The sequence below is a fragment of the Rhea americana genome, unplaced genomic scaffold, assembly GCF_003343005.1.
Source record: "Rhea americana isolate MKP2758 unplaced genomic scaffold, rheAme1 scaffold_132, whole genome shotgun sequence".
Classification (NCBI taxonomy): Eukaryota; Metazoa; Chordata; class Aves; order Rheiformes; family Rheidae; genus Rhea; species Rhea americana.
The window spans coordinates 956,554-1,028,642 of record NW_028185395.1 but is presented as its reverse complement, the minus strand read 5'-3'; the positions used below and the strand labels follow the sequence as shown (position 1 = coordinate 1,028,642).

The following is a 72,089-nucleotide window of genomic DNA, read 5'->3' as shown; positions in this document are numbered from 1 at the left end:
AACCTGGCTTTCTAAACTAATGAGGTTTGTGCATTCCCACTGTATGTGTATTTGTAATTATGTGCAAATATGAGTTCCTGGCAATACTTTTTGATCTTGCCTCCAATTAAAAAAAAATCTAACATGAAGAGGGGAAGAGATGTCAAAGATATGACTTTCAGTCAAATTTTATTAAAACAGACAGAGAAGAAAGAACTAATTAAAATCCTCATGAGAGAAAAGAGAAAGCAAAAGAAAAAAAAAAGAAAGAGAGCGATTTATAAATGTCTAACCATGGAAAAAAATTTCAGCTGCAGTTCATGTCTTTGTGAAGATCAAGCTGACCAAACTCAAAACAAGAACTATAGTGTACTAGGCTTCCTCTATGCCAATGGTTGGGGAGCTCTTTGGGTTTTTTGGTTTCTTTATGAAATGATATTTTCCTGCACAGTATTCCTCACACACACTGCTTGGCTACATGTAAATGGGCTTTAAACAAGGAGAGGCTGGAATATTTGGAGGGAAGATCTAGAAGTGAGAGAAGGATTCTGCTTCACCATCTGACTTTCCTTGCCATCTAGAGAAAACATCATTAGAAAAACAAGAAAGCATGACACAGTAAACCGCAGCATTTTTTATTTTGAGAGCTTCAGACATGCAAATGATCTCTTGCCAGATAGGAAGTGAAATTATATCAATTCCAAAAAACTGATCAAAAAAAAAGGAAAAAGGAAAAAGGAAAAAGGAAAAAGGAAAAAGGAAAAAGGAAAAAGGAAAAAGGAAAAGGAAAAAGGAGAGGAGAGGAGAGGCGAGGAGAGGTGAGGCGAGGCGAGGCGAGGAGACAGGCACCTTGAGAGTCCTCTCAGATTCGAAACTGCAGAAATCATTTTGCAGAAGTAAGCTTTGCTCTTGGATTACAAATATTTGTGCCAAATTTAGTTTCAAATGCTTATGTCTGTGCATGAGTATGTGTGAGATTATTAATTCTTGAAAACAAGGTTTCATAATAATGGAGTTATCAAGATTTTTTTGGATCTAGCATTGCAGGTGTGCTGCTAAGGATGGGAAAAATTTCCAGTGTTTGATGAAATGGGGTCCTGCTAAACATAAACAGTAATCATTCTCCATGAAGATACTTTCCATCGTCTAGCTCTTGATAACTAAAAATAAAGGATTCAACCTGATCTTTATATGCTAGCTCTACACTCAGAGAGATGGAAGGATATGTTGAACAGTTTGCAATGGAGTGCATAGCAACAGTGATAAAATTATAAACCAAGTATGCATATACACCACAAAGGTCCAGATTTTAAGCGGTTTTCTGAAGCAGAGGTTCACAACTGTGCTTGTTGCCTTGGTTAATGCAAAAGGCTCCATTTCTTGTGCTGTACCTGAATTGCTTCAGAGATAAATATCAATATGTGGGCAGAGGATGAAATCAGTATTTGTTTGTTAGCATAAAAGAACTGTTATTAAAAGCCACTGAAATGAAATATTGCCATTTCTTCTTTCCGTAGCTATGTCAAACTAAGCTATTTGAAAATAGAAATACAGACAGCACAGTCTGATATTCATCGTTCTCCTTCCCTTCATTGCCAAAGCCTGGAAGATCTCAAATGAAGTATTAGCACTTCCCTTGGAGAGCTGCAAAGGCAGAGAGTCCTGCCAGGGTGCTGTTCTCTTCATGCTCACGGCTGAGCTCTGCTGCCATGTTCGTATGCAAAAGCAATGTGAACAGATCAGAAAATGCTCAGTAGGGGTAACCAGTGAAACCTTCACCTGGCTAGCAATTACACCTCCTAGGCCCCCTCCACACAGGTATAAGCAGAGCAGTCTTGGTACCTCCTAAAGATCCTGGGATTTCCCGACCAGTGTTAAGGGGAACAGCAACTCTGGGAATATTACTTCACAAAAGAGCATGAGTCACTGAACCCTGAGCTAGTACTGGCACAAATCAGGTCACTCAGCACCATCCTCCATGGGGGTAACAGCTCAGACCCAAGAGAAAAGTGACGCAGTCAAAGGAAGCCAACCCAAGAGATTAAATCTTCACTTGCAGGATCACATCGATGCAGCTGCAGGGCTTCCCATCCAGAGCCAGTGGGACTGCCAGCATCTCCACAGCATGCTCCAGGCAGCAAGTGCCTCTGGCACACTCATGATCACTGAGTGGTGAGGGTATTCAGCAGCAGAGCAACAGCATGCGCTAACATGGGGAGTGCTGGCAAGGAGGCAGCAGAAAGCAGAGTGAGACTTTGCAGTCATTCTCTTTCTTGAGGAATAACCCATGCAAGAGGTGATAATTAACTGATGTTGTGCCACCTCCTGGTTTGGGTCTTTTTAGCACACAGTTCTGAGTTTTTAGGGATATTTGGAACTAGGAATTATCAGCTTCTTTTACCCATATGCTAGGAACACACAGGAGAAGAGGAGCTCTTTCCTTTTGCTTTGTGTGTCTGTTCTACCCTTATGAGGCAATCTAATCCCTTTTTCATGAGCTGGGTCTGCCTGCAATTATCATGCCTCTGCCAGAGTCTGAAGGTAGGTCGGGACTGATCAGGAGGAGTGAGATGTTGGTGTGAATCACTGTTAAAAATCTTCCTTTCCCCCTCCCTTTCTCTCCTCCCTTCCCCTGTTACTGCAGTCCTTAATTTGAGCAGATCTTACGCCTCTCTCTCTCTCCTTTTTTTTTCCAAAAAACTCTTGAACAGCATAGCTAGAGACATCTAAACTGTTATTAAACATGCTAGCTCAGGAAGAGGAAGCAAGCTAGCCACAACTGCTCAGAAAGGGCAGCTACACAACCCTTCAGTTTGCAAGCAAGATGAGTCTGCTTAGAAATAAGATGTGTAAATAATCAAATGGGTGGTGTATTGGATTGAAGAAGTAGAAGGACTAGCAGGAGGAGGAATTGAAGAATTTGCCATGATACTGGAAGCCCTTAAAGTTTCCTGATTCATTTTTAAATATCCAGGATAAGAAAACCTGGGAAAGTCTGGCCATTTCATAACATCTAAGCAGGGAAATGGTTAATTTAAGTCATGTAAGCACCTCTTATGGCCTTAGTTGCAGACACATAGACTGCTTTTGAAATTTTCCTTTTCCATTTTCTTCTTAGTCTAGAATAGCTTTGCTTGTATTCTGTGGCCTGAAAGAGAATGGTCTCCTCTGTTATGAACTCTGAATATCGAGGAAAGTGCTTTCCCCCTTTTTTGTTCCGTCTTGCTACAGGATTGTGATCCTTCTGCCACATGGAAGCCATTGTCTGCTCAGGTGCAACATGAGACAGTGCAACACCAGACAAAGAGCAAAAAATAAAAACTGAGAAGGTTAATAGTTGCCAGTGACTGTCTTACCGATTCTATAATGAGGATAGAGCTCCATAACCATATCCCAGCCTTGGAAGAGTATCATTAGCACTTGCCTGGAATGTAGATTTGACTCTCTGGCCACTCCATTCCGGCAATCTGCATTGCAGATTTGCAGCAGGTTTTACACAAGCAGAGACCCTTCATTGCACAATAGCAGTGTCCATTTGCAGCCAAATGACCGCATCAGGAAATGTGAGTTAGCAGGCTATCTAATGACAACATCAGCATGAATGTGTCATTGCTACTTTCACAAGGTATCATAGAGCCTTGCACAAAATCATGTGAGAGTGAGTGAGAAATCAGCTGAATCTAGTAAGAAACAACGGAATAATTAATACGAACTCTATGAGGAACTGTTCTTCTGTAAAGACATGTGCTTGGTTCTCTGTTTAGCAGCTCATTGTTCAACCAAGCCCTACTAAAGCTCTCTTGTCTCCACAGAACACAATGTAAACAACAAAAAAAAGCTGCATTTTCTTCATCTTATCACTGTAATCCATAATTTAAGCAGATTTTACTCTTCCTTTTTTTCCGAAAAGCTCTTCTACAGCATAGCTAGAGGCATCGAAACTATTATTAAACACGCTAGCTCAGGAAAAGGAGATACAACTACTCAGAAAGAGGAGCTACACAACCCTTCAGTTCACAGGCAAGAAGAAATTGGAGTCCACTTAAAGGGTGAGAAAGCATGCAGATAGTAACAAATTCTTGGTGAGACGTGGAACGTGTCAGTGAAGTAAGCTCTGCAAAGAATGTCAGATTCACTTTGGGAGGATTTTTTGGAAAGTAACTTTGAGAGATATTCGGATAAACTCTGCATTGGCAGGCTGTGTGGAATCTCACCCACCCCATGACGTTGCATTGTATGCAAAGGGAAATCTCAGTCAGCAGAGGGAAGGGAGGAAAAGAAGCATCGAGCTGGCTGCTGCTGAGAGAGTAGGTCCGACATGACATGACACACTGCCGCTACCACAAGTCAGCCTGTATTGCTTCTGCCCCAGTCATCTGCCCTTGAGCATGGTAAATATTCTTGCTTTCCCTACTGCCAAGTAATTGTTTGCTAATGGACTGCTGACAGATCAATGAGAACATTTGTTTTGTTTTTCTCTTCTTCTTCTCTTTGCTTTTTTAAACCCCTTTATAAAGAAGCAAACATCATTCTTTCATTTATTGCCCTGTAGTCTAAGGAAGCGTGAGCATCCACTTGTTGATTCAAATAACCTTTTTTCCAACTGGAAAACCTACTGTATCCTGTTATGTGAAATGCAACAATGCAGCATTAGACTTTCTTGCACTTTATGCAAGAAATGTAGTCATGTTATGGTCTGAGGCACATAGAAGCTGCACCCCAAGTCTGTGCTCTACTACTAACAGCAAACAAGGGAGCAGCACAGTTACAGGGCAGGGACATATAATCACTGTACCCCAACTTCCATAGTAAAACTACGTAGGAAAACAAGGCCAGTGCATAAGCAAAGGGATAAACTAGCTGGAGAGCTGCACAGTGAATACATTTTTGTTTTTATTTTTGCCCTTTTTAGTGTCCACAGCCACAGTGACATTTTTTCCCTAGGGCTGCCATGAGTCTGTCAGAGATCTATGCAGAAATGCACGCCCCCACGCAGTGTACTGCATGTACAGAATCGCAAAATATTTGGGATTGGAAGGGACCTCTAGATATTATCAGGTCCAGTTCTTATAAGGATTATCAGGTCCCCCTGCTGACCACCCCCAGGGTCAACTAGAGCAGGCTGCCCAGCGCTACATCCAGTCAGGTTTTGAATATCCATTTGACCTGGACTTCTAGATGTCCATCAGCCCAGAAGGAGTGATATTTCCAGTCAGAAAATGAGATAAGGTCAACAAAATCCAAATATACAATAGCTGTATCTCTTTCAACCACAGATGGACTACATGCATGCTCCCTTGGAAGACATGTTCATCTTTTTATCTCAGTTCAGATGACTTTCTTACAAACTGGAGCTGTTTTATAAATTCACCCTTGGTTCAGAAAATCTCAGGTATTTTGCTTCTAGGCTTCTGTTTGTGAGCCTTAACTGGCAAATTGGCTAATTAATGTTTTCTTTCACAGCAGGGTCCCCAGAAAACTAAAAGTAACCCCAAAATGCAGGTAGTGGTTGATATGCAAAAGTGAGGCTTGTAATACGTGTAAGGGGTGTCTCAGTGGAAAGACAGGAAGAGCTTAACCTTGAATTCAGCACTAGTAGTGACTCAGAAATGAAGATGAGGGTTCGTGAAACATTCTCTGGAATAGCAAACCATGCCACCAGAGACATCCGGTTTCCAAACAAGCTGCAGTTTAAATAAGCTGTCCCAACAGCGGATGATACATTTGTGGTAGAACAGATTCTTCCTGGGAGCATGTAGCTATCACTACTCTGAAGCAGAAAAGCAGTCGTACAGATAAGGCAACAAGAATTTTCTCCCAGAATAATAGTACAAATCAAAAATAGAGTAGCTGAATTTATTTCTCCCCATTTTTGTCTTCCTTTTTTTCCTCTCATTAACCATGTATGTTAGTGAGATTTTGTTTTCTTCACTCATGTTTCAGTGACTTGCAAAATGTGCAAATTAAGGGCATAATCAACAGACGAATGGCAGCTGTCAAAGCCAGAAGGCAAAAAGTTTCTAAAAGCTGCTGATTTCATAGATCTTTACTGTTACATTTTGGTTATTTGCTTGTTTTTGTCTAGAACATAGTGGATTCTGGTAAGAATCCCCCAAACTGATATTTTTATGATTTGAAACTCTTGTATGTTATTTATGTCAGAATCAATAGAACAGTTTATGTGCAAAAAAAAAAAATGTGTTACAGGAGTCAACTCAGATAGACCAATTTTTATGCAAGTGAAATGGATCAGTCCTGTAAAAAATGCTTGCTAGTCTCCTGAGCCATATAGAAATATTTTTAATAAAGATATTTTTAATAAAAAAAGAAATGAAATATGTAACAGCTTTGGATTCAAATGGAAAGCAAATCTATTGAGAAAGAAGTGAATAAAAGAATTTGCACTTCAATTAAAGCCTGGCTGCTTTTATACAGTTGATGCAGTGTGGATGTTTCAGTAAGGAATATGATTTATTTTTAAATCCTAGATTGTTCACTCACATCCTGTTTATCCATACAATTATATCAAGGAAAAGTGCCTAACTCCAGGATATCTTCTCTTCTCAAACTTAAGAAATTGAGGTATATCTTTAAGTTTGTATTGCTATACTTCCACAGTAAGATTTTATCCTTTCACTAGTTAATTCTAAAACCCCAATGCCTAACTAAAATAGTTTGTAAAAGCCACCAGTCTGTCCATCTAGAAACTCCCACCCTCGCTTTCTATCACTTTAGTAATAAATGATCAGAAAAGGGAGATGAGAATAAAGTTGGGAAAAGGGTTTACTTGCACTCAGTACTTATTTGACTCATCAGTGCTCAGGGCCAGGCACAGGCCATATCCAGCCTGACACAGATGTGACTGTACTAAATTTTACTTCTTATGTGTCAGAAAGACATAAGAACAGACACTTCTTACATGTTTTTTTTTCAAAAAGAAAACCAGAGGTTGTTGGCTGTTGGTGCGAGAGGTAAAATAGCTGGGTTACAGAACTGGCTGCTGTGAAATCCCTGTCCCCCATCTACTGCAGAATACCCATGCACTGGGACCCTGCACCGGGGGAAATACAAATAGTTGCGGTGAAATAATTACACCTGAAGGAACAAAACCACAGAACTGAGACATCCCCACCACAGCCACAAACCCAGATGATGAAGGCAAAACAAGAAGTGTTGCCGTCAGTCACCATCAGCTGGATCTGGGCTTGCATATTTGTGGGGTCCCAGAAATGAATGACCTTTGGGTGTGACACACACTTAGTCACTCCTGCACTAAAAAGAGTCATCCAGGCTTTTGCTTCTCCTACACTACCCAACTATTTTCACACTGTAATTCCAAAAACCAAATATTCCTGTGAAACCATCTCCCCCAGCCTCCTCTCTTTTCCTAGATTTTATCCCTTTCAACCCGGAACCAAAAACCTCAGACAGTTACATGAAAAAAGTCATTAGGGATGCATTTAATTAACCTCTGACATTTAGACTCACAAGTACAAGTGTAATCATTTCTGACGTCAAGGTTGCCAGTGACATATGGCAGCATAATGTAGGTCTGTGTGGAACAGAAAGAAATGAATGTCTAAAATGAGTAATCTAGCTCACAGTGAGAAATAGATGAGGTAGTTTGGAGGATGAGATCAACGAGATGTCTTTTGACATTGCAATATCATTTTTGTGAGCTATTTCTTTATCAGGGAGACCCAGAACAAATTTAAAAGCTTGACAGTGACCATCAGCAAAGAGGAATACGCCCTTACTAGAAGTATTTATTGTCCTTCTCTGATGCTTAGAGATGTGCTCCATGAGATTCAAATTCACTAGAAGGTCAAGAGCGCTGAATCTGACGTCAGCTTCAGAAAAACTAGTCTGGAGAAACACTTTCTGATTTCATCTTACAAAAGAAAGAGTTGTTATTGCAAAAGCTCAAACTCCAGTTTCAGTCATGTGTGCAGTAACATGTCAAAATATTGCCAATACATACTTGCCTGATCTTTTATTCTGATAAGCTTTAAAAAATCAGATTTTTACTGATAATTAGTCACACATTTTTCCATGGAATACATCCATCAGAAAATTCAATCAGAAATCAGAAACCTCTATTTTTTTTGTATTTTAAACAAATCACAGAAATCATAAAACAGAAATCTCTATTTTTTCACAATTCAAAGTAAAAGAAAACCTAAAAGGTTCATTTTGCCAAGGTTAATTTCTTCTGTTTGACCTGCAGGTATACTGCAGTTTGCTGCTTTCATGATAGTAATAAATTTAAACATCAAAATAAATGCTTCAGCATCATCAAAACTGATACTTGATATTTCTCACATGACCTAAAGAAGTCTTGTGCCAATGATTTAAAACTATAAGGGTTTATTGTGATTTGGAACAAGAACCACCATTGGCACAGTACTGCAATATTCTCTCAGGGAATCATCTACATTAATCACAAAGGCAGAAAAATATTTTTTCAGGAATGATCTCTATGTGGTTTGCTGATCATAGAAGCCATGGAGCTAAATTGTCATGCCTAAATCCTTTTAACAAATAATTTCAAATTATTGCAAATACTGAAACAAAAATTTCAGATTCAAAATCCTGGAATTGAGGTGGAACTGCAGAAGTGCAGAGACCCAGAAACAAATACTTTATGTTCCACAGATAGCACTGACATTACGATGCAATCATTTGATGTGACAGAGATCATATGCATTCCCAAAAGCAGCTCCTCAGGCTTACAGTCCTTGAGCAGTCATAAAAATAAGATCTCTCTTGAGATATTTCAAAGATAAGGCTAGAGAGAGAAGGGCCATGTGGTTTACAACACTTTTGGATAAATCCAAAGTAACCCTCTCCTCCCATGCACCAAGGTCATTCATAAAGTATCTGATTGTCTTCATGAGAAAGAACAAAAGCATTGTGCTATGGGAACAAAAGAGGAAGTTTTCTTTTCTAGAAAATTGATGTTCCCTATGAAATACTTTCTCAAGAACATCTTTTTAATTAAATTTAGTCTTGCTGTTGGATTGTTTTCTGATAGACTGCTCCAACAAAGCCCTTTCCCAGCCCCCCCCATCCTCTCCCACCAGGTTCTGATCAGCATTAACAGAGAAATAATGTCTCCAGGACACACATCATATGCTTGGAGATTCCTGGCTACCTGAGGCTCTGTTGTTCCTTTTCAGTTTGCTCACACAAATCAGGAATCCCACAGGAGGATGGCTGCTTGCAAGGGGCTGCCCTTCTACACCCAGCCTCTGTCAGAAGGATCACAGACACTTAGTCAAAGATTTACACAGCCTCATCAGTTTGTGCCTTTAAGGCATTGAGTGTTTAGTCACAAAATCATACGAAGAAGGCCTATTAGGCTTAATTTCTGCCACGTTTTCTGCTATTAGTAGATATGCTTTTGGTTCTCAACATCTGTGCAAAGCAAATTCTGGTATTGAATTTTCTATTCTTCTACCCTCCTTTACCCATCTTCTCCCTGGGATGTCCTCCTTCTCTCTACCTTCCTGCAACATGGATAGCCACAGCAGGTGTTGCTGAGAGCCTCCAGTGCTGCACCACTCTGTGAGCGCTGGGGGCTGGTGGCAGCAGTGGTACCATCTGGGAGCCCCAGGCACTGCCTTCCCTGCTCTGCTCATTATAGGAACAGGGTGCGGCAAAGAGGCCTGAAGCTTTTGATCTGAGATCAGAGGTGGAGAGGGAAGAAGGCTTCACTTCAGTTCACCTGCCAGCCAGGGTGGTTAATCTCCACGTGCATCCACAACAATGAAAATCGATATTTACATAACATTGTTCACCTTGGAAGATCTCTGCAGGCAAGGGCTAATTGTGTCCTGACCTGAGATGAGGAAGACCCTCACTGCAAGCCAAAGCTCCTCTAGCCACATAGCACTCTCAAAGTTGATATATCAGTGGTCCCAAAGCAAGGCTCTACACCATTTTTTTTGTTACAAATAAAGACAAACCTTGAAGTGCTGTTGCACTTTTTTTTTTCCCTAAATGAGAGATATTAAATTCTAGCTTCCCTATTTCTGCTGCAGGGTTCCTCAGAAGGCTGGGAAACTCGGGGAGCTGCAAAGTCACAAGCATCAAGAAGCACAGTTCTGAGCCATGGGAATATATTTCATGTGAAATGCTGCTCTTCTTAACATCTCTTCAGCACAAATGCCTGTAAAAACACTCAAGGGACAAATTCTTTTTGTGGAAATTTCAACATTGCTGCCTTTTTCTCTGAAGAATAGAAAGGATTCCTTTCCAAAATGGAAAGAAAAAAGGCATGATAATCCAGATATTTCTAAAGTAAAAAAAAAGAAACAAAAAGAGATACTATTTCAAAAGACATATTTAAAACATTAACATTGTTTGGAACGTGGTATGTATGCTAAACTAATAAATATATATAGAATTATATATATGGATAAGTAGATCTGCCTACATACAGCATATATATGCATCAGTATAGAAGTGTACAGAGATATAAAAAGATATGCATTCTAGAAGTGTTAGGGGGCAGTGTGATACATCGTAGGACACGACTAAAAAGCATAAAACCTGTGATTAAAGCCTAGCTCCTCTACTCAGTTTTCTGAGTCATCTTTTTATTTCTTTGTCTACCTGTTCTTCTTTATCTGCTTAAACTGTATCTCCAGGGACTTATTATCACCATGTGTTTGTGAAGAGCTCTACACCATAGGGATATTTAGGTGCTGCTACCATAATCCACAGTGGTTCAACCCAGTTCAGTTTTTGAGGACTGTATGTCAATCTGAGAATGTAAAGGAGATAAATATGTTCCCTGTAGACTTAACAGTTTCCAGATTGTAAGTCTGGAAGTTTCAGTTCCCTCTAATTTACAAATGACTGTGCTTTGAAATGTTGAATTCCAGATATATTTAAGTAAAAAAAAAATATGCCTAGTAAGTTCTAGAAATGAACAGATAATGTTCATAGTTTTATTGATCACAAAACTTATCATTTTGCACCCCAGAACTGCTTGAGAAAAAGCTTTTTTAAAAAGACAACATGAAAATGTTCACATGTCTAAACAGACCTATAAAGATGAATGGTTCTGCAGCAGAGAAATATGTAGTCCTGGACAGAAGAAATCAAGGATGCTATAAAGAACTGCTAGCGAGAAAGGCTTTTCATCATGACAGAAGACTTTTGCTTGTAAATCCTAGGACGATGATTCAATAGGATTCCTCACCAGCAATTAGCTAATTAGTATACTAATTTAATTAATGTTATAGGGAGAGAAGGTAGGAAGGAATGTACATGCATGGCGTGCTCTCACTGAGGGAGCAGTAGGAAACTCACTGGGGTGCCCCTTCTCCCTACTTGTTCTAGTGGACAAGTGAGCTCCAGCCTCACTTTTCAGTGGAAGAGATCATTTCCACCATCATCACTCCCTTCACCAGGTGAGAATGGTGACAGTACTCACCCCACTGCTTCCAACCCTTCTTCATAAGAAAGAGCATTAGAGAAGTCCTCCACCAGTTAGGCCAGACTTCTTACCTAAATAAGAACAAGGAAGCAGTAAGGGGAGTAGGGAAGAGACTGGCATGGGTGTATGAAAATTTCATCTGCAGTAGTGATGTACATATCAAAAGAGTGTGCCAGTGTGCCTTGTAAGCGGGGGTGGAGGAGATGCAGGGGGCATTTCTTCAAGATTTCTTTCTAAATGCACAGAAAGCAAAGATAATGGAACATTTACAGAAATGTATGCTGCCTGGCTATTTTCAGTCTCTTAATGGCTTAGATATTTGAATTCTTAATGGTCTGGCTATGGATTTTATATAACTGCTTTATAAATTCCTCCTGTTATTTAAACTTTGTGCTGTCAAAGACAGGGAAGGCAGAGTGAAATCTGTGTGTGAGTGTGTTTGTATGTGTTTTTGATAGAGGAATCAAATGTTCATTATGATTCAGCCATTATGCTTGCTAGAGCACAACAGAGTACAAAAATATACTATCTACAGATAAGCAGTTCAGATCCAACAACAGCCAATTTATTTTGTGTATTGATAGCTCCACTGAAAAATTTCTGTGAGGAATGCATCTTCTCCATAAAATAAAGAAAAACCCTAACAATGTGTTACTTCAAAACAGTGATAATACATCACTAACAGAAAAACAGTATGGATCAGTTTTTCCAAGATATACACACGGAGACAAATTTTTCTACTACTGGACAATTCTACTCTGCTCAAAATGTCATTTACATTTGCTTTTTGGTTTGACTGAAACGTCTTCTTTTCTCTTGGAGCATCTCCTAACTGATTTTCATACAGAATATCTATAATATAGCCAAATGACAAAACAAAACCAAAACAAAAAAAACAGGGTACATAAGTATCCACACACACATACATGTTTTAAAGTAGCTAAACGCAATCGCTCAATATGACAGGTGATTAGAGGCTAAGATAACAAGAGAAATGTAACATACACTGAAGGAAAGAATACTACCTATTTTACTGTTTAGAAAACAGTTATAACAGTATTTTATTTTATAAAATATATTCACTCTATAAAGACATATATGGTGCTTAATAAAGAGAGGCAGTGTGCAGCCCTTTATCTTCTCATTACATTATGGTAGATCTTAGTATAAAGAAAAATAATCATCCAAGACTACACCTTTTCAAGCTAATTCAAAATGGCTACACCAATTTATTAGGTTATATTCATTTAAATCGCTGAAAATAGTTCCTTCCTCTTTGTAGATCTCAAACTGGCTCCCAGATCTGTTGGCCTCCAATCTCCCAGCCATAAGCAGATCTTTCTGTCTCTGCTACCTTGATTAGTCTCCCTTTCCAAGCTCCCTCGAAGTCTCCAACCAGTTCCTACATCTGCTCTGTTTTTTTCTGAGAGAAGCTCAGCAACCTTTACCTGCACAGTATTTAAGTTCACTGTGTGAAATGGATTTAAATACCCAGGAACTGCACTCATGGAAATATCCATATTTCTGTTTTACAAATGGGGTAGGGAGCAGAGGCACATGGCGGGTTAAGCAAGGTGCCAAGGGCTGTGGCAGAGCCTGCAACAGAAAGGGTGTCAAACACAGATCTTTGAGATCAGCATCTGGGACACCTGACCAGCTTTCCTTCCAGCTCAAGCGGGTGCCAAGCCCAAGGTCAGAATTTACTAGCTTTTGCCAAAGCCAGGGGGAGCTTCTCCACAGCTGAGGAAAGAAAAAAGAGCCAAATATCAGCATGGGAGAAAGAGAAAATCGGTGCTTTGGAAGGTGGTGACAAGCTTTGGCTAAGAATTCAAACTTTTTGCCAGAAACAGAACCTCCCCCGTTCGCTGCTGGAGTACTGTTTCCAGTCTAGTTCCCTCATCTCCGAGCAAACAGCCACATACGCTCATCATCTCCTCTGCAGGAGCTCTTCCCAAAGGCCGCTATCAGGGTCAGACCTTTGCAGTGGCTTCTCAGATGCCAGCATACTGCAACCAGTGTGTAGTGCACAGAAGGTTGGGCAGTAGGGGTTGGTCACTTGGCCACTAAAGCAAGGTAAGATATTTTCACTATAATCATTCAAATCAAATACTGGGCTCTGTTTGTTTGGATGATTTCTCTCCTGCTTCCTCTCTTGATTAGCAGCACAGCAGAGCTTGTACTGAAAGAAAAAGGGAGACATCATGAGAGAGAGAAGAAAGTCCTCCTTTTGCTTTTAATCTACCATTTCAACAACATTTGCTTCCCTGCTGTTGTCAGCACCAAGCACGACTCAGATGCAGATCTCCTACCCTGCTCCCCACTGCATAATTGGCTAAGTGTGCTGTAGTCTAGGGAGGTGGGAGGGAGGTTCCCACAGTCTTCTGAAACAGAAGGTATTTACCAGTGCCAGAATCCAGCATCAGTCTTCAGAGATGGGTGATTTGATCCAGTAAGAAAATAAAACAGTATATCTAGGAAAGAACCTACTTTAAAAGTGTGGTGTATAGCAAATAACTAACTGTCTTTCAGATTAACTTCTTTGGCTTTAAGGCGTCTTGTGACGGATTTCCTAACAAGTACATCTTATATGGAAAGGCTCCAAGAGACCTGGTAAGAATATTCACAATAAATACTCTGTCTGAAGGGCAGAAAAGAGTCCAATCTGCCATCAGGAAGAGGTCTACTAGAGACGAAATATGAGAAAAAATGGTAAAATAGCTGGAGGTAATTGCGTTTTGTGGGGAAAAGGCTGAGAAGGCAAGATTTCTCTTCCACTTTTATATTTGAATGTAAATGTTTGCAGGCAGTTTTTGCTCTGCTAGGCCCTTCACTTGGTGTTGCTACCAGTCAAGCTCAGCTGTTAGGGGCCAGTCAGAACAAAGTCAGGGATGTTGCAGCTGTGGTACCCCATTCTCCAAGCTGAAGTTGACTGAGAGCTAGGTGCACTCTAGATACACCTTTGATGGTGCATGACGTGTAGAAGACCTTCTGATGTGAAATCTTTACCAGTGATCCGTCACAAGGAAGCTTCTCCCATATTTCCTGTGCCCGCAATAAAGAACTTCGTGCTTTCAAAAAAATTAGCAGAAGAACTACTTTTATTGTGTTTTTTCTTACCTTTTCCTGCCTCCCATTTGTGCCAGCCTCTGTTTGTATGTGCTCCAGGAATCTCTTTGGAAGAGATTTTTTAAAATCCTCCTTCGAACTCTCAAGCTCTCTCCTATTTTTTTTTAATTTGGGCAAATGGCTTAGACAGGAGATGTAGGGCGCAGTACTGTGCCTGCTGCAGATCAAGCGCAGCTGGAGTACTAGTCTCCTGCAGCAGAACAGCTGGTTTTGGAGCTAATTTCTTCAGCACCAATGTCCCTGTACCGCACAGGGCAAATGTACACTATTAAAGTCCTTACTCAGTGACTCAATGACAAAACAGCTGAAGTTTTCAGTGAAGCCAGCACAATCCGAGTTCCACCTGCAACTTTGCCACTGAGCCTTTCGCATGACTTTCAGTAAATCACAAGTACCCATCCATTAGTGCCTTTTTGTGCTGAAGAGATGCTAGAGAGACTGCACAGATCTGTTCTGATGGAGGTGGCCTACTCTAATTTCCATTTTTAGTGAACACAATTAAAAACACTTGTATGTTTTACATTTTTAAAAGCTTTAAAAAACCTCTGAAGCTGAGTGCCTACAAACCAAGCAACTAATTGCCTGTGCAGACTTGAACTGCTGTCCAGGGGCTTCTCAAGTCTCCATCTCAGTATTCCAAAGTCTTCAGCATTTGATATGATCAAACGTTGCACATCATTTTCACCATCCAGCTTCAATCTGCCTTTGCAAACATGACACATCGTTTACAGTAGGTAGTTCAGCTAATCAAAATATTATTATGTCATGTTTTAAGCTGCTCAGAGCTCCCCTTTGTGATTTGACATTATAGTTAAGCTGATCTAATAACTAGCTGATACTGAGAAGGGCAGTCCTGCTTAGAGTGGTGAGGGAGAGAGGGATTGTAGGACTGAACTACTTTCATCCATAACATCCTATGGACGATACTGCTCTGACTGACAGATAATCTTTGCTCAAATGTCAAAGCACGCCTCAGACTTCAATTTGATTCTGGACTTGGTCTGTTTCTGACTGTGGAAGGGACAGAGAAGTGAAATACATCATGGCTCTTCCTAGATGCTGCTGACTCATGACACCAAAAACAGATGTGCTTGATATTAAGATAGGGAGATGTGACATTATTCTCTATTCTCCTTTCGTACAGGAAGATTAAAGAGTTTAACGTTAACTTTTCCCAGGAATATCCTGAGTGAATGCCTCATTGAGGCAAATGGGCCAGCTCAGACATCTTAGAGCTATTGTCTCAGGCTCTCTGCAGACCCCTACCTGCCTTGCTTACCTTCATTTCCTGGCTTTGAGGTGTTCTTTCCCAATCACAGCACCTGGAACCCTCTCTCTGTTGCTAAATGAAAAGTGAGATTCCAGCGAGTAAGGTAGTAGCTCAAGAGAAAGGCACAGCTACAGCAAATTGGCACATATTGACTATTTCCAAAGTAGCTTCCAGTAATTTGCAGCCATTAGCATTGCACCTTAGTTCAGCCCAGGAAGTGCCATTGCTAATGCCAGTTTTTGAAAAAGAAGTAACAAAAGACATGAGTTATTTGCCAGCTTGTATTTTCCTCATTGTAAATCCACCTGTTTAAATGCGTCAGAGCTCTAGCAAGCAGCTTTGTACTTCAAGCCTTTTTACTAAAGTTCAGAAGAAATTGATATAGGACTTAAAATACCGAAATTTCAACTTTATTTTGAATGACATTTTCCATATGCATCCCCTGTTGAGAAACATAGCACTGACCTTTGCTAGCTTCTGCATTTTGCATATACAAAAAGACATGCATTTTAGTGGAAGACGTTATAAAGACAAACACAGGAGGAATTCATCCTGAGACTCTGAACACCCTCCATTTGGGGTGCTGGTGCTGGAAGAGGTCACTGTTCCTAATCCATTCCCCAGCTGCTTGGTGCCATTTTCAGCCAAAGGTTCCAAATATTTCAACCTGCCAGCAGAGCTGTTGTGTGAGTGCTCCCTAACCCTCATTAGTCATAAAAATATAGGTATGCTTAAACTGTTGAACATTATTACTCTAGCTCCTTTTGGATGAAGTAGGCTAGAGAAACAGCTGTCCTGTCAGAGGCAGTCGTGAAAACCAACTGGAGCAGCTGAAGATTCACTTCTGGCTGCAAACAGCTGTTTGCTTACCTTATGTCGGTTTTATTCTGTCACCATTCAGGGAACGCCTTACTTCAAGATGCTTCTAAATAATGTTGGACAAAATTGAAAAAGCAGTTCATTTCCAACACGATGAAAGCATGATCTGAATCCAAACAACAATTGGTATCCAGGGCTGGGAAAGGGAAACCAAAATTCATTTCAAGTGTTCATTTAGGCCCACTTCTGCTATCAACAAAAAAATGGTAAGAAATTATAACCTAATAAAAAACTAACGGAGCAAAGCATATACCACAGGGAAAACTGTGGACTTGTTGGTTGCAATAGAATATGTTGAAGGATCACTGCAAATTTCATGATACTATTCTCTTCTTTGATCATGGAATTGCAAAATATTTGTGATTGGAAGGGGCCTCTGGAGATTGTCAGGTCCAATCAGGATTGTCAGGATTACCACTCCTCAAGTAGAGTAAGATAAAGCAGGCTGCCCAAGGCTGTGTCCAGTCAGGTTTTGAATATCTCCAAGGATGGAGAGACCACAACCCCTCTGGGAACTTGTGTCAGTGCTCAGTCACCTTCATAGCAGAAGGTCTTTTCTTATGTTCAGTGGAACTTCCTCTGTTTCAGTTTGTGCCCATTGCCTTTCATCCTGTCAAATGACATCACCGAGAAGAGTCTGGCCCCCATCCTCCCTGAGCCTTCTCTTCCCCAGGCTGAACAACCCCAGTTCTCTCACCCTGTCCTCATGTGAGAGATGTTCCAGTCCCTTCATCATCTTTGTGGCCTTTCATGGATGCACTCCGGTAGATCCATGTTTTTCTTGTCCAGAATGGGACACAGCACTCCAGGTGTGACCTCACTAGGACTGAGTAGAGGGGAAGGGTCACCTCCCTTGACCTGCTGGCAACATTCTGCCGAAGGCAGCACAGAATGCTCCTGGTCACCTTGGCCACGAGGGTGCATTGTTGGCTCATGATCAACTTGTTGTCCACCAGGACCCCCAGATCTTTCTCTGCAAAGCTGCTTTCCAGCCAGTCATCACACAATCCATACTGGTCTGTGGACTTGGCATTTTCCTTTGTTGCACATCTTGACATTTCTCTCTGCCCATTTCTTCAGCCTGTTCAAGTCCCTTTCAACAGCAGTGCAACGGCAGAGGCACTCCTCTCGGTCTTGTATCATCTGCAAGTTTTCTGTGGATGTACATTATGTACATTAATGTGTTCCATTATCCAGGTCATTAATGAAGATGAAGATGTTAAACAGCATTGGCCACAGCATCGAGCCTTGGGGGACACAACTAGTAACTGGCCTCCAACTGGACTTTGTGTCACTGATCACAGCTCTTTGAGCCCAGCAGCTGGGCCAGTTTCCTATCCCGCTGGCCTCTTATCTAGCCTGTACATCATCAGTTTGTCAGTAAGAATGTTATGGGAAACCTTCTTAGAAAAAGCCTTTATAAAGTCAGGTAAAACAACATCTATGACTCTCCCCTCACCCGTCAAGTCAATCATCTCATCATAGAAGGTTATGAGCCAGGTGAAGCATGACTTCCCCTTCATAAATCCATGCTTACTACTCCCAAATACCTTCCTGTTCCTCATATGTTTGGAAATAATTTCCAGGATAATTTGTTCCACCACCTTCTTAGGGATCAAGATGAGGCTGATTGGCCTGTGATTCTTCAGATCCTCCTTCTGGCCCTTCTTGAAGATAGGATCAGTGTTTGCTTTCTTCCAGCCCTCAAGAACCTTCCCTGATTACCACAACCTTTCAAAGATTATCAAGAGTGTTCTCTCTCAATAATTAGCCATCTCACTCAGCACCTGTGGGTGCATCCCATCTGGTCCTATGAACTTGCACGTGTCCGGCTTGTTTAAATGTTTCCTAACCTAAAATGTTCCCTAATCCTCCTCTTGTTTAAATGTTCCCTAATCCTCCTCAACCAAGAATAAATCTTCCTTGCTCCAGACTTTTCCACTGGTCTCAGGGACCTGGGATTCCGGAAGGCAAGTCTTACCAATAAAAACTGAGAAGAAGAAGGCATTCAGTACCTTGACCTTTTCCTCAGTCTGTGCTTTTTCTGTTCTTCTCCACATCCTTTCTACATAGAGCTGAAAGAGTAGAAACATGAAAACAGGTTCAGAGATTTACAGGATGCATTTGCAAAAGACAAATCACCTAGAGCTAGCAAATAGAAAGATGCTCTTCTCTTCTGATCTGTCTCTGTAAAGAAAAGAGCCTCAAATTGTCAAAAGCTCTCCTTGGGAGATAGCACTCTGCATTCGCCCTGTTCCTACATGCTTCCCAAGGCTGCTTTTTGCCCCATAAGCGATAGATTGGGCTAGATGGGCCTGTACAAATAGTCTTCTGTCCTGGCTGCTAGCTTCAGCACTATCGTCAGAAAGTTAAATTTTGACCTTGCAGCTTTTCCACTGATAACACTCAAATAACCATGCTGGAGAGGAAAATAAGATTGGGTCTGGCTATGTGCTCCCTAGTGCACTGCTGGCTACAGGAGCTGCCATCTCCTAACCATGTTAGTTCAATGAGCTATGCAGACTTGGATAAATCTGAGTTTAATGTGAGACAGTGTGCTATTCTCCCTTCCCCTTTGTCAGCAATTATCATAGTCTTCTCCCAACAAATGACCCTGATGAAGAGAAGACCCCTACTCCTGATCTCTAGTGCCTGCTGGTATCCTTATCATCGTCTGAAAATTGGATTGCAGCTGTTGTTCTTTGTTGTTGAGTGTTTTCCGTCCTTTTCTTGTTTATCTTTTGGGGCTGACTTAAGAAAGATAAATGAGAAAAGCTCATTGGTTCCACTTATTTAGAGTTCTCTTGCCCTTAGTCCATTATCCATATTTGAATACTAAAAAAAAAACAAAAACAAAAAAAAAAAAAACACACACACAAAACCTATATTTATCACTAACTAGAACCTGAAGGTCACAATAAAAACATGGAAATACAGCATTTTTATTGCAATTTTTAGTTGCCATGGTGATATATTTGGACAGCAAATGTACTTGTTGGTCTCTCTTTCCTGCAGCATGGCACACAGAGAACCAGCAGGTCGTTATACAGGGGGACCATTCAGTGAATTTCGTGACTTATTTTGCCTGAGAAAGAACAAAGGGTTGAACTGCACATGCCTCTTCAAAAAGTATTTATACAATGGCTTCCTCAGCTTGTAGTCAAGGAACTGGGACTGATTCAGTTCCAGAGCCTTCATATGCCCAGGTACGATGCAGCAAGTTGCATCTCTGTGGTTACACCTCTGTGGCATGAAAAAGTCTTCTGTGTCATTGACTCATGGTAACATAGAATGCACACATACTCTACTGGCTTCTTATATGTGCACTCAGAGGAGGCAGGACCAAAATTTCAATGTCATTACTGGCATGGCTATAGGCAGGCAAGTTTTCCCCTATTATTTTCTAATGGTTATTCTGCAGTTTAGATTTGAGGTAGGACTCTTAACAGGAGTCTTCAGTCAGTTGCCAGTGGGGTAGATTTCCAATACTTTGCAGCCATCACACAAGAAAAGAAAACTGAAGATAGAAAAACACTGAGAGAATCATAAATCAGTTCTATGTCCTTAGGAGCCATAGACAGTAGCTGATCTGAGATGTAAAACTATAGTTCTCTACATGGGCTTCTTCTGTAAGGATGCACAGGTGGCATTACCTTGAGTCACTCCCTTTGGCTGTGGACAAGCATCTACCCCGGACCAGCAGCGCTAGCTGAGAAAGTTTCAACTCATCAGCTCTGTATTATAGCCAACTTCTCTCCCCAGCAGAACAGGTCACACTTGCTCCCTTATTGGTCCCAAGGGCAAGGGGGAGCTAGTTTCATCTTCAGGCAGATGTTCGAATGGTGAGTCAGCAGCGATAGAGGATGTGGACATAATGGCAGTGACCAGTGGCACTGTTCCTTCAGGCCTGCCAATTGAGCTGCCCATGGAAACCCACTTCATCCCAACTGGATTTGCTTAAACGATGCTCCAGATGGAGGTAACAGGGAGCACAGGGGGGTCTCATTGCTGGTAGATCCAAAAGAGAAGGGAAGCATAGGGCAGCAATAGCAGGGTGCTGGTTGTAACTTCACAGTTGGCACAGCTGTCTGCAGAGCATGTCTCTGCATCTGAAAACATCCCGTGAAGATGTTCAGCAATTTCTTCAACCAGTGCAGCCATTTGTTCGTTGAATGTCTCCATCTGCTGCCATATGTTCCCCAAATAGTCCAGTTAAAATCAGTGGGCCTGCCTGCAAGTCTCACACTATTCACCTTGAGTAAAATCAGGCAGTGATTTAATGACAGTAGGTGCAGGCTGGGGCAGATTCTCCTGTCCTTATTCACTGTGCATTGTGCTGTAGGCGTTAATAGTGCCAGGGTAATCAATGGGATAATGAATACTAATTAGCAGCAAGACACAGTGGGAGAATCTGGGAGAACATCTGTCCTTGCCCCAGGAGTGGGAGTTCCTCAGGCCTCTGCCATTGTCACACAGTTTGGGGGCTCTCATAATTCTGGGGAAAGCAAGATTTTGAATATTTACAAGAAGTATAAAAATTGGCCCCCCAAATCACTTTCTCTTCAGTTTCACTAAGCCTTAATTATAATGTAAATTGAAAAACTGGAAGGAATTCAGAGACAAATACGATTAAGGGGATTGGAGGATTGACTTAGGAGAAAAGATTAAAAGGCCTAAGAATTACGCAGTTTGACTAAACGATGATCGTAGGCCTGATTTGGCAAACTTTTCCCAGATATGGCTTTCCACATTTAAGAGGAAAGCATGATTTAAAAATATCTACCATGTTCTCCAGTGAAAAATTCTGCAAATCAGTATTCCAAGCTAAGGCAAAGGGAGGCATCAGTTTCCATCTTGCAGATAATGAAAGTAAAAAAATCTAATGTCAAAGCTCAAAGAGTGTTTGCAATATTTTCAAGGTTGTAAATGAGAATAAAACCCACAATTCATTCATGTCAGATAGAAATGTAGGGTACCTGAAGATGTGAGATCTGGAAATAAAACAGCATAACAGGAGTAATAGAAAAATGCTGCTTTTTGCTTGGAAGGTTGTTAAATGCTTTTATTTGTGGCTTGCAGAAATTAAAATGGAACTCTTGAGCCCTATACTCCAGAAAGCTGACAATCTGAAACTGGTTAATTCCATCTTTACATAGGTATCAAGTATTTTCAGTGTTTTTGAGGAAGTGTTTATACTCTGTAAAATGTTATAGAGATAAAAGGTTGTCACAGGAGCAAGCATATGAAACAATCGAAATGACAGGAGAAATCAAACAGAAAACGATAGAGACAATACCAAAGTGTGAAACCAGTCTCTCACTCTACAGGTTCGTTACTTCATTGGAGTAAGGCATTCTGGTATGGCTGAACCGGCCACCCAACTATGTGCTGCTTATGGAGGTGGTCCTCCTCCTGGTCTTTTTACCCTACTGGCACTGATACCTGACCAGGGTCCCATGATAAGTAGATTCAGGGGGTTAAACCAGAAGCAGGTTGCTTTTTTTCTGACAATATTATTTTTGCTAGCATCTGTCTCCAAAACAGCTCCTCACAAGCTTCATCAAGGGTTGGTGCTGGCACAGAGGGAATGATGGTGGGAATGCATAGTTGACATGAGGCTGGCATGGAGTGGCAGCATGGGTCTTTCTGGTAGCAGCTGGCTGTTAGATTGCCTTACTCACATCATAAAACTGCCTGAGTTACCTAGAAAGTCCTATCAAGGTAAAATACAGACTTCTGGGACTGGAAATATCCTGTTATCTGCTGTGCTTAAAAGGGTTTCCCAGCGTCCTTGAGAATATCAGTCTGTGAAGAGCTGAAAGTATCCATATTTCTGCTCTATTCAGCTCTATAGCATGGAAACAGTGAGGTGTGATATCTCAGCTACCAAAGTATGTTTTCATTACTGTTTTAATAATCCTCATAAAATGAGAGAAATAACATTCTAGATCAGATGACGTGCTGTGCTATCTATATGAAGAGCATCTGTTCATTTTCACTGCTTGCTCAGAGATCTCATGAACTACACATTGCAAGGATGTTTTTTTTTCCACTTTGTTTCCAGGGAAGAGAAGGACAACTCAATACATTTGGGCGTTACAAACTATTATCTCTTTCACAATCTCAACACTGATGGAAGCTAACGTGAATGAAATCTGATCTCCTGTGTAGGCTTTAATGAACTGCCATCATGCCTGTGTGTGGAAGGGTGTAGGATGGACACGGATGCAACACAGCATGAGGCAAACAGTGAAAAGAAACAGTAGTTCCAGAAGTTTTGAGGGACTGTATCCACCAAACAAAGGCCAAATCCGTGTTACTTAGTTTCTGCTGCTTTCCACTCAAACTGTGCATTTCTAGCTCTCACTAAAATGTGCCTTGTCAGCCCCAGTCTCTTGCCATCTCAGTGTCTTTCTGTGTGAGAATAGCTGAAGGCAAAAGATGTTGAAAGGAATAGTGAATAGTCAGAATTATCAAATAAAATCCAGGATCAGATGATACTGACTTGAAATCTTGTGCTTTTTTGTCTCAATTATACTCTGTCAATTCATGAATAAAATGAAATCTATTCTCTACAAACCTTGCCTCTTATAGTTTCAGATAATTATTATTACAACAACACTCGTGCAGAAAATTAAAGCTCCCTCACTTTCATCTCACCAAGGTAAAGCTGAACAACACCATAAATCAAATAATTAGTTAACTTCATGAAAAAAAACTATAGTTTAGGAAAGATTAAATTCTTTTGGAATTTGTCATATTTGGCAAACAGTTTTTCCTGGAAAAAAAAAGATTCAGGAAATATTCTTTTTTAATGTCAGATTGAAGTGCTTTACTTCTGAAAAGGCAAACTTTTTGGATACATTTTGAAAACAGCAAACTTTTTGTCTTTCAGTTATTTTCCAATTAAAAATTAATCTACTATTGTTCAAAAAAAAAAGTTCATAAGTTTTATAGGAGTATCAAAATGGAGTATTTAATTAGCCAGATACCAAAATCGAATGTTTGATTCAAAGTGGAAGGAAATATTGTGGACTGATGAAAATATAGTATAATAGATTATTGGTTAGTCCAAAACCTGTGAATTTAAGCCTAATTTCATCAATTTTTTTGGTTTGTCTTTCCATCTCTAAGACTTATCCCTCATCAAGCACTTTCCTTGGGTTGCTAACCTCCCTGTAATGCCAAAGACCAGCTTGGACAAAGATTCAATGCACAGCAGATTAGCTCTGCAAAATAAGACGCAAGTAAATAAGGTCTCCAATCTAGTCACAATCACTAAAAAATTTCATAGTACTAGTACCAAAACCAAACCTGGCCTCTAAAGAATTTTCCATGTGAGTCCAATTTGCAACGGGAGGTCCCAATAGGAGAGGATGCTGATGTGAATGTTACATCTGCAGAGGCATCGATACGCTGTTGTGAGTGGCCACACCACTGCTCTGGCACAAAATAACACAGCAAAACAGCATAGGAGAGACATGTACAATGGTAAAATAAGAGAAGCGCCTGCCCTGAGGTGGTTGAGCTCCTGAGCTCTTGAGAAGGTGGTTTCCAGCATCTTCAGGAAAGGCCTTGCTGGTTTGGCAGGTTCGGGTTTGGATCAGCAAGCAGAGCAGAAACAAATGCCCTGCCTTTTTTTAATGGAGCCTGGAGCAAAAAAACACCCCACTCTCTATTCCAGAAGCCTCATAGCTGCTTGTGTGAAATGGTTTATGACAGTGAAAGAACTGGACAAATATGTCATGCTATGCTGCTTTTTTTTAAGACGGGCATGATTTCACTTAGGCAAGCAAGGGAAGGGTGAGTCAGCAAATGATTTCATAACAGTCCTCGGCAGCCTGCTGCGACGCAGTGGCTGCAAAGGAGGTGAACGAAAGACATGCTCCGGCATGGCAGGCTCGGTATTGAGCTGGAGGACAGCCAGCCATCAGTGGGGCTCCCTAGCAGTCCTGACCTCGTGCAGGGCACAGTCAATGTTGGTATGGGGAGAAGCAACAACTTGTCTTGAGAAGAACTGCTTGGAGTGAGCAGACTGCTGTGGAAGAAGTAAACACCAAGGGAAAAATACCCAAAGTGACTTTGCAAGCCAGGATACACCTTAGATGGTCTCCTTCCTCCTTTCACGGCTGCTCTCTCCTGTTTTCTCTTGATGGTGAATTCCTGACTTGAGCAGGTGCTTGAGGGAGGTCCTAATTGCACTTTTCTTTAAAACTGGGAAATCCCAAACCAGGGTGATGCCATGAGGGCTGCAGCGAAGCCCTCCATGCAGCAGCCCAAAGGGATGAGGTCTTCTTCTGGCTTCGAAAAGACTCCTCAAGAAGGAAGGGGGTGGACTCTGTGAGGCCTGAGGGTTGCTTCTCCCCTTCGCAGCCCCTACTTTCCCAGAAGTCTGTGTGGAAGGGCCCCAAAGACCCCACGAAAGGGGGGGGTAACCACCCTCAGGCACGGGCTCGCTCTCCGTACCGCTCCCTCATCTAGATCCACCTGAGATGTAGGGAATAGTGCCACACTATGTGAAGAATTAAAAAAAAAAAAAAAAGAAAGAAAAAAGAAAGAAGGAAAGAAAGAAAGAAAACCAAAGCGAGGAACACACATGCTTCGGGCCCTCGAGGAGCAGGTTAGCTCCACAGCACGCATATGAGACACGGGTAAATGCCATTCCTCCCCATCTGTGCTCAGCGGCGTCACGGCTTCCTCCCGCTGCCCCACACCGCCACTGCCTGTAAGGAGCAACTAGGAAAAGTCAGGGAGAAGCTGACAGGGAATTTTGTTACAGGGACCAGCACAGCACCCTCAGTTGCAGGTAGGGAGGGGAGGGGTCACCAATGGAAGCAGGAATAGAGGAACAGAGCAACAGCCCTTATATATTAACAGAAATAGAAAACCAAAATGCTAATACTATAAAGGCAGACATACAGGTTCTACCTCACATCTAAACCAAACCCTAAAAATATTTAAGCAGACCTCAAGACACTTAGAAGGAAACTTGAAAACATCCTCAGTGTCAGAAAAAGAGCAAGAGAATAAAACAGTAGGGGGTGAGGCAAGTTAAGAAATGGAAGAGGCTTCAAGAAAACAGGGATTTTTCCATCAGATTTCTTTTTCATCGATAATCATTTTTATTGCAGTGAATGCTTTCAAGTAACTTTTACCCTGTGAACTCCAGCAGGCTCTGACGTCCTAGCTCGATATCGCTGTACTGCTTGATCTTTACCTTGTTTATTCCTGCACAACTTCACACTCACCATTAAATTCCCTTCTTTGCAAATTCTTTGTAAGAAATTCATAATCAGCTTCCCTGAAAAACTCTGTAGTTCAAGAGTGCCATCTTGAGGTTTACTATGTTTAAAGATTATCATGTTGATGGAACTACCAGTATTTGGGGAATTATTAGTGATACAACATTTAAAATATCTTCTAAAAAGGGCATGAACACAACACATACAGAGGGACTGTTTTACCTCTGCTCGGTATTATATGGAGTTAGGAGATCTAGCTAACAGGAATGCCATTCCCAGTCAATATTTTCAAAAGTAAAAACTAATACTCAGAACTATATTTGGGGATATTCTACTTGAAATGCCCTAGGAGATACCACGTATTCAGATTGTGCTGAATTCCAAACATCTGAAAATCAGATTTGAACTTTCAAAATATTTTAAGCCAGGCCCCAAAGTGACTAGTTATGATTTTAAAAAATGCTTTTTTCTATAGAATGTAGGTTTGCTTGTATTTTTAATTTGACTTAAAGGCAAAGTTGGAGACAGAATAAAACTGTAGCCTTCAAAAATATTTAAAATCTTTGTGGGGAATTCACTACTTCAGATATTCCCGTGAGTTACAATAAAGAAGGGACTTTCATGATTTGGAGTATAATTTCAGGAGATATTATGAGATCATTTTGCTTCTACAGCATTGCCCAGACATTAGTTATTTACCTTTGCAGGAGAGTGAATGAGCAGATTGTAATATGTCATATATAGGTTGAGAATTTACCACTGAAAGGGGGATGTTGCTTGTTGTTCTTCCTGTTGCAACTGCCAGTTGGCTTTTGGTTTGGGAAAAGCACATACGCCAACATCTCACTGACATGTATTAAAGAATGAGATACCACAGGAAACCAGAGACCCTCAAAAATATGTATTGTTAGCACCACAAGTAACTCATTTTTCTTTGTGATATTTCTTATTTTAGAGTACAGCAGAAAAGTAAACCCTTCTGAAATCTTTGCTCATGACATATATTTCCCAGTTATCACCACTACCCAAATTGTACGAGTAGGTTTAATTCTTTTTATAAGAACTTCAGGTTCTATTAGACGGAAAATTCTAACACCATAAATTTGATTGAAGTCTAGGTGAAAAGTAATCTACCTGCAGTTACAGAGCAGGAAATCTAAAGGAAAAGGATTTGTTTGTTTTCGAGTACAGTAGCCAATTGCAGCAGAAGGCATTCTTATAGTAAGCAATACCAGTAAAGCAATGACAGAGCTCACAAAAGAAAACCAGTGTCATCTCAATCATCTTTAAGCTACGCCAGCAACTGAGCAAAATCCATGTCTGGAGGAAGGGCTGGATAGGAAATGATTTTCCCTTTTACAAAAGAGTAAGCTGTGAATTTGAATTTTTTGTTGTTGCTGTTCTCAAGTCCAACATATATTGTCAATAAATTGCATTGCTATGGTGGATCTTCTGAAAGGAATCAGAGCAACCTTCCACAGCCCATGGACCTGCCTCCTCCCTGTGAATCACAGCAACAAGAGCACTCAGCACTGAAGCAAGGGTATTCCCAGTGAATCAGACAGCCAGTCAAGGGGCTTGGAATAAACCAGGTCTTTCTCTCCATAGAAAGGACATTTCAAAGGTAGAGTATCTTAGGTCTTGATTACATTAGGCCTATTCACAGTGAATAATACTTTATTCCAGAAGCAGCCCGAGTATAGACATTACTTTGTGGAGTAAAGTGTTACTGAGCATGAACAAGGCAGCAGAACCTGTCTGTGCACGAGTAAAAGACATTGCTGAGAGTAAAGTGTGAGCTGGTCCCTCTGAAAACTATTGTTTGGGTGTGAGCCAGACTTCTATTTTGGATCACTCCATAGACAAGTGTTGCCTAGAGTCAAGCAAGAATTCTCTCTCGGACAGGCCAAATGTTACCTAGTCTTCTGGAAGGACAAAGGGCCAGAACAAAAAATAGTGCAATAAAGAAATTAAAATTTAGTTGACTTTTAATTCAAGGGGTGGTCAAATAATTTAAAGTTTGCTTCTTTAGTTTCTGTTATCCGTTCCCAATGACAATATGGAAACCAATTAAAAGGTTTAAGAAGGTTTATGCAAAAATTATTTCCACAATCTGATGAACTAGAAGAGAGTTTTGAATCTGGATATTTCAAAACCATTACGCTGAACATTTTCAATAGCCAAAAGGGACGAAATTTGTGCATCTCTATGAAAAAAATACGTTCTATATTTTGACCTCATCTACTAATAGCTTTTTGAATGTTTCATAGAATTAAGATTAACCATTTGTACAACTAAGATGTCTTTCAAGTTATTTGATTTGAGCTACTGCTGTGTATTATGACATATCTTACATGGACTGTTAAAGAATGACATTGTATTCTGCAAATTTTTTACATTGTATTCTAAATAAATGTATTTGTGTTACTAAAAAATCTACAGATTTTGGAAAATTGTAATTTTTTGAGTCTTATAATTCCTATTGATATTTCTCACACTGGGCATCTTGTTCCTTTGTCTTCTTCTATGTTTTTATAAGGTATCTCAGGTACTTGCCATTTATATTTATGTCTTTCTCAAGTTTGATTTATTACTGTAATTCAGAGACAATTGGTGCTACCTTAGAAAGTAGATTCTACATTTAAAATTTAAAACTTCTTTCTGCCAATGTTAATAAACTTTAGTAAGTGAACAGAAATCAAAAAGAAAAAGAAAAAAAACAGGAAATAATTTGCATTACAATTGTCTCCAAAATAATGAAAACTGAGGAATACAGTTTTTCACTAAATACAAAACTACTGGCAAGGACAAAAAGGAAAAAAAGGGGCACTGGGAGGAATTCTGAGGGGAATTTTAACAGTTGATAACTGGAATGAAATCCAAAACCAGCCAGCATGCTGCTGATCAGCATTTGAAAAAAATTAGGGGTTTAATGCAGCTGTGGAGGAAAATAGTTCTGCCACAAGAGGTGAGACCTTGCTGATGAATCTGTGAGTCCTGCGTGCCTGCCAGCTTTGCAGTGATGTCCCAGTCCTTATCAAAAGATATCCTCTAGTTTGATGCTCTCCGGCTGGGACAAGAGCTCTCCTCAGCCATGGGACAGCAGCAGCATTTCATCACCTGGGTTGTTTGTGGCACCTACTGTGTGCACAGCGCAGAGTCTGCAGGGAGCAAACGCTGGCTAAGAAATAACTTGGGACAGTGAGCAGGGTGGCTTTCCCAGCTTACTTCAAGAATAAGACTGAACCAAATACATCAGGAGAAAATCATTTTATTGGAAGCAAGAATGGCTCATCTGCCTTGATGTACGCCGTCAGTGCAATAATTTGGAATGGTAAATACAGGAATGTTCCCTGGATACAGTTATGTGCTAAGAAAAGCATTGCCATTTCCATAAGGTATTTCTTCAAGGAACACAAATTATTTTTTAATTTCATCACATATAAGGAATATTTCCAGGAGTATTTATATAGCAGCACTTGCTTGAGAGCAAAGCTCATGCAGTGAAAGCAAGACTTAGAAATTAGCAAATCATAGGAGAGAAAACCACTGCTTGAAAGCACTCTATGTGTTTATTGAGAAATATACACTCAATGTACCATTGTCACCAGTGAATGCTAGCTGCATATTCTGGCTTGTTGTGTACAGCTTTGTGGCAAGGTCATACACACATTTCTTTGCATTAAGCAAAGAAACCTTAAAGTAGTACCTAAAACAAGCTAATAAATAAAAAAAGAGATAGTCTTTGAATGAACTATTGAAAAATAAAATTACATGGAACCTCTGTACAGGCTTTGTACCTTTGCATTTTAATCCAATTGCAAAGCATGATGCCAAGGTCGCCTGCCAACAAGCTGAAGCCTAGAGCTAAAGAAAGCTAGAGATGAGTGTGAGAGAGGAGATCTAATCAACCTCATAAACAAATGAGTGTGAATGTCATCAAAAAGAGTGTGTGTGTGTTTGCATGTGTGTGCATGCACAGTTGTGTGTTTGTGTATGTGTGTGTGCGTGTGCACGTGTGTGCAAAATTTAGCTATATGAATGATGGTACATATAAATTCATAAACTGCATTGCAACTGGGGGATGATTCCTCTAGGTCAATTCTAGAAGTATGTGACCTTGTGAGTGTGTGCAGGATGTGAATTCTTCATGGTGTGAGATACATGGTTGGAATGACGTTCACTTAAGCCAATCCTCAGACAAGCCAGCGCTTTCCACAGGATAAAGCCAATGATACCAGCTCAACCTAGATTAAACTAAAAATCCTATTTCAAAGGCTGCCAATGTAAACAGAAAAAAAACACTTTAATATTAAATGCCTGGTTCTGAATGCAACATCAGCTGCCTTGAAGGGAACCAGGATTTACGTATAGAAACAATAGTGCTAAAATTATCCAACCATATCTCTTATAACAAGGGTGATGCCTTCAAAAGCAGGCTCTTCGCACAAAAAAATATTGCAGCTGCTGCTATGTTTGACATACCATGGACTACGGGGCAGAAGTGAAAAAACAAAGCAGAAAGCTGTACAATCCCTTTTCCTTCACTTATTTTTGATCTTATTGCAGAGGAAGATGTTAAGGTTACCTGTTAAGAAGCTGAAGACCCAGATGGGAAAATACTATAACCACGATGTCTGTGGCTGCTGGTATTCTTAAAATAGAGACTCTGAAACGTCAGAAGTTTGTTGAACTCTTTTTCCATCATTGCTATCACTAGTGGTGCTGATGATAGTAATTGTAGGAAATAAATGCAAAAAAGCAGCCACAAACATAGGCACAGTTTCAAGCTATCAAAGTTACTTTTGAATATTATTTTTCTCAGAAGAGGTATGCCCTGTCTCCCAGGAAACCAAATACAGATACATCCTCCTCTTGCCTTTCATGTTATGTGTCAATACTTATTTATCATTGTATTTTCTTCATGTACGGTCAGAATACACATCAGCTCCTGATTATAGCTTTTTTCTTTTTAAAGGCGGTGGAAACACAAGGTTCAATTTTTGCTCTGTTTTTGATATATGATTAAGATACATCTTCTCTCCTATGGCTCATATGCTGTAACTTTTGAACAGAAGAACATTAGAGAACTTCCAACTTTGAAATTAATTACAGGAATAAAGCCTTCTTTGCATATTTTCTAATTATCTCTTTCTTTGTTAATGCCAAATAATGCCTTTAGCATCTTCCTGGAAAAAGTCTCATTGACCCTGCTCTGTCATTATGATGCTTTTATCTCCCATCTGTGCTGTGAAAACCAAAGGCTTTCCATTTCTAATGCAAAAATCTCCCGAACTAAAACTATCAGTACAAACCATAAAAAGATATAAAATCCAGACAGATACATGATATAAGCTGTACACAAGCTTACATCCTTACTCAGAATATAGTCCTTACTCAGTCTGGAGTGGAGAAGGAAAAAAAGGTGACCTGCCCTTTATACTGTGGTCCCTATGAGCATGGTTATGAGCCCCTGTGATCCCAGGTCATAAATAGATTAGACTTCAAACTAGCCTAAAAGTACTGAGAAAACTTGCAAGCATTAGGAGTCCATGATGTGTGCACGAAGAGGTGTAACGGTGCCTGGCAGAAGGCTATGTCTCAGTCAAGGCTGAGTTTCAAAGCAAAGCAATCACGCTGCTCAGCTGGTCAGGTTGGCTTTTTGTTAATACTTGGTGCGGTCACAGGGAGGGTCTCTCTGGGCTAGGTCTGGAGAGAAAACGCTTGCCCCAAGAAGAAGATCAAAGAAGATAAAACCTGAGGTGCAGAACCTGAGGTTCAGCAATGAGTAATTTCCTTCTGATGGGAATTGTCACCACTCTCACGTCTGATTTACAGGAAAAGCCATGACTAGCCTGTATTTGCTTCAGACATTTCCATCCTTACTGTCACACCGTGTCACTCTGTGCCCAGCTCCTGGGACATTGCAGGGACAGCACAGGGATGGAGGGAGTGGAGGGAGCAGCATGGCCAGACAGGCGGGCAGAGCAGGCAGCCAAGCTGGAGCAAAGCATGCCTTGATGGAGCAAGAGCCATTAGGTTGCTTTGCCCAGGTTATGAAACTCACAGAAAAGTGCAGGCTTGTAATTTTTGCTGCAAGGACCGCATGTCAGACCTTGCTCTTCTTTTCATTTTTTTTTGGTTTTGGCTCTGCAGCTTGCTGTTCTTGCAGTTTGTTCTCATGATCCTTTGACTCATGCTTTGGTGCTATGAGCCGCTTATAGGAAAGTTGGTAAATCGTTGCTTTTTAACTCCAGGTGAGATTTAGCCATTGTAAATCAAAATGTGTATACAGACTGTTCAGAGGGCATGATATCTACATGAGCTAGTGACCTTGAGACCTGGAAATGTCGTTTGAAGCCTGAAGGGTGTGGATTTGTTATATAAGGGAGAGTCAAAAAGGTGCACTAAAGATTTAATTAAAAATACACTTGAGAGAGTAATGGCTCCCTCAGTCCCCCACCCCTTAAAAAGATGCATTTTCTTTCCTTTGCTCCACTGTTGTTCATTTCAGAGACTATGGCTTTTCCACGGAAAATATTTGCAAGGTGCCATTAAGGCTGCATGGCTAAGCCTGCATTGGGGTTTCCATTTGAAGCACAAACCTAACAACTCAAAACCAGCTTCAAAGCAATCACACCAAAGCAGCAGCAGCAAATGTCTAATAAAACAACCAGAGCATGTTCTTTAAATGGCAAGAAATTGTGTGCAGCAGCAAAAGAAAAGAAAGGAAAAAAATCTCCAATGTTTTAAAAGTTTTCTTAAGCAAAAAAAAAATCTTTTTTTGGCAATGTCTTGAATGTCTTAATGTTTTGGGGGATTTCTTCAAGGAAGGTCAAAAGAAAACAATCAGAAAATTAATACATTCCTTATAATATTTAAACCAAACAACAATGAGGCCCCAGTCCAGGCCTGATTCACTTCTTTAAAATTAGGTTGGCCTGCACTCTTCAATTTGTTTACGCCCTCAGCTGCCCAAGAGAATACACTTAGCCTGTGAAGTGAAGCACATGCCCTCACAAGAGTAGGTTTTATGTCATTAAAAGGAAAAATATAACACTGCAAATGAGGAAATGTCTCATTAGAATTGCATTTATCCCCTCACAAATGCCAGTTAAGATTCTTTAGAAATATATATACCTGTATTTTCAGCTTCCAAAACCAAGCTTTTCTCGAAAATAAGACCTGCAAATAGCCTGTTATATGATCTATTACCAAAGGGTGTTTTTGCGGTCTATTAAAGAGATGCCTGAGGAGCATATAAGCAAAGGGGTGAGTAAAAAAAGAGGTGGAGGGTATCTGGGAACAATCACAGTTTGCAGCAACTCAGAGAACAACGGATTTTAATCTCTGTTCTGATGCAACTTCCTACCAAGTAATGCTCTTATTTACACGACAGTTCCACCACAGCAACAGTTCAGGATCAAAAGCTACCCTCCACTCTTAAAAAAAAAATCTTTTAAAGTTGATCTTAATAAAAAGAGGTTTAGATGCAGTTTCAGTTCTTGAAATTACAGCAGATTTTTGTCGGTTACATTCTGTTCATATTTCCATGCTTCCCCATCCACATTTTGCTATAAGCAATAGGTTATGGTTAACTTCTTTTATCTGAGTGAAATTTTGCCATCCCAGATTAGGAAAGAAGAAAATGGAACGCTTGTTGAAAGCCGCTGTCAGGAATTCCCCAAGGCTCTTGCTCCTTTGCTGCTCTCTCGAAATTTTGAGAAACAAACTCCTGCTTTTGAAATGGGGGGTAGTTTGTATATTGTAGCTTGAGAAAGGAATGGCTCTTTCTGAACTGCTGGAGGCAAAGACGGGCTAAGTTGGCAGCCAAAACGACATACTTGCATAGCTCAGGAGTTGTTAGTTGGCTAGGCCTCCGAGAAACCATTGGGACTATCCAAGTCAATCAAAAAACTTATTTTAGTTACTACAAAGGAGAAAATTACAAAATACTTCTGAAGATCAGTAGCTGTCCTGTGAATTTACTCTCTTAATGTTCAATAAGAAGCCAGCAGCCGAAATAGCCTCTGAAAGTTTTCACTCAGTTGCTGGCTGCCTCCCCTCACCAGCAATCTTCCTGACTGAGGTTAAATAAGGACAAGCCTTTAAAACTGTAGTATTTTAAAACAAGTTACCTTATTTTTTTGCTGATTTGGCATCTATTTCCATGGAAACAGAAGCAAGAACTTGAAGCCAGCAGCTGAAGTTGGCTACACCACTGCTCTTGGCTTGTTCTACTTCCATTTCCATGGAAACTGATGTAAGATCAGTGCAAACAAGGCAAAGTGTTTTTTTTTTTTTTTTTTTAATTAACCCTTCCTTGATTTTCCACTTCTAGCTTCCTTTGGTGACACAACTGTTGATGCAAAGTCACTGGAAATGCACATGGGAACAGCCCACACATGTTCATGAATCTGTGCATGCATGTGCATGTGTGTGAGTGCCTTCCATTTCCCAAGATGGATCTTCAAAACATTTGCTGGTTTACCTTCAGGATGATAAAAACATATGATAACGCACAGGAGCATTAAGAAACAGCACAAAAGAGCAACAGGTTATGTCAGTGCCTTGACAGGACATCCTTGTGTTACAGGTCGCTGGTCTCCTTCATACTGGGACCTGAGATCCAATAGAGTGCTGAGCTTCTTGGGCATGTTTCTCACAGCTGCACCTGCTGACCAGGGTCTCAACAAGGCTTGGCTCTGCTATGCATGCTGACTCCCAAGGCAAGCATGAAGACTAATGCATCATGCTTGTGTTTCATAGGGAAAATGGCAAGTAGGAAAGCAGAGGTGGCAGTAGCAAAACAGCAGTGGGAGGGAAGGAGACGTCCATAACGCAAGGGAGGCTGAGATGTAGGATTTCCACCTGCAGAGGGTGAAGGCAAAAGTAATAAGCAAGCTGACTATGAAGCAAAGCAGCTTGAAGAGAAGAAATGTCACTTCCTTTAACACACTGTTTTTTTTCCTTTTTTCTAAGGTATCAAGGTATAGGAGAACCTGTCACAAGCATCTAAAGGTGCCAGATAACATAGACAATTCAACATGCAGCCCCGGCATCATGGAGTGTACTGCAGAGATTTTACAGGCCATAAACCTTTGCTCGTGGAGCCGTGGGAACAGAAGTGAGTTACATCAGGCCGTGCAAAACAGCAGTCAGCTGGAAAAGACCATTGCTATACATGGCCACATATTTTACTTGTGCTACAGTCTACAGGAAATCTGCACTGGGGAAAGAAAAACTGTTATTTGTACTCCTTTTCCCTCTCTCTCTACATGAGAGAAGTCAGGCTAGCATGCTTATCATGACATATGAGGACAACTGGATACTGTGACATTACAGTTGGCAGTAGAAATAATAAAGCAACCTAAGAGGAAGAAATAAATCCCCAGTACTAAAAACTGTCATATCTTACTTTTAAAATCCAAATGAAATCATTTGGTCAGGATGAATTCCTCCTTGAAGTCCAAGCAGAGGAACTCACCAGTAGATCCCACACTACCACATAAGCTACTTACCTTCTCCACCAACAGCAAATCCTTTAAATTCCCACCATATTGCCCATAAACCGTTGTTTTCCCTCTACTGTAGAAGATAGGTGAAGATCTCCTCACTCATCAGGGGCATATAGCATCAGAGAGAGGGCCTCAGCCGCAAAAGGAGAGTGACACCCACCCTGCAGCTCCCCCTGTTAGTGTGGATACTGTGCAGGTCAGGGCTCCCAAGAGAAGAGTCAACTCCTGGTCTTTTGGGGGCCAGCAAGGGTTTTGGTCTCCATGTAGATGGGATTTCATTCTTCCTACAAAGCTCTTCCCTGGGATGCTGGCAGCTCCATAAGGCTGCAGAGCCTGGAGTACCTGTGATGCAAGGGATGTTTCCCAGCAAAGGATCAGACTTCAGCAGTGCAGGTGAGATTCGATTGAGTTAGCACTCGCTGAGCTACTCCGTTTTACTCTAAGTTCATGATTGAACCTGATCCAGGATTAAGGCAAGTTAAGGGAATTAATTCACTTAGCCTGCTTCATTAACAGGGGTTTTGGTGCCTATCTTAGAAAATCTGGATCTAGATATGCAAGCCCCAATACAGTAAAGCACACAGTCACAAATCTAAATCCTTCAGAAGCCCAAATAAATACGATTTATGCACATGCTCAGCTGCTCTGCAGTGTAAGGCCACTAACATCAATGCTCACAAGCAGGAAATGCTTTCCAGGCTGTAACAGTCTGTCTGGGCTTGGGAGAATTTGTGGGGGAGAGGGGACAGCTTTCCTTGATTTGATTGCTCTTTCTTAAAAAAATGCAAGAAGGATGCTGGTGGGAGAAAATGGCTAAAGAGAAGGGGGCTCGCCTAGGCCACCTCTAGCTACTAACACATTAAATTAACAGATGCATAGAGAAAAGAGCTTGGAAGCCAGGGTTTTAGGAGGGAGATGAAAAATAGCAAGAAAAGGAATGCATTTCATATCCTAATTCATATCTCTATCCAATTAATAGACTTCTAGATTAGGCTAGTTTTTAAGAACTTATTTATGTTTTCACCAGACACGTCAACACCAGATGTGTATCTGCTCTAGTCCAACAGGAAGAGGCATTCATGGTTGAATAGCAAAAAGAGTTAGGGCACCTGGAAAAAAGTTAGGGCACTGTAGTTAGCTGCAGATGTCATTTGCATGATAACAAGCGCATAAGAATATATCCTTTGACACATTGAAACAGCGTTGGATGCTGCCTGGAGTTCACCTGTAGTGTTAAAATTTGTATTTGAATTCCCTAGTCCTAGCACTGGGTATTAGTCAAGACCATTCCCAAGGGCAGTCAAAGCAGTCTTCATATCTTTCTCACAAACTATCTGACCTCTCCTTGCATCTAGACAGCTGGAGCTCTACAGCTGATGAAAATTATAGATTAATCTGCTTGTACTCAAAAAAATTAGGAATTATGAATCTGGTGGACAGAAACAAAATGGAGCTAAACAATTAGTATTTAGAAGGAAGTACATGTTTTGACAAAGCTCAGTATGTTCTATCACAGGATGAATCATGTGTCTTATTTCATTCTTTCATCATATATTTTTAAAGCTTTTTCCTTTACCAAGTAACTAGTTTAGAAGAAATCCTTTCATATTCATGTTTCAAATGTTGTTCAGTTCAATCTCAGAAACCAAACTACTCTTCCAACAGTTCCAGTTCGTTAGCCAGCCCACTTCAACAGTATCTCTCTGCCAGGCCATTTTTATTTTAGATGAGCTTGTTTTGTCCTGCTACTGCATTTTTGCATAATTTAATATAAATCTGAAGCTGAAATGCCAAAACCTCTGCATTATTTTTAATCTGTTGAACTGTTGGAACACAGAATTTATTCTGTATATCCAAGAAAAATATTGTGGGTAGATCCTTCTCTTCTGGAACATTGAATGACATGAAAATGTTTCTTGCTTTGTCTTGCGGAAGGATCTTATTTATATATTTATTTTGCTTGGGAAGGATCCTTTGTTTCTTTGCTGCAGTATTGTGAAAGGAAGTCACCAAACATGCACTGCTGTTACAATTGCAGTCTCATGAACTTAGAGTTATGATCCAGTTGCCTGGTTGCATGGATGGTCCAGGAGCACACATGCAGCTGCTGCTTGTACTCTGCTGCCCATGGGATGGTAAATGCTCCCTGGTGACAAGCCTGGTTTTCTTTCCAGATAACATCTCTCTGCACCTTCCCTGGTACAGTTTGTTCAGGGAGTGACAAGCACCTCCGTATCCTTATAACAGAGTGGCAGCACTGGCTCCCAGGTGCTCACTGAAGCAGCTGCATGATGTACTGTCGATTTTCTGTTCACTATCATTTTCCCTTCAGCTCTAGATCCCTGTATCTCATTTTCCTCCTGTAAGGACAGTGAGGTACTGAAAACTGGGATCCTGTTCTGCACTTCTAGCTGCTTGGCAGGATCTCCTTTAAATGCCATAAGTAGCTGAGAGCACTTTGTGACCTTCTGCACTGACATTTCAGCCTCTCACAAAATAAAATTGGCCTTATCTATTGGCCACTGTGCCTGAGGCTTTTTGAGCTGCCTATTTCTTCTAGCTGCCTACCAGTATTCAGAGGCAGAGATTTCCAAACAGCAGGCTTTCCCCTCTGCAGCAGAAGAATGGAGAGGGGAAGAATAAAAAAAACCTGTAGACACAGAGCTGCAATTATTTTCTTAGATTATTAATGGATTAGCATGTTAATATCTTCAGGAATTACATCTAGGCTTGTCAAACAATAGGAAATATTTCCCTATGAGGAAAAATTACAAATTTTGCTTGTGATTTAATATTTTTGCTGATTCAAAATGTAGAAAAATCTGTACACATACAACTTCAAATCTTCTAATAGTGAACTGAAGTGAAAACATGCTCTACCAGTTTGACTGTGGTGTTCAACACCACCCACACCGCAGTGGGCTCCTTTTTTGTTTTTATTTGTGGTCTGAGTAGTGGGTTTTGTTCACTTATTTGTTTCTCCTCCGCTCCTTTTCTCTTTCATCTTTTAGCAGAAGAAAAGGGGGGGAAAAAGGGGTGGGGAGAGTAAAAATATATGACAGAAGTTGTCCATTTCAGCTCCAACGGGAAGAAAAATTTTCTGTTTCAGATCACTTCAAAACAGATGTTTCTTTCATAATCATGCAATCAGGAAGAAAAAGCAGAAAAAGGAAGTGATCACATCCTTCCAAATATTATTAGTTTTGTAGCATTCAAAAAGCCTTTTTTTTTTTTTCATTTTGAAAGAATTGAGAATGTGTCAAGCTGCCTTCGCTATTAATCCACACATCCAGCCTGAATGGGGATTGAAGTGATAAGCAGCTCGGTATCAAGTCTGTACTAGTTACTCGGCAAAAGTTTAATGATTACCTCGGAGGTGATTAATGAAAAATACTGCTAGGAATAATTAGGTTGTACCACACCCTGAACTGACTTTCCCTGTGTTCCATGAGGTTGCTCTGTGCAGCCAGGGTCTTACCCTGGCCCTATAGGCAGCAGAGCCCAGGTAGGGCCACCAAGGAGGTGGGGGAGAGTGGTAGCCGGTCTTCCTCCAGCAACAGTTTGGAGTGTTTTTTCTTTTCTTTGCCCACATGCGTGGCAGTGAGCTGCAGCAATCCTGCAGCCCACCAGGCAATTCTGTTGCTCAGCAACCCTGTACTTGCTGACAGGGCTCTTTTGTAGCAGTAAACCTAAGCCATGGAAAAAAAATGAAGTGACGTGACATCAGAAACCTGCCACTTAGGTAGCCCCAGCAGCTAGGTCCTGCTAAAGATAGGCAGGTTATTAATAGAGAGGACCCTGTTGGGAATGTTGGCTGAACTGGGTCTGCCCCATCTGTTGTAAATTATGAAATATTTAGTGGCAGTTCCCAAAATAAATAGATAAATTTAAAAGTTTTCCTGCTCTGCAAACCTCTCAGGCCAGGAGCACTGGCCTGGTGCAGTTTTTGCTCAGGGGGAACAGCAAAGCACATGGTGAGATGACTAGTGACACTGTTGAGACACAGAGGGGCTCGTGGAGCTGCAAGGCTTCGCTAGCACAAAATCTACCCCTGGAGCAGCCTGAGTCCCATAGGTAAAGGTGGGCAAGGGACTGAGGTGCGAAAAGAGTGTTAGTTAACAGCCGGATTGTATTATGGGTGGAGATCATCTGAGATAGGTTAAATAAAAGGTACATTTGATCCCATGTATACTTGGGAAGATCAAACCACTATTAGCTACATCTGTGACCATATGCCATTGCAAGCCCCAGGAAAGCATACGTCACACTGCTTTGTATGATCTGAGGGAGGCTATTTCCCTCCGGAGGCACCGCGTCCCTGCAGCACAACAAAGCTGTCGGACAAGTATGCTGCATTTTGTCTAGTAGCTCTGAGCACCAACTGTTGCTCCTGGTGCAGCGCATTTTGGCTCTGCTTTGCTACCAGCTGCAAGATACCTTGCTGTGTGTCTCGGCCCTCTGAAATTCAAGGCCAGGCCCACTGAATGATCCTTCTGCCCATAACTCGCATTGCTCTTCCATGAAAACATGGCTCAGGGTCGCACGTGTCACTGGGATCAGGATCACCGTGATGCACCAACTGCTCCATGGCGGTGGCTGCAGCACTAGGCTGCCATTTCTGGTGTGACACCACCCTGTTGGGCGCTGTGGCATGAACCTCCTTTTGGACAGAAGAAAGAGCAAAACGTGCCAATGAGAGTCTGAAACACCGCCTCTTTGCTGCCAGCTCACGCAGGTCTGGGACCGTGCACCCTCCCAAAAACAGGCTGCAGCCGTCGATGCTCAAAGCTGCCTAAGAGCAGCAGGGAAGCAGCAACAGGGCAGAGCACATCCCCTGTCGCATGCAGTCTCTGCCAAGCTATTGGAGAGCAGAGCTTTGCTCCTCCAAGCCTATGGTCCTGTGAGACCTCAGGAGCCTGATTTTCGGTGCCCAATGAGCTCCACTCACCGCATGAGGCTCTGCACTGTGCTCAGGGCTGGGTCTGCCTCCAGTACTTCCAGCAAGGAGGTCCCGCAGGTTTCTGCATCCCTTAGAGCTTCTGAGCATGAAGGGAGGACAGGATCAGGACATAGGCTCTAAACCCTTTTATCTTTGTCAGTAGAAACCACTCTCAAAGGCTTCTCTGAGCTTTGCTCCTTGGTCTGACTTTGATTTTACAGCCCACACATTTTGGTGTGTATTAGAAACTTTTAGAAATTACCATTTCTTATAAACTGATTTGACTTTTCTATCAGAGTCGCTGACATCAAGTTTTCCGAGAGGAGAGGAAAAAGGAAAGGAAAAAATATACATGTGGCATTACCTACTGAGCCACCTCCTTAAAAGAGAGGCTTCTTGCCAAAAGACAACCCCTTTCAAAATATACAATAAGCTGTAGCTTCCCAATTGCCATTTTAGGCTAGCTCAGAGATATGGGCACTAATTTTTAAGCGTTGCATTCACAGCCATAAGCAAACCTGAGTTTTTCCTACATGCATCATCTGTGCTCCAAGACAGCCCAGTCTGAGAAAAAAAGAAAAAAGAAAAAAAAAAGAAAAAAAACTTGAGGGAACAATGGGGCTCAGATCCTAGAGACAAGTGCAAAGGCCAGTGGCAAGCTCCTGGGGTGGGTAGGACCAGAAATCACAGAATCAGTAAGGCTGGAAGGGATTTCTGGAGATCATCTAGTCCAACCTCCCGAAGATTTCCTGGTGCTGGTTCCACTGACGTTTGAACCCAGGACCTTCAGCATGTAAAGCAGATGTAATAACCACTATGGCTTGTTCCTACTCTTTGAATAAAAAGTTGCTTTTATAACACTTCAAGGTGACACAATTGTGGTACTCTGTAGGAAAACACAAATACACGTGCTCTTCCTTGGGAGAGAGAAATATTGCTTTATATATCCCTAAATTAAGCAAATATGCAAGAACAACACAGCCATTAAGGCGTCATTAATAGAATGGAAATCTTGCTCTCCAGGCACCAGGTTTTTATGCCGAAGCATGACAGTAGCTTGCATTTGCTGTGGGAAAGGCCCAGCTCGTCGCCCCAGAGCGCTGAGCCCCCTCCTTTTCCACAGATCGCTGTGGGGCAGTGCAGGCTGAGGCTGAAGAGCAGAGCCAGCAGTCGGTAGCTGGGATCTCGGGTCTTCAAACTACAACAGAAAATTGAAGACTGAAGGTAGGCAATTAAAATATTAAAGCAACCAAAGGATATGTACTGAGCGTATTATAGCATATAGAAAATAGCATTTAATTTTGGTAACATTAGGGGAAAAGCTGATTAGGGAGCAATGTTGCCACTAGTAAGGATGAAGAGCTACTGACAGGAAATAGTGGAAAGGGCTGATTTCTATAGAGGGAAAAGGAGCAAGGCCCCAGCAACAGGAAAACCCAGAGACCGGAATAAATGCCCGTGTTTAGGTTTTGCACGGCTCCTTTCACCAGTGGATTTAAAAGAGCTTTATATGGCCGAACGCGAGCATGATGCGAGGCAGAGCAGCGTGCCGAAGGCTCTGGCTCCGGTACCGGGACAGCGCGGCACTTCAGCGTGCAGCGCCATCGGGGTTCGCGCATCGCCCCGGCCTCGCAGCCAGGCCCGTTATCCCCATCTCCCGGCGCCGTGCCCCCCCGGCAAACCCCAAACGTCCTTATCTCCATTTCACACGCAGGCACACAAAGCAACCTCCCACAGCGGCTGAGCCGAGGAGAGGCAAGAAGTCTCTGGAGCTTGCACTCTTGCCCCCCGCCGCCCCCCACCACTGCCGCCTTCGCAACACTTTGAGCGGAATCCTCCCCTTTTGCTCAAAATATGGCAGCTGGGGATGGAGAGGGAGCAGAAGTAGGTACGCTACGCACCACCCTGCTGCTGCCCGGGGCCCAGGCACAACCAGGAGACTCTGTTCAAGGTCTTCTGGAGCCTGTCCCAGGCCACTGCCTGTGCCCCAGCCTCTTCACACACTGGGAGAGGCTTAGTACTGACTCCACATGGGTCCAGGCCATAACAGATATCCAGCGTTTTCAGTAGCTTAACGTGAACAGCTTCTGGGTGTGATCACAACAGTTTGTAAGAGCATTTGAAACCTCTGGCAAGTGCCCACATTAGCCCTCCATCCCTTTTTCTTGTCCCCTCCTAGTGCCTGGAGCACAGGGAAAAGGTATTCCAAAGCCCACAAGCCTTGCTGAAAGGCCTGTTTTTCAAGAGCGACTTAGACGCTGGGAGGTTATATCAGCTTGGTGTTTTGGAAAGCTTCAAGCTATCCTGCTTTCCACAGCATGAAACTCTGTAGCTCAATCGCTTTAAATAACACTATTTTCAAGAAACAAAACAGCGATGACTCCACCTGACAGTCTTTTCAGTGCCTCTGTGAGAAGGGGAAACTGAGCCAAGAAAGCATCCAAGAAGTCAAGCAATGTGCCTTTGCAAATCTCCAGGAATAAAGCAATACTGCTTGGCTTCTGGTGAAATGTGTGCTTCAGCCACGCCGTTATTCCTCCCAGATCAGTTTTTACCGAGTGTCCTGCCTGTGCCCTTTGCTACAGCAGCAGGATATCCTTCATTTGTCTGAATAAAGTGCAGATGAGCACTTCTTGTTGTTTTCCAAGTCTGCTCATGGGAGGGTCAGCAGGGGCCGAAGCAGCTGCACCAAGTAAAGGAAAGGTAACCATGGCAACCCAAGTTATCTGCAGCCTCCATGTATTTCCTTCTCCCCACCCCACATCATAGCTTTCCCACCCAGACCTCAAGCCGATAGAACCAACGACCGGCTGGCAGGATGGGGACTGCAGCTGGGTCTCCTGGACCAAGCGTCTCTTGCTGTGTTTCACGGCTCACCACTACAGGTTGAGACCATCAGACAGTACCAAGAGCGTAGAGAGAGGTAACTTCCGAAGGGAAGAGCTCTCAGCCTCTGTAGATGGGGCACTGGATATGTTGCCTTTGCTCCAGAGCTGCAGATTCGTTGATGCTGCTTCTGGTTTTGGCTGCAAGCTGTAACCCTTCCTTAGAAGCAACAGCTTCTCCATCTGTGCCCCACATCAAACCCAGCTACAGTTTTGGACGGACTTTCCTGGGACTTGATAAATGCAACGCCTGCATTGGGACGTCCATTTGCAAGAAGTTCTTTAAAGAAGAAATAAGGTCAGAAACTCAGCATAGTAATTTTTAAAGCATTCTGCATAGTAGCTCAAAAGTTGCCTGTTAATATTTCCAAGTACTTTAATGAAAAGCAATGCAAAAAGTTACTTATCTCCAGGTTTCCCTTACAGTTCTTAGTATTTTAATTAATGTCTGCAAGCTGCTGCTTTGTTTTTGTTTCCTTTTAAAGCCACAGAAACATGATCAGACTTCAGTCCTGAGTTATAATTTGAAAGTAAAAGGCACAACTTTCTGCATGTAGAATGCGTCTGCAATGAGGGGGGAAGCGAAGTGGGAAGGAGCAGATCAGTTTGTTTAAATGGCACTGGAAATATTTTATTACAAGCTACTAACTGAAGGTGAAGGGAATTTAACTTTGTACACTCCCAGTGGACTATGTTAACCATAAATATTAAGCCCTGTATGATTTTGCAACAGGCGCAACAACACAAATGTGCAGAGTGTCGTGTGTGTATTAGCGAAGATCAAGAGAGATACAAACTGGCCTGAAGCACCAGAACTTCTGCACTTCAGATGTCCGTATGCTAGAACACAGGCATGGTCAAAGCTCATTATGGCACTTTGAGGTTTCAACGAGAACTTGAAGGCAGAGGCAGAAATTGCAGCTGCCTCTAAGTCAATTAGACATATGCTGCCCAAGCAGTCATTAGACTGATCCAATCAGTTGTAGGCTCAAAAGCGGAGCATATCTGATGACAGCAGGGAAAATGTTGCTAGAGTACTTGAGAAGAAAGTTAAAGGCGATGCTTGGCAGAGGAAGGGTTTATGGGGTCTGATATGATTTATAGAGCCATATGCACTTTCTTTTATAGCTATAAAAGCCCGGGGGAGAAGAAATGATGATAGTAAAATTGTATTTTTAATACTATAATGTAAGTAGTATAATACTGGACAAATCACCATTTTTATCTTAAACTATCCTATAAAACCTAGCATAGTAAAACCATAATGGTTTGTCTGAGATGGACTTAGTGTACGACCATACTGCTCTCTGAAAAAGACTGCCTGCAGCTGTGCTGGGCTAGGGTTCCTCCAGCCATGGCAAATTGGGGTCTCACCTCTTAGCACTTTGCATTTGTGGCCTCCTGAGCCCCTCACAGTGCGGGTGAAGAGAGCACATCTCCCTGGTGTGCAGCGGCTTCCTTCGGCCATGCCAAAAATAGTTGGAGCTTACTGCAGCGAGTAACTGTATTTGACAGGGGAAGGCTAAATGGGGAAAATTTCACTGTCACTTATACTCTTAAATCCCCACACTCACACCCTGTACCTTCTCACATGTTCACAAAGGCAGGTAGCACTTTGCGCTACTCTGCGTTAATCCTCGTTAGAAAATGCTTCGTTAATTTTGCCATCATTTCCAGGAGCTGCTGCATGCATTCACACAAGGAAGGCGAGTAAGATGTGGGTTTTGTTCTCAGTGTTGCTGATGACTCACCATGTGCTCTAACGTTCTTTACTTCCCTTATCTTTGCCCAATTTTATCCATCTGTAAATGAGAATACCAAAGCCTGCCTACCAACTGTCCTGAAAGCAGAGCTCAGCACAAGTTTTCATAAAATATTCGATCTTCAAAACACCGCAAAACTGAGTTGACCAAAACTATTTGCAAACTTGTGCCAATGTTGGTGACTGGCTTTGGCCAAAACTAATGGGAAGGAAGTTTGAAAAAGCAGGAGTGTTTCATTTTGAATTATTTCATATGACTTTTTTATTTTTGGTGGTCTTAGCTGTTTTAAGGCTTAACTAATTTTCCTCTTTAAAAAGATGTAAACTCCAAATACAAGTGAAATTATTTTCACTGAAACAAAATACTTTGCATCATCCAGCAAGAAGAAAAGCAAGTTCGATTTTCTTCAACATTCAGCTTTAGGTTGGTCTAAAATCTTTAATCTGTGAATCAGTTATTCAAACAGATCTTACTGAAAGTCCTAATTAAAGAATGTTCAGGCCCTTAGCTAAAAGGCTTCATACAAGAGCAAATTATTGTTATGGCACAACTCGATGATGAATCTTGAAAGTATCTGGAAAGTGTGCCAGGCCAGTGCTGTGCTGCCTAGAAATGATGCCAAATACAGAATTACTGCAGCCCTTGCCGGATTCCCAGGCCCCCATGACTCTCCCCCAGGACTTCTGCTGAGGAAATTACTCCATTTGTGCTTGTGCTAATGCACAGCTTTGGATTTCATACATCCATGCTTTACTTGGTGGCAATGGCTGCAGGAGGCAAGCCTTTCCTCGCGTCCGCCTGGCGTGAGCTCCCCCAAACACAGGCACTTGAGCTAGCTCACATGTTTACACTCAACTTAAAAAAAAAAAAAAAAAAAAAAAAAAAAAAAAAAAAAAAAAAAAAAAAAAAAAAAAAACACCAAACAAACCTCAGTCCATAGCTGTCTCTTTGCTGTAGGTGGTCGCACACCATGCCCGCTTACAGATTAGGAACCAGGGGGGCTGTGGTGCAAAACAAATCACTGCAAGGCATAGGGACTATTCTCCACTCTAAAAAGTCCTATCCCCAAACAAGCCAGAGGTGGGGGAGAGGAAGAGGAGTTGTTCATACCATGTCAGATGATCTGATCACAGGGGAAGCTTCAATTCCGTACTGGGCAAAAGCCTCCGACCAAAGTGCCTTAACCCCCTCAGCCCTGCTCACGTCAGGGGACAGACTCCTCTAGTCCTAGTCACTCTGCATCTCCACAGCAAATCTTCCCAAGGAGGCACTCGGTCAGAGCTGATCTCTGCTGAGGGTGAAGCCAAATCAGGGCCAGCACCCGCAGCTGGGACCAGCCTGCCACCCCAGGAGCCCTTGTGCAGGAGCAGACCTGCACAGCGGATGAGAAGAGCAAGGGGATTGATCATCCTCCACTTGCAGCAGGAGGGGAACGGTACCGGGCAGTGCATTTACCTGAAAGTATTCCCCAGCTTTAGAAGTCACCCACTGATCAAGCCAGGAACAGATTAGGTACGGCAGTGCTCGAAGTAGGGACTTACTGCTGCTGAAACGTAATTAATTCCCTCAAAATTTCTCCGCATAGATTGCCCGACCAGCAGTCAAAATGAAAAATCAGCTTCAACTTTCAGCTTCACTAATGTCTTTTCATCTAATTCCATCCAGCTAATCCTAAATGCAACCTCTTGCCCATCCTATTTCAGTTGTGAGCTACCAGCTTTAATTTATGATGAGATTAAATTAAGAAATGCTTTCTCATGCACTCAGGCAAGAGTTTAATTAGGAGATTTTAGAGGCAATGAATGTTTGATGCTGGCCTAACTAAAGGTTAGAGTTCAATCACTTTATCTGAGTGGGTTACGGATTTACTTGCAAAATACCCACAGTGTTCTTTAACCACTGCATGCAAAACACATGTGTGGGCAGGGCGGAGGGGGCTGCTAAAATAACAAAAAAACCCACATTGTCGCAGCCTAATTACATGGCCCATATGCTCCCCTCCTGTGCACACTGCGGACGTGCAAGGGGAGCAAATCCATGCAAAATCTCCATGGCTACAGCAGAGCCGTGCGCCCAGCGGAAATGTCCCGAGTCTCCCTCCCGTCACACCCCCAAAGCCTGAGTGTGCACGGGGAGCTCACTTATCCCAAGAAGCCCCCAAACCCCAAGCAGTGACGTCTGGGGGGACATGTTGACCCCGGTACCCTCTATCCCTGCCACCACCCTATCCCTGGGATGCGGCCAGGAGAGGAGCACAGGGAGGAGCCCAAGCAATTGGCACCGCTCCTAACCTCTCTGCCTGGACATTTTTCTCCGTTATTTTTTCCCACCCTATAAAGGGCATAAGGGTGGCTATCTGGGGCAAACACCAGCTTGAATCTGAAAGCTGGCTGGGATTTTTTATTACAAAAGCATCGGGTTGGAGAGAGTGCTAGGTCATGACATCAAACCTTTCCTAGCAACGTATCAGTGGCACTGAAAACTTCAAATAAAATTTTTTTCCGTGATCTTTGTTTTGGTGTTTTGATTAAAATACGTGAAAAAAAAACCTTCTCTCCAGCAGCAACACAAAGTAAAGCCACCAACTCAAAACAAAAGGTCATTCTGATATTTCCCAAACTTTTTTCTTTCAGTTTTTGTTCTGCAGGACATTTTTAAATGCTGATGATTTCTCTTTTTTTTTAAGCTACTTTTCCTTCACAATTTAGGATAAAGGTAATTTTTAAATGTCGGAAATTCCTTTGGAACGGAAATTCTGCATTCCTCTCCCTTCACTTTCTCTTTTACATGGCCCAAATCGCACTATTCTTTGTGGCTTTTCCCTCCACCTCTCACACAGCCCTGTTCATTAGGGAAAGGGAAACTTTAAGCAGGAAATGAAAATCCACTGTGTTTCCAAGGGACATTTCCTTGGCTCCACGCTCATTCCTGCCCCTTTTAGGGAGGTATTCTGGGACGGCATGTGCATGCTCAGCTCGGGCGGACGTGCATACATGAGGCCTGGTGGGGAGGAGAGCACCAGCGGTGCAGACAGAGGCCTCCTGAGATGCTCGGTGCCCTCTCGCCCACCAACCGGGGAAGCTTTGCAGACAAGACTCGGTGGCTTTGCCCAGCCCATAGAGTTTAAAGCAGAGATTGCAAGTGTGCTTGCGCCATCCGTTTTCCTGCGGCTCGTTAACCCAGTTCTCCGTTGGGGGGGTCTTGTTTTGGTTCGGCAGGTTTGACAACTGGCTTTCTTCTCGTTTAAAGCTGCCCCCCAGCTACCTCCTCAGCTACTCGGGGAACTACACTGACGATGCCAAGAGCTGGCGGCGGGTGGACATCACCAGGCTGACCACCAAGTACCAGCACGACCAGGCCGACAAGCGCATCTGCACGGCGCTCCTGAAGACGAGGACCTGCAGCCTGGAGCATGCCCTGCGCCGCACCGCCCGGGGCCAGAAGTGGCTGCGGGCCAAGCGGCTCACGCCTGACCTGGTGCAGGTCAGTGTCCCCCCTGCCCCCGCCCAGGCTTTTCTGTTTTTAGCAAAAAAGGACCTGAAAATGGGTCAGGGCAAAAAAATAATTAAAAAATAATAATAATAAGGTTCAGGCTTCGACTTCTCACATAAGCTGAATTTGAAGCCTCCTTGAATACCGTAGTGCCCGTCAACCTCAGACTCACAAATGTGAGCCAATAAATGCAAAAATGCAAGCAAGTGTTTGGGGGATATTTCTACCTTTGCACCCACCCCCCAACACCTCTGTGCTTTCTATGACCTAGGGACATCTTCTCTGTAACTAAGAAGGCTGCTTTTTTAGGGGCAAGGCTCTCACATGACTTTGGGAACCGGGGTTTAAAATAGACGCTGAAACGTTGCCCGACTTGTGACGCACTAGGAGAGGTGGCCAGCAAGGAGCTCTGAGGCACTCGTTGTTTGTCTGATCCCCTTGGGCTGGATAAGTTACTCTACTGAAAAAGAAAAAACAGAAAGGAAGGAATAAAGCTTTACTCAGAAGGGGAGCTTCTACCTTGAGAGGGATTTGTTTTTCTACCCAGGCAGCGAACCTCAGCAGCTTCATCCGCGGGAGCTCCTGGCTCCTCAGCTGTGGGGTCTCAGCACCCGTGGAGGGGATCCCCACCATGTGCTGCTTCATCGCAGGGTGTCTCAGGGGGGGCCTAGAGCTGCGCCAGAGCAGGGAGTCTTATTTCTTCATCTGCCTGCCACCTATAACGAATTATGTCACGGATGAAGAAGTCTGCTGCTCTTTTTATTGCAGTGCCAAAGTGTCATGGGCTAAGCAAGGACAGACGCATGGCTGCCTCCTCCTTGTGGCCCTGGGCTCGCTGCTGCCAGCAAGGGAGGTGGCAAGCCTGCTGCAGGGGGATGACAGAAAAGGCAGAGATGAGGGTGCAAAATGACCACGCTGGAAAGGAGAGCTGCCTCCTGAGCACTGCTGGTGGATCCCAGGCCAAGGGAGACCATGGGTAGCGGGTAGCTGGTAGCCAGTGATGGTCATGGCAAAGGCCTGCATCTTTCGGTGCAGATGGCTTTCATCTGAGAGCAGAAAGCTCCCCCTTTGCCTCCCCAAATGCACATGCATCTCCCCACTCCAAGCAGCAGCACAGCTTTGCAGTGACCATTGCCAAGGGCAAGAGGCTGCAGTGGAGCTGGACTATATTCCAAAGCAAGACCCGGAGATGCAAAGCAGGATGTTCCAATACCTTTTTTTCCCCTCCTTCCTTTCATTCTGAAATCATCATTCTCCCTTTAAGGAGAGAAGTGGTTATGAAAAAGGGACCTTGTTAAAATATATATATATATATTTATATAAATATATATATACTAGAAAAGGCAACTGTTTCCCCCAGTCTGCACGCTGCTGCATCCACTCAGCTTTGCTGAGTGCTGAAGATACATTGCTGGAGTTTCTTTCACTTCTGTTACCTTGTGGAGCCATGCTCCTGAGGAGGGGAGGACCAGAGGCCATGTGCAAGCGGCAGCAGCAGAGCTGTGCTGAGAGGGACGTGCCCAGCCTCAGACAGTCCCAAACAGCAGGTTCCACTGCAGCCAGCACCCTTTCGTGGGCAAGGTGCAGGGCGGCTTGGAGCACTCCATTGGCAGGGAAAGCAAGGATGATGAACAGCTGCAGAGAAAGCCTGCCCTCTGTGGTTTTGGGGTTTTATTTTTCTTCTTTTTGGCACAAAGCTATATTGTACTTTATCTAATAACCCCAGGAGAGGGCCTGGAGGGGACATGCAGGCTTTGCATCCCCTTTCTGTTCAGATTATCCCTTGCCTGGCCTTGCAGGCATGTGGTGGGACCACCACCGTCCTGGGAGGGCAGGGAGCTACCTCACAGGAGTGTCCAAGGGGCGCCTGCAAAACCCCCACCAGCCCTGCAGGCGCATCAGCGCAGCTTGAAGTGGCAGGACTGCAAAGCTTGAAACTCTCATGGACTGAGCTGGGTAAAAAAAAACTAGCAGGGAAATGCAGCTCTGTAATATCTCTGATGTGCTGCAAAGTCAAGTCATTAGTGACCCCAGTTCCTTCTCTTTAACTGTCTGTCCTCCTCGGTCCTCTCCTGAACTCTCAGCTGAGCTGGCTGGGTCATGCACACGGACACACATGCACACACACGAGAAACGTAGCATGGAGCCCTGCTGCCGTGTGCTCTGGCTATGCGCTCTGGCCTTGGCCTCGCTGCCTCTCCAGTTTCTCCTGGGCACTTGAATGTCCCCCTGCATGGTGGTGGGAAGCTGAGCTGACACAAGCTCTTGGATACCTCTGACGTGAGCTCCTGGTGCTAGTGCTGGGGAACAGGGACACACTCACCGGGCACATTTCCCCAGTCTCAGAAGTTTTTTGAGTCAAGAGAGGGCACATCATGCTGCAGTTAGCAGAAACCGTTGCACGCTGGCCCCAGGATTGCACCGTGCATGTTTTCATGGTTCTTTGGTTCTGTAAGTCAAGCGGAGAAACCTAAACTGGGATATAAATGAGCTTTAACAGGATGTAGACGTAAATGCACACGAGAGCACAGAGACTCAGAGGCCCTGGATCCCCAACCCCCACCCCAATTTTGGCAGCGATCACCAGTTAAAAACAGTTGCGTGTTTCGTAAAATGGCCTCTGGTCTTAGAGCAGTCTGACTCAAAAAGAAAAAGTCACAAGCAGTAGATTCCAGTAGTACAGAGCACGCAAAATTTGTACGTGACTCTCTAACCCCGGGGCCCTGTAGCACGGGCCACCGCAGGTTACTGGGTTGATGCGCTGGGCTGTTTGGCCCCATGAAGTCAAAGATTTCCGTTTCTCTCTCTCCCCACCTGATCACACCTCCTGAGAGCCGAAACCACAGGAGCGCTTCAGCCTCACCCCCCTCCAGTGTGTTTTCAGGTCTGCGGTATTTGCTGGGCAGATAGATGTTGGTAACCCAGCACGATCTGTCAGCGGGTTTTTCCTTGCTGCAAATGCTTATCTGTAGAACTGCTCTTCTGGGCTATTTTTTTCCCCCTCTCTTTTTGGTCATGGTAACAGCACGCTGTTGATGCCCCATGCGATACCCACCCTGTTTTGCCAAGCTACAGTCACTCAGTGGTACCTGTACTCCCCTCCCTGTAGTTTTGGCTGTACGGGAGAGCTGACAAAAGCTAAAGGGCTCAAGTAATTTTATTGTATAGAACAGTGAGTTACAACAAGCCTTAATATACTTGAATCAGAATGACAGACCGTGAAATAATGTTTTTTTCACTTTACACTGCCTGCCCTGCCTGACCCAACTATCAACTGGGCTGTCTGCCACAGTGATTATTTCATCTGCCACAGCAAAAATCTGTATTGGACACAGTAAAGTCTTCAGTACTAAAATCCAGCTAGCCTCAGATACAAGCTGGATTTAACTCTGCATTTGTGTGTGGCTACCTGGGCTGGAATTTTTAACCTGTGCAGCGGTATCAGCTAGCTGCATGCTGCTTTGCCTGCATCTCGGCTCCGAAGTTCATCACTTTGAACCAGGCTTTTTGTTTCTCCTGTTGGAGGGGAAAAACAACAAAAAAAAGTGGGTTAATTTCAGCACAGATCTCTTGCAGAGCAAACTTCTAATCTTGACTACAAAGAACAGCCAGCGAAATATTGAAGGCAGACAGACAGAACTAGTATCAAGGAGAAAAAAACAGCTGTTTTCAATCCCTCTCTCTAGTATATATTGCTCAAAACTATTGATCAGGACCACAGTCTGCCCTCAGTAGACACACAAACTCTTTGGTTATTTGGCCTCTGAGCCAAGTACGTATCACTTCACTTGTAGTTCACAGACAACAGCTCTTTGATCTGGTAACTAGTTCTTACCAAAGCAGCAGTAGCTTTAGCATGCCTCCTCCTACTACTTTTTTGGCCTGCTGTCTCATTATTAGAGATGTACTTAGATAAACCTTCTGGGACCAAACACACCTGAACCCACAGACGGGAGGGGAAGATCAGCAGTGGAGCCTGCAGTGGGGACAAGCCCCATAGCCTTGCAGAGTGTTCTCAGTTTCTCTTTTGGGGCTGAGTAAAACCTTTGAATTAAAACAGCCAGGAGCTGTAGGTACTTTGACACCCACATCCAACTGTGTCCTCCTGGGTCCCATCCCAAACTTGTTCGCTTTTGATGGAGATGCATCTGGGCAGCAGTGCGTGGAGCAGCAGACGGCAGTGTTCCTGATCCATACTTATCCCTCTTTAACCTGAGTGAATATAAAGTAAAATGATGAAAAGTTGTCTTCCAAAGGTCTTCTTGACATCAGAGTGAATTCTGAGTATCTTTTGCACGCTGTATGCAGAGCATGTGCATACACAGGAGCTTAAACCACATTGTATATTGTGTGCTAGGGAAAAAAAAACAGCGGAGTGTAGGCAGGTATTGCAGGAACTGTTCATTATCAGATACGTAAATGTGGGAATTTAATCAAAGTAAATAAGAAGCTTTCCATGTCAGTCACAAACAAGATGTTGGACTGCCTGTCAAGCCTTATTCTCCAGGGTGATAAGACACTGCAAGGGACTCAAGCTATTCAGAGATGTATCAGTATATCCAGTGGTAAAAGTATGTGTTCTTTAAATTTCTCTTTCATTAACAATTTTTGTCCAACCTTTTTACACCTGCTGCTGCAGGCATGTTTCTGTCATTCTGCTAAAAGGGTCAGCCCTTCTGCACTGAAACACTCGAGCAAGTGCTAAACTTTATGCATCTGAGTAGTTCTGCCAAAATCAAAAAGGCTTACTGTCAAGTTTAGGTGGATCAGGGTCTTCATTAAATTATAGGCTATTGCGTTGATGGTTGATGCAAATGTGGCAGCACTCAGCTCTGCTTCACTACTCTTGCACTGCCACTAGGAGCCGGCTCCCACCCAAGAGGGCAAGTGAGCAGTTTGAAGGTCGTTCGACTCACCTGGCTGTTTTGGGGCCAAGGAGTTAGTCCCACCTGCTCACACCCATCCATCCCTCAACTTCGCCCATCAGCTCAGTGCCAAACAACACGAAGGAAATAGTTCCATGGTTCAGATTTCTGCCCTGGAGAAGGGGAAATAATGGAGCTTCAGCCAAGTGTCAGTCACTTTTTAAATTATGAAAAGCCTGAAATAGTTTCATAAGAAATGAGCAGTTGTGACCACTGTAGTGCAGCACATGTCCAAGTCTGAGTTAACAAAACAAATGCTTACCTTAAAGGAATTTCTTATTGCAACTTTTCTATACTCTCTTATATCAGGATTTCTGCTCCTGTTGTATAGTTAAGGGTCTCAACTTTTGCATTACGAACTCCTGTAGGCAGTAAGGCTTTCTAACTTTGGTTGCAAATATTTGCATACACACTCATCTGCAAGAGATGTCTCCAGCATTTATCTCTTATTTAACACCATTCAGTTCTGCTCATTTTTTTCTCACTTCTCTCGCAAAAGAAAAGTGACAAAGTCGGCCATAATGTGTCTGCAAGCGCTGAGACAGAAATCCATAGCAATCCACATCCCCCACTTGCTAGGCTTTTTTTTTTTATCATTAATTGAAAAAATATTTCCTTAATAAAGCTGCACTAGAGGCCAGAAGTGTATGAAAACTTGTAACTAAAACTGATGAGAAATATTTTTGGCAAATGTTTTATTCTCTTGGGGAAATAAGTGGTTCTTTGGTCACTGCAAAATGACACTGCAGTTGGGATTGAGTATTTCAGATAGTTCTGACTAGATTTGAGCATTCAGGGCTTGGTTCAGGGAGTGGTTTGAGCCTCATTGAGTCTGGCACCCAGGTGGAGGAGGGCTCCAGGGGACACAGGAAGTTCATTCTCCCCTCTCCACCTCTGCCTGGGAGAGCCACACAGTCCTTGTTTCTCTATTCCTTATTTCTTATTTCTTTGTCTTGGTAGCTAGATAATTAAATGTTTTTTGCCAAACGAACAGCTCGAGCAGGAAGGACCAAGAGTGACATAGCTCAGAGTAACCAAATAATTTGGAGAAATCCTGAGCCAAATCTTTGCTCTCAGTGTGAGGAATGGCAGAAAGCAAGTGTGAGCTCAGGTGTCCTTTCCTCCAAAAAATGTCTTCCAAACATCAATTAAAAAGAAAATCTGAAAGAATAAGTTAGGCTACTTGGATTATTTGGAAGAAAAAGGGTAAAAAAAAATCTTATTCCGTCATCAAACAGAAAATATGCCAGTGTAACATTTCTGCATATGTCCTCTCTCCTTAACTATTAAAAAAAAATGCACTGACTTCAAAACAAAGGTATCTTTCAACTACAAAGATTTAAATATATATTGCCATTTATCCCAGTTTTTACATATCAAACCTATATATTTAGAAAGTGAAATACAGTAATGGTTGAATCCATTAACTCAACAATTCTTTATTTGTTACTCATGTTTGCAAGAAAATATACAGAGGATATTAACATTTGTTTTTGATAGTTAATGTGTAAGTTTATCAGAAAGTTAATATTTCCTGTGCATGTACCCACATACAATGTTTATTTACAGAGTTTTAAAACATGTTTACTGACCTTAGCAAATAGTATTCCCAAGAAAGCTGCTTACAGGCTAAGCAAATAGGAAAGCAATTTGAAGATATTATTTAAAGAAGGAAGTGACTCACTGACTTAATGAAGGGAGAGGCCTCCACGAGTGAGTAAGGCTGCCAAGGCTGGAAATCAGCAGGGCGGGAGGAGGCCCACCAGCACCGAGTAATACGATGGCATTCAGTCAAAGGGAAATGAGGTTTGCAGCGTCCATGGCTGTGCCGTGAAGAGTGCCTACCATTTTGAAAGCCTTCATCATGAACGTATGTTAGGTGACACTGGGGTTTGCTGTGGTTAAAATCACCCATTTTCTTCTAAGAAGAGTTTGTTTTAGAAAACCCCACACGTGTCCATACCCATCATCAGCAGATGGGTGCCGATAGGCAGAGGAGCTACCTGGACCAAAAGATTTGGGCTAGGCTATCAAGTGCAGCGGGCAGAGCACAACCTTGCCTCTATCCATGGAACAGGTTGAGCACGTGGTAGTATCTCAAGAAGGAAAGCAAATATCTTTGTTCCCATTTCCCTTTTTGCTAGGGTCTCTCCAGCCCAATGCTGCGTTGCCCATCTCAGCGCCTCTTGGATCGGATAGTGCGGCGCTATGCTGAAGTACCAGATGCTGGCAGCATCTATATGGACCACCTCACTGACCGGGATAAACTGCGCCTTCTGTACACGCTGTCAGTGAATTCACATCCCATCCTGTTACAGGTATGCGTCACCACACCCTGGGCTGAAACCTCCTCTAGCAACCCCTCTTCAGTAAATCCTTGGATAAGACAGTGTCCAGATGTAGAGGAATCCCAAGCCTTGTGTTTAGCAAGATCCGTTCGGTGTCTCGCAGTAGCCTGTGAAGTTGCTGGGAGATATGTATGCCCAACCCCTAAAACAAATCAGAATCCGGATGGATTATTATTACAATAATGTACGGCAAAAGCCAGGGTTTTCTACCTCCCCAATACTGCACAGTTCTGTTTGCATTGCTGATGAATTGCTTAAATCACAGCCTGTTTATAAAATCCAAAGCACAAGAGAGCACGTTTTAACGTGGGTGCACCAAGAAACAGTGTTAAGGCGGCACTTGGCTTAGGAGAGCACTGATTTCCCCAGCTTAATGCTCCACAGCCATTCCATTTCATTTTTCCATGTGCATGCAATCGACAACCAGTTCCATGGTGAAGTGTAGCTTTGCAGAGGCGTTTGGTTGAATTCCAGATAAAACCGAGTATTTGGTTTGAAGGCAAAGAGTTGTGAGGCCCCGCGTCCCTCCCCAGTTCCCTTCTGGCACCACCAACGTGATGTGGTCCCCTCTCTTTTCCTAAGAGTGTTTCAGTGGGAATGTCTTCCTCCTTCCCCAGCACAACCCCATCTCTCCACTGACAAGGGGGAAACAGTGCCCGGCCGCCACCTTGCACCCCGGGAACCTCCCAGAGGTTCCCCAGCTGCCCCCACCTTGGCTCGCCAGGGCACAAGGCTGTGGCTCTCAGCCCTGTAAAGACTGGGGAACGCAGCTCATAGAGCTGAGCCAAGTATACCTAAGAGACTTAAAAATTTATGTGCTTGCCTGAAATGCCTTTAGAGGAAAAGGGAGAGGCAATCTTAAATATTCAACTGGAAGAGTCCCTAACCCCCCCCCCCCAGCAAGACAGACAAGTTAAAATATAAACACCAGAAAGCTTTATGTTGGCAAGGTGCAATGACTATGTCATTTCTACACTAAGCAGAGAGATATAAAGGGCTGGGATAACTGCACTGCTGGCACGGGGTGAAGCGATGCAGTGAGCCCAGCCCAAATGTCCCTGCTGTAGCAAACATCTAGGACTTCTGAACCTGAGACTGCAAAGTCTCTTCTAAAATGAGCCAGACATTGTTACGAATTAGCTAGAACTGCTTTAGCCCCACCTCACCTTTAAGCCATGACTTCAACTATGCAGTGCTCGTGAGGGAGCCATTAAAGACTCCATAAAGAAGCCTAAAATTAGCTCTTCTGTGCCTAAAAATTTCATGAATTTAAAGTCTATTATTATCTTAGACTTTCCAGTTAGTCTCCTTTCTCTGATAGAACAGATCTTGAAATATCAGAATCTTTTTTAATTAAAAAAAAAAAAAAAAAAAAAAAAAAAAAAAAAAAAAAAAAAAAAATTTTTTAAAAAAAAAAAAAAAAAAAAAAAAAAAAAAAGTAACTAACTACCTCAAAACTGACTATTGCCTTCCCAGGCTTCTGGGGCTAACAAGGGATGAGGAACTGAACCAGTGGTGGGCTGGCTATAAAAGGCAGAACAAGATGCAACAACCGTTGTTTGCAACAGGTCAGGGTTCTCATGTGCTTGAAGCCATCTGAGAGGGTGGTGGGCTGACAGGCATGGGAAGGATGGCCAAAGGCGACTGCTAAATTTGTCATCCGCTCCCACCCGTGACCAGGCAGCAGTGACCAGGCTGCACTTACCCAGTGCATGCTCTTCTACGCAGCCACACATAAGGGAACTAGTTTAGGGAAGGGGATTTCTGGATCTGATGACCCGCGCCCCGCTCCCACTCTCCCCGGCAGATCTTCCCGGACGTGGAGGGGTGGCCATTCCCACGGTACCTGGGTGCCTGCGGGCGGCTGGTGGTCAGCGCCAGCACCCAGCCTCTGCGTGACTTCTTCGACGCCGCCCCCGAGGTGGCTGCCGACCTGGCACTGCAGCTCCTTGCTGTCCTCCACTCCATGGGCACTAACGACCTCAACTACTTCTTCTACTTCACCCACGTGGATGCTGGCACCTTCGGCGTTTTCAGCAATGGGCATCTGTTCATCCGGGATGCCAGCACGCTGGGCATCATAGACAAGGAGGAAGGTACTCAGCAGGCTCTGCAAGCGCGCATCTGTTGCAGGAGGTTTTTGTAAGGCGCAGGAAAACAAATCATTCACCTGCTGTGCTTGGCTTTTTTGATTCTTTTTTAATAAACCATACATTGCTTGGTAAATTAGATAATGAAAGTACAAGAGGAGACATATCGACAGCAAAAACATCAGCGACTCTTGCCACCTTTGGCTGTGAGTCCATAAGCCGATAGGAGTTTTATTTGCCTGGTAAATGGCGCTATGACTGTAGGATGCTTTAGAGTGCATCCAAGTACCACGCAGTAGTTGCACATGGTCTGGCCCTCTCTGCAACAAGCAGCAATATTCAACATACACTGCTGAATGATCAGATCCAAAGGCTTCCTAAATCACTTTTTTTCTTTAAGTGCTTTTCTCACACAAATGTCAGTATTTGCAGAGAGAAACTTTGTAGGTTGACTTGTTTTAAGAATTAGGTCAAATCAGACTCGGTGCATTTATCACATTAGTTGTAAGAACAACAACAGAAGCTTCTTCTGAAAGTTTTCCATAAAATGAAGTACTACTATTCACTTTTCAAAGGTTACATTGGTCTACCACTGGAACTAAAGCTAGTCAAAGGTTATTCCTCCAATAATTTAATATTTCACTTAAATGTTCATATTTTTAAAAGGCTTTTGCTCAGCTCAAATACTCAGCTGAGTAGATCTCAAATATTTAGAAATAGTTATCAGAGAATTTTCCAATAGGTTTCCTTTCTTTCTTTCTTTCTTTTTTTTTCTTTTGGGGGCCCCAAAACCTATTATTGCTGTCTTGTCTCCAGCAAAATTAGTTGCTGTTGCGATTTAATTAATGATTTTGGATAACATGGAAAACTTATGGTTCTGACTACTATGGCCTTTTTTATATATATAGGAACTGACACTTTTTAGTTCTTGGCATTGTTTCTGCATCAGTTTTATTGAATAGACAGCCCTTCGCTTCCTTTGCAAGGCTGTTTTGTAGTTTATTGAGGAGCTCTGTCATCCAGCAAAATACATGCATTTCAGGAGTAAGAATATTGTTTGGCCCATATACAGATGTAGCACAGAGCATTTTGTGATGAAAGCCACTAATGTCATTTAGATTGTATTAACAACAGTTTGTTACTAATTTACAGATATATTTGATTATCCAAGATTTTGCTCCATGTTTCTAACAACTGATTAAATTGTCTTTAATAGGGAGCCAGCTGACTGATGACCAACAGGAGTATAAAGATATATTTAGCTGTTTGACTGTGGACTGCCAGTCTGCAGTTGTGCCCTGTAACTCAATCAGAGAGAAACAGAGTCTCGTCATGGTATGTCAAGAGCTTTTGCCTAAGCTCCTAAAAGGGAAATTCCTTCAACCCATACAGGAGAAGATAGACGGCTTCCTCCAGCACTGTGCAGATGGCTTCGCCAACGACCAGGCCGTCGACAACACAGTTGCAAAGCTGGCAGAGCTCCTGAAACCACTGCGATCTTGCGATTCTCGTTTTGCCTATCGCTACCCTGACTGCAAATACAGTGACAAATACTGAGAGAAGCTCTGTGGGAAAGACCAGAGCAGCCTCCAGGCTTCACCATCATGGAAAGCAAGAAGGACCTGGGGTAGCTGGGAAGAACTGCATCGAAATGGAGGCATGCTGATTGAGACAAACGAGGGAGCAGAGTTCATGTGGGATTTATTGTTTGTCTCCCAGAGACACATCTATTACCTAAGGTGTTTGATATGATGTAAGGCTTATGGATTATAAATGTTATCATGAGTGACGGGGGCTACAAGATTTATTAATCTTGTTCGTTCACTTTGGTCTTGGAAAAATTTTCCATGCCATCCATTAAGAAGAAACCCTCTGAAGGTAACTCGCTCACAACTAGCTAGATAGAGAAGCTTTATTATCGAGAACATCTTTTTGATCAAGATGATATATACATAATGTGAGATGGATGGAAGCGTTTAAGACTTTCCTGTGGGGATTTTTAATGCTTTAAAAATCGTATCTAAACCGAATCATTTGATCAGTTCCTTACCATCACCCACTACTTTTATAAAATATTTAAATTTTATTACTTTTATGGCACATGGAATGGAAGGAAGCAATTGACAGCATTAAAAAGCTGAAAGAATCCACATCTCTTGAGACTTAATTTCTCTAATCCCCAAATATCATTACTTTTAATCTTCCACGGTTTTGACTGGCAGTAATTGGAGTATAATAAAGGTTCTCATCTGAAGACCAAAAATCCCCAATTCTTACATCTGATTGTCCAATGGATACGTTCACACTTTCTGCTCTAAAAATATGGAGACAGACAGTTTCGAGCAATTTTGTACAAAACTACTCAAATGGGAAAACGGCTTACAGGCAGAAGAGGGGAACAACACAAGAAGATGAGATATTAATTTACTCTGAACATGATGGGGCTCACTGAACACCTAGTACTTAATCTAGGTGCTGAGGCACTTATCAAGAGGTGTGGAGGTTTGAGTCCAGACCAGGAAGAGGTATAACCATCGCCAGGCCCTTCTCCATTTTCTTTTTAAAGGAGAAATCACTAAGCCAGTCCTCAAAGGAGTGATTTAGGCACCTAAGATTTGGGGGGTAGGGGGAAGAGTGGGGGGAGATACTTTATTTTGTGGAGGAAGGAAGGAGAAGGTAGCAGCAAAATGCAACTTTCTCACCCAGCATTTGTGAGTCCCCACCCAACATGGTCCCTGTGGAGAGTCAGAGCCTCTCAACGAATCTTCCCTGCTGTCTAGGAGACTCCAAGATCTCACCTGGGTTTGAAGCGTTTCTCCTGGGAGTCAGGTGCCTAGGAGTCACCAAGCAAATTTGACTGAGCTGAGTCAGGACCTAGATTTTCTGGATGCCTCTGGAAATTTTTTCATCACAGAAACCTTTTTCCTCTAGCCACGGTTCAAAAAATAAATCAGTAACTTGCATAAAAGCATTAAAAAAATGTGACTGCATTTACATTGCTAATCTATGTATAGAGTTACCAAGAGCAGGAATGCAACTCAAAAGTTTTGTTGGATGATGCAAAGGGAGGCCAGGGAGGGACTTTTGTGTATGCAGAGCACAGTATTTGCAGGTTAAAGTAACGTCTTAATGGATACATTAGGCATCCAAAAATACACATAGGTCTGACACTGAGAAAATCTGATCCAAGACATTCATTCTGGTTTGCCATTATTCCTCCTGGCATAAAATATCAAGTGCACCTTTCACCTCTAAAGAAGTGGAAACACTGAAAATAATTTGTAGGTAAATTTAGCTTCAGACCCAGATGGTTTGACAGCAAAAATGCTTAAATATACAGTATAAGCTACTGTTGCAGCTCTCTTTCATGATTTCAGTCTATTTCTACATCATGGCTCTCTTCCAGTAAGAAAAACATGTCCTTTGCCTAGATCCATAAGGCTGATTAGCAGTCTGTTTTCAACAGTTTTTCTTGAATCTGTCTCCATCTTAGATCTCTCGGTCTGTGATTTTCCCTGATAACTGTACATTAACCCTGGCCTCTTGCTGTCCAGGGAGTCTGTCTCTAGTGCAGAAGGCTGGCCACCCCTTGCAAAGGGGAGACCAGGAAAGCTTGCTGCTTTACCCTCAGTCTCCTTGTAGTTAGTAGTTACTTACTCCCTGCTCTGAGCTGTTAATTGATGGCTTCCATTCAGTGCTGGAAGAGAACGTTGTTTATACAGTTGTAGCTAAAAATGCACACCGCAAAATGTCCAAAAAGCGCTAAGATGAAGAGCTCTCTGGGCCTACCCGTGCCAAAGCAGAGATAATTTGCAAACCATGGGTTGGTGGAAAGCTCTTCGCAGTTACTTGGTGACTCAGCCAGACACAGCCTGGCTCTTTCAGCTCTTTCTGCTTTAGCAATTACTGGACTCACACTCAAATGAGGACCAGCAACAGTACTCCACACTGCATTCACATCCTCTCCAATGCATCCTTGGGAGTTTTTGTCTTTTTTTTTCTTTTACAATGTAGATCTTTTCTTTTGAAAATGAGCCACTCGTTTACCATGCTGTTCTGCAAAAAATATCTTGTAGGCAGTAGGGCATCTCTCAGCAGCCCACTGAAGAGCAGAGAGGTAAATTCATCGCCTTAGGGAGGACAAGAGGAAGCCCACATCACTAATCTGGTATCAGGTTAAAGGACTGGGAGCTGTCACATGGGCTTTGAGAGGGCTCCTATAACTCACAATCCTGAAATGACGACCATAAGAAACGAAAGAGTCGCTGTCTTCCCCTGCTGCTGGTCTCAGGCAGCAAAACTGCAATGCAAGTTTTGAGACACACGGCACCTATTTTTACATAGTTTCATTCAAAGATGTTTAAGTGGAAGGAGTTTCCTACTGCCTTCAATAGACTTTGACATCAATTAAAAAAAAACCCTTTATATGATTAGAAATAACTTAATCATTGATTTAAAAATATTAAAAAGATGGGAGCTGTATTTACCACCAGTTTCTCTTCAGAAATAGCTTACAAAGACCAAGCTCATGTGATTAACGTGCCAGCCGCAAAATCAGTTCATGGCTCAGAGAACAATAATTTTCCTAAACTAAGTCTCATTTCCCTATATTTGTCTGCCTTTTTTTTCACTGCCAATTTTCTCTTTTAATATTTTCTCTTTTTTTTGGCAATCAGGACCTGGAATCAGCGCCCACTCTGTCTGTCTGCTTAAGTAAAGCCTTGAAATGCTAGTAGGCCAAGCTCCAAAAGGTTGTGAAATTAATTTATAAAAGACAATTATTTTAAACCTAATCCTTCCCCAAAGAACTCTCTAGTAATTTTTTCCTCTCTACATTTATTTCTGACAGTGGCTTTGTGTGTGTCTTTGCATGCTGTTCCTGGTAACAGTTTAGAAATTTAGCAGGCCTTCTTGTTTCAACAGGAGGACAAGAAACACAGCAGTTTTTCAGAAATTTAGCAGTCGGTCTGAAAACTTCCTTTATTTGTAGATAGTTTGCAGCTGCATTTATGTCCATGTATTTACTAGGTGTCTCTCTTACTATATCCCACATACTTTTTTAGGCTTTTATGTCAAGAGAGTCTTGGTTTATAAAACGGTATTTTCTGCCACGTTTTCTCTAATGGCCTATTTTAATACTTTGATTTCTCAGGGGACAGGTGCTATGTATAGGCAGTCCTCAGCAAGTGATAGTCCCAGTTTCACCCACCCTAGTTCATTGCCCTTCTAAGTATCATTTTCAGTCAGCTCCTTCACACATTTCTGTGGTGTTCTTACTGCTAAAACAGCTGCTGTACATGTCCCTCCGCCCCAAAGAGCTCCTTTTTGAAATAATGGCAGCTATCAGTGTCACTAAACTGTCTTTTACGCACACTCCTCTTGCTGAAAAGAGAGCACGCTGGCAGCATTTGCTTTCCAGGCCTTTCCGTAGTGCATCATACTACGGGCTGCCCTTTAGCGTAGATATTTGTTGCATTAAAGGGGGTAGAAACACCTCCCGAGCTCTAAGACTGGCGCTGGCCCCACGGCCAAGAAGCCCAGCTCAGTAGCGTAAGGCGGTTTTCTGTTGTTAAACTGTCCTGGGAGCTCAGTCCACCTTGGATTGCCAAGCTCGCGACAGGAGGAGGACTGAGACGGGGGGGAAAGTAAAAGAGAGCAAAATAACGGCACGTGCAACGGCTCTGCCTTTTGCGTCATTCTCAATAGTATAAATAGCCATGCAAATATTTCTAGCAGCTTTCTCTCTCTTGGTACTCGGCACAGGCGGTGGCAAATGCGGAAAATCAGTAAAAGCCTTGTGAAGTTCCCCTCAGTTAGCTACCCGGCACTATTTCCCGGCGTGCCTCCTCTGCACCCTCATCTTCCTCAAGCATGGCTAATGCATGGAGGAAATGACACTGAGACAGAGCCTTGGAGGCTGCCTTGCCCCCTCGAGGTCCCAAATGCTGCCAATATTTCTGTGTCCGTAAAGGCCAGGCCATCCTTGTACCTCCTGATTAATTGACTTGGCTGGGACATTGAACGTCCAGCAGGAATGGGACATGCCACAGATTGCTGGAGAAACCTGAGCAGGTATTTAAAGTCAAGATATTTGGTAACACACAGAGGTCCCCAAAGTCTTCTAGCAGAGAGCACTATCATCACAACCTGTCCCTGGGGGGGCTGAAGATCAAGGACCATGAGAGAGACAATCCTGTAAAACTGGGGGTGGGTGAGGATCACAAGGTGATTTCCCACGCTGTAGCTTTTGTGGGTGGCAGTGTCTGGTCCCCTCTTTTTTCCCCTCTCCCTGCTTCACCTAAGGTGCTATCTGGGAAACATTCTGATGTTTTGGGGTACTTGGGATCAATCAGCATTTAACAGCTTCTGCATACAGGAGCAACCAAAAAAAGCACATTTAGAGTGAGGGCCTTTCCAGGAAACTCAGTCAACAATTACTTGCAGGTGTTTTTTATGTACCTTTTGGTTTTCCAAGGTTTTAGGATGCACTTGGGTCCCATTTGCCAATTACTCTCTACAAATGGGTTCTCTAGATACTTCATTACTAATTCTTCCTAAGTGAAACCTCAGCTTCTCCCATTATCACATGAATCTGAAAAGCAGAGCTTTAGTAACAATATTGACTGTCATGAGACATTATGAAATTACAAAAGCCAGCACCACAGTACTCTGAACTGGTGTGCCAAGACATATTAACTTGATCAGTAGGTGACTCTATCTGCTATTGAATCCTTCGTTCCTGTAATTCAGCACTAACAGAACATTAGTAGCCATCCTGAAATTAAAACCAAGCAAATATAAATTTCAGGGGAAAAAAATGAAGAGAGAATAGCTACTCACAGAGGTTTTTCTGTGGTAGGGAGACTTTCTGTTCAAGGGAGACTTGAACACGTAACAGGAGACCACCAAGGATGTATGAGGTGGACCAGAGGTTCAGAAAAAAATAACAAGAGAAGAAAACACAAATGGAAAGGTAGAGAGGGACATGTGACAACAGCCTTCAATTAAAAGCAGCAACAAAGGGATGGGAATAAGCTCTTCTCCATTTCAACAGTGAACAGGATTAAGCAAGCTTATGTGGCAATAGGCTAGATGTGCTATGGTAAGAATAGCATGGGGACAGATAGAGAAGCCCCTGGATCTCCAGCACTAGGAGTCTTAAAGCAAGAACATAGTGGTGTGGTTGCCGACAGTGCTGTACCAGGCTGGGAAGCTGGCCCAGATGTCTCCAGAGAGATTTCCCAGTACAAAGGATAGTTGCTGAGACTGGGAGACCGCCTTGCTTGAGTCAGGTGACCTCTGGCATGTGTGATGAGTTGTCAGCCCTTAAAGCTTTGGTCCACACTTTTCACATGGAGACAAGACCTCCTAAAAGAGGAGAGGTTAGGGATGTGCTGTTTGGTAGTTGAGCACAGAAAAGAAAATAGCAAATTTACCCATCTGCAGATAGACCACCAGAAGGGAAGAGGTTGTAGGAATAAGCCAGTTTTCCCATTTAAAAAGTAAGTAAGTATTGTGTTTCTGGTCTAGTTTTACCTGCTGTTCTGGGGGTTCTTGCTCTTCTGGAGCAATGAGAGGAAGCTTTCATTTCTTCACAGCTCTTCACTTGATACTAAAGGATACTGCCTACCCTAGAAAGTAGCCCATGCTGCCTGCAGTCCTCAGTCCTGCAAAAAGTGCCATAGAAATCCCACTACTGAGTTTTTCCCCTCTCCTGTATCAGCAGGATGGGACGAGGGCTGCCAGTGTGACCCCCACACCCCAAAGCTCACCCCTCACCAGGAAAAAGATGATAAGCTTTAGCGAGAGCCACCTCCAGCACCTGCACACAGGTTCCCTGTGTAGCACCTCTCCAAATCTGAAACAGTCACTTCTATAAGGCTCAGCTGCCTGGGATTTTTGAGATCAAGCCCCATTCTTTGCAAAACAGAGTAAAAACTGCAAGTTAATCCAAAGCTAGCGAAGACTTTTTCACATGTTTGAAAGAACAAGGATACATCAGCCTAGTCTCTGTGGACGTGAGCTCTAAGAGAACAAGTTTGTCAGGTTTTACAATCTTATAGTACTGCTCAGCAACAATGCACATAGCTACAACCCTTGCCTTACACAGTTCATTTGCTACATTACATGTAAAGATAGCTTTTTAGACTAACACTCACAGAAGTGTCAGGTAAAGTTCAGTGTATTATGTGTTTTAAAAGGACCTTGTCAGTCATGCTAGATCTTTTTTTCCTTTCAAAATTAAACATTTGTTTGGATAAAGGTTTGCCAAATTCATTTCTCCAGAGGCATCTTAGAACAGTGTTATTTTTTTCCCATTTGAAATAATCAAGCCACTAGGAATAATCACATACTTTTCATGGGGTTGAAAAGATCTCCCTCTGTTTGTGTGCTTGGTATACGAAGAGCGTGAAAGAAGTTCACCTTTGGGTTTTCACTCAGCTCTGGCTGGAGTATGCTGTCTCAGCAGTAAACATTTACTCATTTTTTTCTGACTGCCTCAAGCTGGAGATAGAGAAAAGAAAGTGCCCTTAAATGTCTGACATTATTTCTACTAGCAAAACAAAGCAGGGATTTGTGAACAATTCAGGTACTGCCGAAGGACAGGAGGAAAAAGACTCTGAAAGAATTATGCTACTGGACAAAAGTGTTGGGATTAAATACACATTTATCTAGTCAGAGCACTTTTAACTGTTAGTAATATTTCAGAAGTCCCTGAAAGGAGTCACAACCCTTTTAATGCAGTAAACTGTACCACTGCTGACATTTCAAAATGGAAAATCTTTCAGCAGGTAGGCAAAGAATGGAGACAGTTGTCCAGATTCCAGGAAACTAATTATTTATCCTTTCAAGTTTTTACTCATGACATTGCCGCTCCTGTGCTTTTCCTAAACATTGCACCAAAGAGGAGGCTGGGGGACCCCACAAGATCCTTTTGCCAAATCAGGACTGTGCAGGATTAAACCTTCCATATGGCAAAGGATTGTAGCAATATTTTGGTGAGAAAGCCAGGTGCTGATGTCTGGTGTTCAAGGACTTTCCATCTAACAGTTGTATCTGGTGACAAATGCTAACACATGGTTTTACACATACGAGAGTGGCCAAAAGAAAATAAAAGCAATTCTTTTGAATTCTGTGAGCTAAATGGCTAGGAAGTTTAATAAATAACTATCAACTTGTTTTGTCAAAGTGCTTTGAGAAAGACTCAGGAGTTCAGATGTTCAGCTGTTTTCCTGGGTGATGTAGCATCACCCAAGGATTATCAGCTAGTCGACTATTTCGTCTAATGAAAATGTAGGTACCTTTGCAGGGAGACTAGGGAAGAGCCTGTGAAGTAATATGGAACTTCACAATTGCACTCCTCTAGGTAGGGGTCAAGTAAACATTCTGAAAATATATCTTTTGCCTGACTAAAGTATTGTATATTCAGTATCATAAATTTACAGGGGCAGAAAGGTAGAAAAGAGTAGGTTTTGAATAGAAGACACAAATATGAATCTGACCTTCATATTCCACTGAATATATATTTGTATTTATTTATACACATGCACACCTGCACACCAGTACTCTGGAGAAAATATAGAAAGCCGAAGTGCCATAGAAACAATGAGGAGTTTTCCAAATGGACTGCAATCCTAGAAAGACTATCACCTCCAGGGATATCTGCATTCAAGGGATTTTGCCATATGGATTACAGAATCGCAGAATCACAGAATGGCTGAGGTTGGAAGGGACCTCTGGAGATCATCTAGTCCAACCTCACTGCTCAAGCAGGGTCACCTAGAGCAGGTTAGACAGGGTTGTATCCAGACGGGCCTTGAAGATCTCCAGAGAAGGAGACTCCACAACCTCTCTGGGCAACCTGTGCCAGTGCTCCGTCACTCTAACAGGGAAGAAATTCCCCCTCACGTGCAGGCAGAACTTCCTGTGCTTCAATTTCTGCCCATTGCTGCTTGTCCTGTCACATGGGACAGCTGAAAAGAGTCTGGCCTCATCCTCTTGACCACTCTCCCTTCAGGTACTTATAGACATGAATAAGATCCCCCCTCAGTCTTCTCTCCCCCAGGCTGAAGAGGCCTGGCGCTCGCAGCCGTTCCTCATAGGGCAGATGCTCCAGCCCTCTGATCACCTTCGTAACCCTGTGCTGGACTGCCTCCAGTAGTGCCATGTCTCTCTTGTGCTGGGGAGCCCAGAACTGAACACAGTACTCGAGGTGAGGCCTAGCCAGGGCTGTGTAGAGGGGCAGGATCACCTCCCTCCACCTGCTGGCAACACTCAGCCTAATGCTCCCCATTGGCCTTCTTGGCTACAAGGGCACATTGCTGGCTCATGGTCAACTTGTCATCCACCAGCACTCCCAGGTCCTTCTCTGCACAGCTGCTTTCCAGCAGGTTAGCCCCCAGCCTGTACTGGTGCACAGGGTTATTTTTCCCTAGGTGCAGGACTCTGCACTTGCCCTTGTTGAACCTCATGAAGTTCCTCTCTGCCCAGCTCTCCAGCCTGTCCAGGTCTCTCTGAATGGCAGCTCAGCCCTCTGGTGTATCAGCCACTCCTCCCAGTTTGGTATCATCAGCAAACTTGCTGAGGAGGCACGCTGCCCCTTCATCCAGGTCACTGATGAAAAAGTTGAGCAGGATGGGACCCAGTACTGAGCCCTGGGGGACTCCACTAGCCACAGGCCTCCAACTAGACTCTGCTCCTCTGATCACAACCCTCTGCCTTTCAGCCAGTTCTCAATCCTCCTCAGATTATTTGTAAATTGATAGAAACCCAGATTTAACTGATAGTCAGCAAGAGAGAACTCTGAGCGCTACAGAGGCAAAAATTAAGAGCTATGGAAAAGCTGTGCCTGAGAAGTCCCTCTCCTGCCCAATGCAGACACAGACCTGTGGCTGTCAGAAGCTGTGGGGAAGCCCCCTGGCTTCTCTCTGTTTTTGTGTATCTTCCAGGACAGCTGACAGGAAAACAGCAAACTCATTTGTGGCCCCACTGCTGAGACATACCAGCTGGCTTCTTCTTGGCACACCGGGCCCTAGCTCCAAGCCCCTAGATCACCTCCTGCTGCTGGACAAGGATGGAGGGATGCTGCATGGCAGCAAATGAACTCATCAGAGGGAAGTTGTTGAAACTGGGCTTGCAAGGACAGCTATGAGTTGCTTCATCATTTAAATTAATTTTTAAGCCCTATGTGGAGCCCAATAGGAAAGCCTTGCATGCTATGATATCTATCCAAGATATCCTTGAAGAGCCTTGCAGCAGAGGAATCTGTTTAATGACACCACATTAGAAATTCAGAGTAAATGTCTACCAGCAATAAACAAAAAAGTTAACACACACATACCCCAGGTGGCTAAATAGCAAAAAGGAGCTAAGCAAAGCAAGAGATATCCTTCAAAAAGTAAAAATCAAATGCAGAAATTAGGCAAATTAGATGCAAGACTAAAATAAGGCAGCCCCAGAAAAGTATTCCAAGGAACTACTTGCTAACAGCATGGAGGCTAATAGCAAAACCTTTCTCAAACATATCAGAAGCAGAAAGCCTTCCAAAGAGTTGATGTGGCCAGCAAACAATTTTGGCGCAAGGACACTTGAGGAAGAGAAGGCCACTGAAGAAAGTGAAATGGATAATTTACAATGATATTCACAGGCATTGCCTAGAACAAGAGTAACCTAAGTAAATTTGATGAGAACTAAATCAGGTGAAACCTACCCAATTTCCCCATTTGCTAAGGTACAAAGCCTTTAAATGGGAGGGAATCAGGGGTAGCTGAAGTCATACATCTTGCCTCTACTATGGCAAGAAAGCTGATGAGGCATGGTTCTGATGAAAATATTACCAAGAGGGTGCAAGTGAGGGACTATGCTTAGTTATCCATGGTTCATTGCTAACATGGAGGATTCATGGGCTGAGTATGATCTGCCATTCAAGGCAGATGTTCACCATGCAGGGGAAATCAGGAGCAGAGCAGAAGGATGGGCAGGGGCTCTGGGGAGCACAGCCTGCAAAGGGGAACTGAAAGAAACTGAGTTGCTCAGGAGAGGGAGATGTGATAACCAGAATGATCAGACATGAGGCACCATTTCTGTTTGAGGAGATACCAGTTTGGCAAGGAGCCATGAGCCTGGGGAGAGATGAATAAGGAGGGGTGGAGCAGAAAGCTGAGATGGTAAGAGGAATAGCAAAGATAAACAAGAAAATAAACTTTTCAAGTATAGATTAGACATAGGTATGAAAGAGAAATAGACTGGTAGGCTTTAAACATTTAGTCTAAGGGCAACTTCCATGTCAGAAAATCTCTAAGTCATTGGTTGTGGGAAGCTAGTAAAACACAACAGAAGGATGCCTGTTAATTTTGTTTCTTATGTTTTTCCCTAAGCACTCTTAATGGCCACCACTGGACACCAGTGACCTGGCCATTATGTCAGTCCAAGTAAATTCAGAAGATCACAGAATCACCTGGGAATAACTGCTGGGGCTCCCTGGGTGAAGTCCCAGCTGGTAACTGGGCATCCTAGTCCGGTAAGTGAACTTTCTTTCTCAATGGAAAAGCAGTCTTCCACTCTGCGATGTCCATTGAATTAATGATGTGGAGTATTTAACAGTATTTATGAACAAAGTAATTGCAACATAGCTACTAATGACTCACTGTCTTCTCAGGGAAACACCCTAGTTTTCCACTGATACATCCTTATGGAGGAAAAAAAAAAAGAAAATAAAGCTTGAAGGAAATAAGCTTGTCTTGATCCAGAGACACCACCTAAGCTTTAGCAATGTGAGTGGGAGGAAGAGAGAGCTGGATAATAGCACGTGGTAGCTTTGAGATCCCAGATCTATTAAAATGTTAGTTTGCCTGTCTAGCCACTTAACATGTCTGGAAATTTTCATTCAGGACATATCTTCATCATCATCAAAAGCAAGTAGTCAGGCCAAAATGAATCTGGTTTAATTTTAGGGGGCAGGTAATCTCAAGAGGCCTTCTATTTTAACATCTGAAACAGCTTTCAGTGGCCGCACACAGATTGATACAAGCTTCTCTCTCCAATAGATTCAAAATGGCCCAAGGGAGTTAGTCTGATGTTTGTTTGCTGTTTAAGGTTTAGAAACTCTATGCTTAGATTCAAAGAACTTGCTTTCCCACCAGTGAAACCCGGTAGCCCAGAAACCTGCCCCTTCTCAGATTTCTTCCTGTTCTTCTTGAATTTTTTTTTTAAATTAACTACTGTAATTGTGCTTTCCTGATGCCATTTCCCAAAATGACTATATGGCTATAAGACTGCTTTTTCTTTTAACCTTCCTTGCACCCTTGCACATACTGAGATTGAGTCATTTCTCCAGGAAAATCCTAGAGAGCCCAACCTCCATGTTGATGAACAAGATTACTCAACCAAGAAGGACTTCGATGAGTGCCCAATTGCTCTGCCCTGATTCTCCCCAGGCAAGAGCAGCCAAGGTGGAAGAAACCTTCCGGCGCCAGAGATGAAGTGTTTTGCTTGCAGGGGATTTTCCTGGTGCCACATGCCCAGGGCAGGCAAGCAGGAACCCACCCACCCAGCTCCATCCCATCCCGCCCCATGAGAGTGCCCTGAAGCCGTGTCTCTCATGGAGGAGCTTGGCTGGAGAGGGACCTTGTAGGGGGGATTGACCAAACTCTGGCTATTTCAACAACTTGAAAGAGGGAAGAAAAACTATTTCTTAGAAGGTGCTTCAGCTGGAGAGGTGCCAGAGGGAAAACTTCCTCTAGATGCACACCAGAGGAGCCAAAAACAGGCAGCAGAGGAGAACTAAGGAAAAAGTTCCTTATCCCCCAAACCACCAGGCCCTCCAATTCTCACTTAATTAAATGAACGTGCACCAGCACTCCATACACCACACCACATCCAGGTAGAGGCAAAACACTTGGCTGGTTGTCGAAAAGCCTGCAGCCCCGAGGCTGCGACTGCCCATCAGTGCTGGGAGGCACAGCCATCAGGGAGGATTCGCAGGAGAACAGTCTATAGAATTTTTCTTATGGCTATAAATACAGCTTTTGTAACACCTTAGATCTTCCTTTTCTTATTACTTTAAAAGGAATTGGTATGATCACTACTTCATATTTTTTTATTATTCTTTGTTAAACTCTTCCATTGAAAATGTTTAAAAAAAGATCTCTTTTCCCTTTAACATTTCCCACCTTCTGCGTGTTTTCT

The 72,089-nt window shown here is 42.8% G+C and overlaps 1 protein-coding gene across 2 annotated transcripts; it reads left to right on the top strand.

Moving 5' to 3' along the window:
- The first annotated feature begins 43,182 nt into the window (after positions 1 to 43,182).
- DIPK2B (divergent protein kinase domain 2B) lies at positions 43,183 to 60,048 on the top strand. Of its 2 annotated transcripts, none has more exons than XM_085297918.1 (5): positions 43,183 to 43,582; positions 48,266 to 48,530; positions 55,609 to 55,782; positions 57,620 to 57,908; positions 59,295 to 60,048. In XM_085297918.1, the coding sequence occupies exons 1-5, from the start codon at positions 43,359 to 43,361 to the stop codon at positions 59,432 to 59,434; spliced, it is 1,092 nt and encodes a 363-aa protein (XP_085154044.1). In that variant the 5' UTR covers positions 43,183 to 43,358; the 3' UTR covers positions 59,435 to 60,048. The 2 variants fall into 2 exon arrangements, with proteins under 2 accessions (XP_085154044.1, XP_085154043.1); XM_085297917.1 differs by having other exon boundaries at positions 59,119 to 60,048.
- Positions 60,049 to 72,089: the final 12,041 nt, after the last annotated feature.

Excerpts from the sequence above, each read along its gene's own strand:
- DIPK2B (XM_085297917.1), top strand. The coding sequence starts at position 43,359 with ATGGGGCACTGGATATGTTGCCTTTGCTCCAGAGCTGCAGATTCGTTG. Across the intron at positions 48,531-55,608 it reads TCACGCCTGACCTGGTGCAG|GGTCTCTCCAGCCCAATGCT; the intron begins GTCAGTGTCCCC and ends CCTTTTTGCTAG. Across the intron at positions 55,783-57,619 it reads CACATCCCATCCTGTTACAG|ATCTTCCCGGACGTGGAGGG; the intron begins GTATGCGTCACC and ends TCTCCCCGGCAG.